This window comes from Pezoporus flaviventris, unplaced genomic scaffold (assembly GCF_033815535.1).
Source record: "Pezoporus flaviventris isolate CSIRO_AGI_PZ_B2104156 unplaced genomic scaffold, CSIRO_AGI_Pfla_v1 ptg000096l, whole genome shotgun sequence".
Classification (NCBI taxonomy): domain Eukaryota; kingdom Metazoa; phylum Chordata; class Aves; order Psittaciformes; family Psittacidae; genus Pezoporus; species Pezoporus flaviventris.
Window position 1 is genome coordinate 1,755,077 of NW_026892644.1, and position 72,089 is coordinate 1,827,165.

The 72,089-nt window shown below is 41.1% G+C and overlaps 1 protein-coding gene and 1 pseudogene across 1 annotated transcript; both read right to left on the reverse strand.

Annotated features, from left to right (window-relative positions):
• Positions 1–15,715: 15,715 nt before the first annotated feature.
• LOC133281134 (small ribosomal subunit protein uS12-like) lies at positions 15,716–16,203 on the reverse strand (annotated as a pseudogene).
• Positions 16,204–22,673: 6,470 nt separating this feature from the next.
• On the reverse strand, positions 22,674–34,327 carry PTHLH (parathyroid hormone like hormone). Its single transcript, XM_061476354.1, has 4 exons — positions 34,255–34,327; positions 32,948–33,070; positions 26,917–27,339; positions 22,674–23,072 (listed from the first exon to the last, which is right to left on the reverse strand). The coding sequence occupies exons 2-4, from the start codon at positions 33,046–33,048 to the stop codon at positions 23,063–23,065; spliced, it is 534 nt and encodes a 177-aa protein (XP_061332338.1). The 5' UTR covers positions 33,049–33,070; positions 34,255–34,327; the 3' UTR covers positions 22,674–23,062.
• Positions 34,328–72,089: the final 37,762 nt, after the last annotated feature.

A 72,089-nucleotide genomic window follows, 5' to 3' on the forward strand; every position in this document is an offset into this window, starting at 1 on the left:
GCTCATCCAGATGTAACTGGCAGTAGTATTGAAGAACGTATCTGAACTGGTCACACTGGGCTCTATTCAGTCAGGATCAAATCAGTGCAATTAATGACTCCTAGAGCATAACTTCTCCCATCTGAAGCTAGACAACTAAAATGGGTCTCTAGAAGCATGACTTTCTCTTCACTGTTACTCAAGGGAGTATGGAGTGACTTATTTGCCAATAGAATAAAATCTACTATGTAAAGACTGAAAGTGAGGGGACATGGGCCCCACCTAAACTCTGCTGCACTGATAAGCACAGTGAATGCGAATTGCAAAATTCTGCACTAATTCTCTCCCTATTATAGAGCATATGCTAGCAAAAATAAAGTTGATAGCATTTATTGTGACAGCTGATGTTAATGATTTGACTTCTTCCAACTAATAGACTAGTAACCTACTATTTGTTTTTAGATTGTCTAGATTATGTGTACTTAAAGTCCCCTGGGGATTTTAATTCTGCATTTCATCTGTGACAAGGAAAACTGCAGGCATGTTGAGCATATGAAGATGCAAAAAGGAGACCTGAAGGTTTCCCAGGCTCTATGAAACAGAGTCAGATGCCCTAAGAAACCAGGTGACACATATATAAATTGAGTTAGCAGCAGCTACAGAGTGTATCTGTTGGGATCACTCTGCCTTCCCAAGAGAGGGAAAGAACATGTATGCTTTCTGACAGGATCAGGTAGTAGAGGAAGACTTCCTCAAGTCACCCCAATTTTCGGACCAGAAATTCATAATGAAACCGTACCAAGTGACAGCCAGCATGCAAGCCTTTATCTTTGCTTAAGCACCTGTTGGTTTCCCAGACATGAGCTATATCCTGGGTGCTGAGTTCTCCTCAATATTATATCTGTGGTTTCAAAGCTTTCACCTTTCCTGCAGCAGTGTGTGGAAGAGACTGGAGCACATTCCTCTGCTGTCTCTTCAGAGATGTACCTCTCTTTAGGGAAGAAAAAAAAAAAGAAAAAAGAAAGAAAAAAAGAAGAAAAACACTGAACCTTCTTTCTTCCACACTAAAAGACCTTTGTCCCAAACCACACATGTAGATTCTAAACAGAAAATAATATGAAAGCACAGTGCTTCCTTTATGGCAGACCTTATGTGCCTTATGCAGTTTTCTGAGTTCCTGTGTCCATGGATTTATGATGTGCTCTACACTTTCCACATTCTCAGTGTTGTTTTCCCACATTTGAAGGAGAAATGATCAAGAGATTTGTGCTGGAGTGAAATTTATTCTGTCTTAAGCTGTGTAAAGGTTCCAAATTCACCACAGCATGGAAAATAGAAATGCTGTAAGCATCTTGGGCCCTTCCCAGGCATGCAGACACCGTGCCTTCTGTAGAAATGAACATTACATTCTTGTAATTACAGTTCTTGTCAGAACTGCTTTTGCTTCTAATAGATCAGGTAAATATGAACCAAGAATATGTTATAATGCCCAGGGGGTCATTTCTGCATGGGAAAATAGCCACCAACCCAATGAAAAGCTGCACTCCTCTACAGAGGGAGGAGTCTGAGTGACCTTTCTGGTCATGCAGAGTGAATTGCAGGGGTGGGCCATCAGCACCCCAAGGGGATCCTTTGTTTCAGGTTAGGAAGCTGTAATTTAATTTTTTTTTTTAAATGCATTAAAAAACATTTTAAGACTGCGGAAAACATGATTATGCTGTCCAGTTTCCTCTATGTGGGCTAGAAACCCCTGCATGACCATCAAGACACAGGTGGGGAAGCCACTGTCCCTCTCTGTTGACAGCCTGGTAAGGCCCCCACTTCCACAATTCCTAATAGCAGCACTGCCAGACTTGCCTCCATACTGCTTAGCAAGGAACTGCCTCACTCCCTCCTCAATAACTCGAATATTCCTTGGAAATGTTGGTCATTACAGCTGTGGTCCCGTCCCCACTGTTGAGGAATACTCTAATTCAGCTGAAATTCCTTAGTGGTTTGCCAGCTGCCCTTTCCATGGAACAAACAAAAAAACCCCAAGCAAAAGTAAAGAATGAATTTCTTCTTACTCCAAGATTAACAAAACAGACACTCAGAAATAAAATAAAACCACCCTCTCCTTAGATCACCTATTAACCAGCTAAGCAGCTCTCAAGACACTTACGTATCTGGGATCAATCCTTACTCAAGATTCCTGGGCATTACTTATATAGAAAGGAATTGAGACTCGATGAGGAACTTCTCCTTATATATCTATTTCGTCCTTGAGCAAGTAGCTCCAGCTTGAAAAGCCTTTTGTAATTCATAACTTAATTAGGATGCCAATTTTTAACAGTGCTATTTAAAGATTACTGACCTCCCCTGCCTAATTTTAGAAATATTGATGTCTTTTTGGCATGACTAGGTAGATCTATTTTCTGATCAGAGAATAAACATAACTTGTTAATGACTGTACTAGTGCTTAACAGGCTACAGATCTTTTTATAGTAATGAAGGAAGTCTTCCTGCCTGGAATTGTCAAACATATGCTAATGTTCAAACATTTGTATATGATCAGTGTACACAAAAGCCTATAATTTAAAGGAATGTAGAAATAGATAACCATACTTCATTTTCTTTTCTCTGTTCACGTAATACACATAATAATAATTCATCATGATCTCTCAAATCCAGTCAGAATGTGACAGTAGTCAATCAAATCTGAGGTGAGAACTGGTCTGGGGAATAAACATGCGCTACTTGGGCTGGGGGGATGCTGTGATTTGCAGCCTAATATTTTCCCCATTCTGTTCCAATCCTTTTCCTTTTTGTTATTCTACTGGGACTTTCAGACTATACTTGCTGGCAGCTGCAGTGAAAAGCATTCAGCTTAATACAGTCTAGCCAGATTCTAGGGAAGTGCTAAGTAAGTGCCTCTTTGGCTGCATACTCCATGGTCAAAGATGAGGCTCCCTCAATCTACCCATCGGCAGGACTATGCAGGATAGAATAATTGCCTGAGTGTAAAGGAGTTGGATGGTATCAGATATTCATTTTTAAAATATTGGTTTTATTTTAACATATATTAAAGCTAATAAACTGTTGTGATACTGAATAAACTTTTATTCCAAATAGAGGTTTACATTGTCAACTGGTGCTCATCTCAACTGACAAACATTTCTTACTGTGTCTCACTGTGCCCTAAGGCATTGGAACAAGCTGTCCAGGGAAGTGGTGGAATCGCCATCCCTGGAAGCGTTCACAAACTTTGTAGATAAGGCCCTTAATGACATGGTGGACTTGCCAGTCCTGGGATAACGGTTGGATTTGATGGTCTTAAAGGTGTTTTTTAAACCAAGTTGATTCTGTGATTCTATGAAAGTTTCCCTAAAACAAAAACAAAGCATGAAAAATCAGACCATCACAGAGTGTTAACCCAAGGCCTCTACAGGCCACTTATATCCCACTTAAGCACTGGCCTTCCAAATTTTACTCTGATGGAACAACTCACAGTGGCAGAAGAAAAAACATCACTCCTGTGAACCTTAATTGCTTTGATCTTTACTAAGCAATTAGCTGTGCCAGGCCATGCTCAATTTGTCAGGCCACGCTCAAATTGTCAGTCAAGACAGGCTTTGCTCTATTGCTCTCAGGCTGAGCAGTGGTATATTTCTCCTTCCTGATCTTTTGCTTCCAAGGCCAGCAGAAGCTGCAGAGACAGCACATTTGACTCCCTCCGGAAGGATGTTAGTGCTTTGTTTGGTTTGAATCTCTCACCTCACCCTCTAGCCAATGAACAGTCATCATGGGCAGATTCTGAAGGGAATTTTCTCGAGGTCTTCTTGAAGGAGAGATGATGCCAGTGATCTGGCAAGGGGGGATAGTCATGCCTCAGAAACCATCATGGCTCTACCACACCTACCCACAAAAAAAATAATAATATGAATGGTAAATTTAGGGATGGAAATAAGTAGTGCAATACCATGACCACAAGTCCAGCACAAAAGAGGGCCAGAGAAACTGGCATGGTAATGAAATGTGTTGGGATCTGTGTGGAAGAAAAAGAGGCTTTGGAACAAGTCAGGAAGGTAAGATCAACCAGAAATGTGCTGCATTATCAGTTATTCTAGTACCTTGCAGTAGATGGCACTGTGGAATTCCCATGGGCCACTACGGTTTGTGAGACTGAAGCAGGAGTAATTGAAAAATCTTTATATGCAACAGAAAAATAATGTATTGTAATCCAGATCAAAAGATAAATAATAAATCCAGAAAGCAGCATAAAAAAGATCCTTTCTTCATTCTGACTGATGGGTTTTGAATGGCAGAGACAGGCAAAGCTGAGCAAAACCATTCTATGATGGGTTTCCAACTGGACCACAATGTTGCAGTCTTGAACCTGTGGGATTCTGGAGCCCAGGGAGACATTGTCTGCAAGACAGTAGGACTTTCCAAAGCCTAGTATGAAAAGTACAATTTAGATAGCTATGACAGAGCTGACAGTACTACCTCTTGGTGTAAGACCCTGTTTTTAGGAGACTTTGGATTTATTGAATTGCAATAATTTCAGTTGACATCCTCCACACCACAGGTCTGGCTCAATGTACATGATTATTTCTGAGTTTCACTGTATCCACAGTGACTAGTAGATGAAGGGAATAAGGAAGCTCTGTGAGGCTCCCTTCTTCATAATTCCCAGTGCCCTACTGAGTGCCTATTTTGTTATGTCATTGCAATAATACCCATTACAAGTATTCCTCTGTAGCATGAATTCTATATTTGTGCATTTAAATAAAGGACATGTAGTTGCTTTGCCATTTTCAAAAAATTAAGTTTCAATGCAGAATTTTAATTTGCTCAGTGTAATCTATCAGGTTTTAAGGTCTTGTACAATAGATTTCCTGTGATGTCCATAAGAATCTTTTCTGCAGCTTGAGTTTTTGATGCCATAATGTTTTCCTTACCCATGTTTATGAAAATAAAATGTCTTCTTAAAGGAAAGTAATTTTATTTTGTTTCTAACTGGCTTGACATGGTGGCTGACATGTTTGCTAGTATTTAACATAATCTCTGCCGCAAGGAACTTGGCATGTCAGGTCAGAAAACATGACACTTTTATGTAGATGCATACACATGTGATTCTACTTCTGACAAAATGGGTGAGCTTTATGAGGAAGACGCAGGAACATTTTTATCAGACTTATGATACACTAATGAATTATTGTGGCAAGGCCTTTTCGAGTTGGCGTTTCCAAAAGTGTGCTGTTGACCAAGCATACTCCAGTTCCTGCTATTTTGTTTATAACACAGAAGGTAAAGGAGGAACAACAGGTCCTACGACTTTTGGCTAGATCAATTAAGCCTTTGATGCCCTGGCTGAATAATGAAAAATGAAAAAATACAGGGAAGAAAACTCAGTGTCCCTTTGCAAAAGTCATCTTTTACTTGAACAAGTGCAGTCGGAAAAGGATAAATAGACTGATCATTGCTTTTTAAGGAAACCATCATCTGTCTGTCTGAAATCTCTCTCCATGCTGTAATAGCTATTAACAGCATCTCTTACTGTAAACACTATTTTTCCATCTTTATTTCTTGTTCATATATTTTGTATATATAGAAGATCCTGTGTATAATTAGCTCTAGTGTATCCTGAGGTATCAACCACTTTTTCTTGCTAGTTATGTGACCAGGCAATTGATGGAGCAACAGAAAGATTTACTTCTCCCCATTCCTTTTTTTTTTTTCCTTTAAGGAATGTTCACCACAGGACCAAGGGCAACTCCATTGGCAAGTTTGTTTAGGCTTTTTGAATATTTATTTAGTATTATTGTTTAGTATTGAATTCTCTGATTCTTCTTCAGTGACAGTAACTTCAAGAAAAAATTACACAGCTTCAAAAAGTGTGTGGGCAAATTCATGGCAGAAAAATCTACTAAGACTATTAAATAGAAAACCAGAAAGTCCCTAAACTGCAAATTGCTGGAAGTTGGAAGAGTGTTCCAAGAAAGTATCTTTTGCTTGTAATTTTCCCTGGGCATCTGCTTTTGGCCAGAGTTGGAGACAGGGTCCTGAGCCAGACGGATCTTTGGTCTGACTCAGTACTCTTACAATTTTACAGAAGTGTCATGAGAGAAATGTGACAGATGCAGGGATGCAGGTGAAGAAGCGCTTTTTTTTTTTTTTTTTTGTTATAGGTAACACATCCTTTTCTTAAACTTTCTTTTCTTCTTTTTTTTTTTTTTCCTTTTTCTCTCGGGTTATTAATATACTGTGTTTTGCTATGAGAAACATTTAGCTTCAGTCATTGTTTTGCCAGAGCTGGCCTTTGCAAATTCATCCGAACTGCAAATGTTGTGGGGAAAGAGAAATCTCTCTATCCCTGGAGGAATTAAAGCTCTCAGTGAGAATTCACTGGTCTGATCCTTTGTGTAACCACAGTGTTGTTGCTGAGCTCCTCCTCTCTATTAGCCTCCCGTGCAGTCTAGGGTTTAACTTGGCAGAGCTCAAGGTTTTCAGAGAAATTGTTTCAGCTCTTTAACCATCACGTTTACCAGCCCGCATGCAAAATCCCTAAATATCAAAAGTCATGGATACATTGAAAGCATATGAAAATCCATGATTCACATGACAGCTGTGACAAGAATGCAATGTTTCATATTGCCTTTTTGTTTATGGTCTTTCAGCCAATTTCCAGTCTGACAGTATAGAAAATCGAGTCAATTTTCAAATAAATGGGAAAAGTTCAATAGCAATATCTTGAAATATTTTCTAAATTCAGATAATTTTCACTGAGTTTGCTTCATCTGCAGTTCTTTTAAACTACATAATGATAATAATAATATATTGCCTGCATTAAAATACTTTATTTTTATTCTATTTATTTATATTTTTAAGATTACTTTTTACATGTCTGATACTCAGGCATTTATACATATATATTTTAACGCTCTTAAATACATCAACAGGAATGTCAGCCACTGCTAAAAGGGAGAAGTCTTCAGTCAATTCTGTGATGGTCAATTAAAAGAAAATTTCATGGATTGACAGCATATGTGAAAAGCTTGAGAATATGTCAATTCATGAACAAATTCAACAATGAGGTTGAATCTCACAGATTTCAAAATCTCACCCAGTGACTGATCACTTTAATTTGTCATAAACCTATGCAGCCAAAAGGAATATCTCTGTCATCCTCCCCACCATTGCACCCTTGGCTATGCTTTTTTCTCTTCTGTGCTGGCACCACTATTCTTCAGTCTGATCTTTCTGCCACATGGCTGCATAAAGTCTAGCAGTGAACAAGGATGAGTGTGGGCAGGACTGTTCATTCCTCTGACACAACACAAACTAACGTCTAAATAAAGTGGGCATGTAACCATGGCCTTCCTTGGCTCTTCCCTTGTGTGCTGAACAGCTTATTTGGGTTTTTGTCTGTTTCAGCTGAGGAAGCTTATACATGGGAGGAGACAGGCTTTAAAATACGAATGGGAACCAGCCTCATAGTACTTGCCTAAGCCAAGGTTAAGCTGGTCTCCAGTTGCCCCACTGACAGCAGATAGCTGAGGAGTACGTACAGCCCAAGACTGCTGTGCTTCTGTGCTAATGTCATCACCAAAACAAGCAATTTGCTGGTGTATCTAGTCAGTTAAACACTTAAATGGCTTGTAAGGAGAATTATTTGGGCAATAATCTGACCCTGACAAGTCTAGTTGCAGCAGTTATCTGGGAAGAGAATGAGGGTAGAAAGTGAAGGCCTCCCAGTACAGCATGTACTGGAAGGTTATAACAGGGGACCATTGCCTTCTCCTCTTCTCTCTTCTCTCTTCTCTCTTTTCCTCTCCTCTCCTCTCCTTTCCTCTCTTCCCTTCCTCTTTCTCTTTTTCTCTTTCTCTTTTCCTCTTTCTCTTTTTCTCTTTCTCTTTTTCTCTTCCTCTCTTTCTCTTTTTCTCTTTCTCTTCTTCTCTTTCTCTTTTTCTCTTTCTCTTTTTCTCTTTTTCTCTTTCTCTTTTTCTCTTTTTCTCTTTCTCTTTTTCTCTTTTTCTCTTTGCTCTGCTCTCCTCTTCTCTTTTTTTCTCTCTTACTTCCGCTGTTAATAAATACTCACCAGGAAAGAGAAAGGAGTGGCAGCCTCTTGGCAGGTTTATCAGCAACAAGAAAGAAAAGACTGTGAAGGAGAGGAGGCTCAGCCAGACACCAGTGCTAATTCAGGACCCACCAGAAGAGCAGGACTGCTGCCACTGTCTGCTCATCCCTCTTGTAAAGGAAGGATGAAACATGGCCTCTGGTGGTAACTCTGAAACTTTCCACCTGTGTCATCTCCAGCTTGGTCTACCAGGTTTGGTTTGAACCTGTATCTGGAAGTGATGGTAGTACTAGATCTGATCCAGAAACAATAGTTAGATGTACTGGGCACTCAAACTCAGCCCAAAACATTGTAGAAGCCTCCCTAAGCTCACACAAACACATACATTAAAATAATTACAAGATGGACAGTCAAATGAAAGCCTACATGCTCCTGTGAAATAGATCTGCTGTAGGGGGAAGGAATCATCCAAGCTCACTGAGGATTAAATTACCCTGTTGAGCTCAGTCTTAACAATAATAGCAACAGTCATGATCATCCCCTGCCTCTGAACATGGGCCAGTTAATAGTACCTCATGAGCAGGGGCATAAAAGGCAGTTATGACCGTGGAGGTATGAACATGGTCTACAGCAAGCTTTCAGCAAGGCAAGTGACAGAATCCGTCTGGATGAATGCATTGGTTAAAATGTGATGGTCCAGAAAGTACAAAAAGTTCTTTCCCTTTAGAGGGAAAGACTTGACATCAGAAGATGCTTAGCCAGAAACAAACCTCCTGGAGCCATACTTCTTACTCGTGACTCACCTACCAACCTCTAAATGCTGAGGATGTTTTTCTGAGCATTTGAAGGTTTGTTCTAATTACAGGCTGAAACTCTATTTCCTGCTGTTAATTTGCAATGTTCTTCCTCCCTTCCTCTGTTTAAATCCTACTATTGATTTTATATTTTTTCCATTACCTCTCCTAATTACTTCAAAATATAGATATTTAGCAATTCAGTCTGTTCACTAGCAAACTTGTTTCTAAAACCAATAATGGCTACTGTGTAGTGCTTTTGGGGAACAGGTGATGTGTATGTTTACTTGTCACCTCTATATTTACACTTACTTTTTTGCCATGGTTTCCAATTTATCATTTACCTGTTATGTTCTTATTGAAGAGGTCTTTGAAATGTCATTTTGGGTATTACACCTCCAATAGCAATGTTTCTTAACTTCTGGATTTTAAATTTGTTTACTTTCTTCTTTTTGGATTGCTGTAGTCTTCTTCCCCTTTATGACTTTTTTTTTTCCTCATTTTATGTCCTGTTGAAATGCTCTTATCTGCAAGAGAAATGAAGGCAGAATGCAGTCTTCGTGTTTCCATTACGATATATTTCAGAAACACGTCTTTGAGCAATCCCTCCTGAAGACCTGCTGGCTGGTTTCTAGTCTTGACTTCTTTTTTGGAGAAATTGTAACCTGTTGGGCCTTAATTATAATGACTCCAAGATTCTCCAGCTGTCTTGGATTTTACTATTTCCTCTTGCAATATTTCTTCCACTACTCCACCTCTTCTTTGCCTCCAACTCTTCTCTCTTCTTCTGATCAACTGAATTAAAACTTTCACTAGCAGAAGTTATGGTGTGCAGCTGTGCACACCATTTGCTGATTCCAGATTCTTTCCCTCTGTTTTTGCTTTCCACACAGATTGTTGCTGCCACTGGAAAAACAAATTAATTAAAACTGGCACCCGGCTCACTGGTGAAACTAGCAGTAAACAGGCTGGGGAATGTTGGAGCTGTGTGATAGCCTTTACAAAAAAGAATTAAATAAAAAGTCCAGCTGCAATGAACCATTTAGCACAAATGCCTAGAAAGTATCACGAAGGTGAGGCGTCCCAAAGGGGGATGACTGTGGGTTGATTTTTATTGAGCCTAATAAGCTTTGGTGTCTTTCTCCAGGTTAGGGAACTAACAGGTTGACTTGGAGGCCCTGGGAAGGATAACTTGCTCTTTCCAAAAGGCCAGAATTTCTAGTAATGGATTTATTTCCACTCTGCTATTCTCAGCAAACCATTTTGCTTGCTTATTAGTTAATGAGTATGGAGAATAAGGGGAAACATTCCCTACTCAGTGTTAAGATCCACATATGGGTCTGCTGAGATATTTCAAGTCTGGAACCTAACTGGCAAAATGTTGGGTATATTCCAACGTGTGTTGCCAGCTGCATGTGAATATGCATCCCTGAAATGCTAGCATTTGGCAGCCATCAAGATCTGCAAATATTAAAGTATTCATTCTTGGATCTACCTATATGTTTATAACTTGCCTCCCCCAACTGTGTGTGAGAGTCCAAAACCAAAGAATCCCCAAATACCCTTTATATGCTCTCTGGCTCTCACTCCCACACACACTCGTACGTGCATGTGCATGTATACATAGTTATTAGTCAAAAATACATGCAGACATACACAAAAAACAAGGCAGAAAGGAAAGCTGCTCTTGAAGGGATATCATTTGCAAGATGTAGCATTTGCAGCTTCAGTTTTATTCTTTTATTTGATAGCAGATATTTAACTTTTCTTCTGCTTTTATAAGGTATTCTGTGCTGAGTATGAAGCTACCAGAAACTTGTGGAAGGCAATAGGGTGGATTAAGGGCACAGCAGAAATTCGTCTGAGAGAGAGACTAGGGGGTGGAAAGAAAACTGCAGGCTTAAGAGGGGGGCTCTAAAGAGCAACCCCTCCAACTTGTATAGCTTCTTTGATTCCTATTCCAAATGAACTTGCAAACCTCTTCTTCTGTGGGTCCATCCAAGTGATTTCAGCCACTGCAAGTGATGATTGCTGCACATACCTCTGTCGCACAGGCAGCAGGCATCTCTGGAGAAGCGTGGGATATAACAGCTGGCAAGGGGAGGGTGGAAAAAGCAGAAAATGACCCCCTACATTTGAAAGGCGTGATGTTTCTTGCCTTGTCGCCCTCGCCCCCACCACGCTTCCTTCCCTCCCTCCTACACATGCATTAATAAAGCGAATAAGGATTTCAAGCTATGCAGTTCTTGGAAATAGGTTGGAGAGCCAGTGGTGCTGTAACCAGTGTGTGATTCTCCTTTCAGGAATGAGTCCCATGTGCTGTGTACAGGGCTGGGGCGCAAAAGCCCTCTGCCAGCTGGGGCAGAGGCGAAGCATCTGCAGCTTTTGGTTGATGTTCCCTTGGTGCTGGGAAAAACAGCATTTCTGAAGCAAAATGCCATTACATATATGTCAGATAGAGCGTAACTTTGTGTTCTACAAAAGCTCCTATTCAGTGTGGGGCAGAGCTGGGAGACTGAGCAGGGCAGGACGCTTCACAGTCAGATTGAAGACAGTAAACACATACAGGAGATAAAAGTTAGAGATTCTTTGGAGGGAAACCTGGTCAGAAGTCAAGCTTTTGATGTGGACACAAGCCTCATCTCCTGCCTTGCTTCTGCAGCCAGTGCCTCCAAATTCCAGTAAAGTCAGACTGGAGATGCAGTCTCTTCTCTCACCCTTTGAGCCCCCAACACCACCACCACCACCACCTCAGACGTGTGACTTGTGCATTGGAGGTCTTGCTTTCATCTGACTCATTCTCCTTTTCTGTCACAGTGACCTCCAGTGGTTCTCTTCATTTATGTCCTGCATGCTGAGTCCTGCAGAGATTGGGCTACTTTTTACCTTTTGGGGTTTTATAAATTTTCTTTTAAAAACCCATAGAGCAAAACCTGTTGAGGGTAAGGAGTCAGAATGCACCAGATTTTTAATCAGATTATTATTGTTGCTTGTGTGGGCACTGGATTCCTCTTCGATGAGCATGCAGGAAAGGCATGCATCTGTGAGACTGGTGAAATAATTAGTTGGTGAAACAGAACCATTATTTGTGTCTATTAAATGAATAAATAAAACTGTTCTGAGATCTGCCAAAATGCTCACATAGAAAAATCAGGCTGCTCAAGGGAAGGGAGGGGGTGAAGGGCTTGGAAAAACTGATTTACTCAAGTTTGAAGCAGGTCAGGGAAGACTGGGGGAAGGGAAGGGACTAACTTCATCTCTGAGGTGGTCCCACTTTCAAGAACTTTGTGAGCCCTCTTTCTGGAAGTGGTTCTCTTTATGCATTCAGACTTGGCTGGCAGCGGTCACCTTGCTTGGCCTTCCCTTATTTAAAGAAACAGCTGCATATGTCAGTGTTTTTGTTGCTATTACTTTGTACCTCATGCCAGAAGCTCTGAAGCTATAAGCCTGCTCACCTTATATGTACAGCTTATAAATCTGAAGGCTGCTGGGACAGTTCTGGAGAACGGGAATGAAAGGGAAGAGCATCAGATGGTAGGACTGAAACACCTCTGTACACAAAGAAGAGACAGGTCACTATAGATTGGAAGAGGAATTGTGTTGGAAACAAGTCAAATACAGTCTAACTCAGAGATGCCCTTGGGAATGTATTTTATGCAGGCAAAACTACCAGTGAACTTAATGGAAAGTTTGCCTGATTAAGGGCAGTTCAATATAGCCCTAGAGCATCCCTCCCCCTGCCTGCCCAAGGCCAGCAAAACAAAAAAGCAGAAGTCTGGTTGTTAAAGAAAATTTCCATGAACAAATTAATCTGATGTTGAAAACAGCATCAGAGAAAATTTACATTTCGATTTTGCTGTTTGGACGTGCCTGAGGTGTTCACTTTTGTTCTAACTCTGTAGCCCATCTACTGTGGTATCTTCCTCATTCTTGCTGGCCCTATCTAGAGGCAGAGGGGAAAACACTGGTGCAGTGCAGGATGACTCCCAAGAATCCAGTGTGAGATCAACCCCCGGTTTATGTGCTAGCTACTGATACTTTTTTGCCAGCTGGATGAAGAGCCAGCCTCAGACAAGCTGAGTTTGCCTGTGCACGTGAGACAGAGGTTGAGCGGGCGAGTGCAGCCCCAGCCCGTCTGATGAGTTTGCAGAGGTCCCAGGGGTAGCTTATAATGTTGATGCTAACATCAACAAAAGCTCTGCAGGGTGTTTATAGTGCACCCAGGCAAGCATTCCTTTCACGATATCTAACATACTTTGTATATACCACTGTAGATTGTTCCGCACAATCCTACCTAGGCTCTGACAAGTAAGACAAGATCACAGGCTGTTCTTTTCCAGCTTCAGGAGACTTGCCATTGAGCTCCCTTTCCTCTTACTGCCTTAAAACCACCTAGGATGAGCTTCACATTTTCCTGAGGTCTTTTTTCCAGAGAATTTTAGTTAGATCCTTGTAGTTTTTTTCATTACACAAGCATATGTTCTTACTACAATGCTGTTTAAATAATAACATGCCCAGCAAAATGTTCACGTAAGTGTGTTCTAAATTTACTGGTGATTTTGGACTGTGAGACTAACTCTTGTTATGTCTGTCTCTGTTGGTCTCTGGCTGCTGGCTTTTTTTATAAATGTAACTATTAATGATCCCAGTGGGTTGATCTTTGTTTGATAAAAATGTCTCTTAAATGGATTAAATATAAATGACAGATCATCTGTCTTTAGAGCTGCTCTCAACTCCAAGTATTTACCCCATGTCATCTTATCATTATCTGAATAACTCGAATACAGTCATAGTGATTGTGATATATTTATTTAAAGTTTTCGTTCTCCTGCCAATAGTGAGCCTCTGAAACTGAGCAAGGCTGAGAGCTCTGGATCTGCTTAGCCCTGCAGAGTCCTGATGTGAGAGTAACTGCAACGTCAAAAAGGAAAAGAAAAAACTGAGAAAAATCAGTGGCTGTCAGCTGCATTTCATTAGCATAGATAGCATTTTCTGTATCTTATTTCATGATTTGGTGTTTCAAATATAAACAAATCTACTCTGTCCTGTAAGGAGCTTCCTGCAGCCGTTGCACAACAGCTAGGCTACTTAAGAAGAGGCTTTTTAAAGAACAGCTTCTCTGGATCTTTCACACTTAAAAAGATCAATTTTTTTTTTTAAGTTTTTATACTGGTGCCAGTTCCCCACAGCATACCACTTGGAAGTGACTGTTAATCCAGCTACTGCCAGTGATGCTGTCCTGTGCTGCCCAGTTGGACTGAGAGGTGAACTTTCAGATCTTCCCAGCTGCTGGTGGTGGTTCTAATCCTGTTCTTCCCAGGAGTATAACTGCTTTGCAGAGTCTGTGCACTATCACACTGTTTCTGTGTGTGACTGATAGATTCTATATCCAACAAACACATAAGACCTATCCATGATTAGTGCTTTCTATACCAAGCACTCATGTATGTGAAAAGCCCCTCTGTGGTCAAGGAGACCATGCAAACCTTGCTTATTTATTGCTTGTAAGCAGTCACATGAGACTCATGCTGCTGTATTAGACTCAAACTGCTTGAGACTATACAGGAAGCCTGTCAACCCAAGGAACATTTAAGCTAGCTTCTCATTATAGTTAGACAGTTACAAAGAGATTTTTCCTTCACCTCTTGTGATTTCATACGTGTGAGTGGAATATCATCACTACACAATGAGAAGACTCACACCCAAAAACATGATAAACCAATTTTGTCTTTAGAAAAAATTATTAAATCTGTGTGCTTCCCTGGTAATTCTCTTTTGGTTATTACTAGAACAGGAACTGGAGTGATGCAAAAGGTAGAAAGTTAAAAATCAGTTTACAGGCACTATCTTGCCTGCTGCCATTGAAAACTGCAGACACTTTAAGTGGGTCCAGCAAAGCACTGCATCTTCCTTGTTTTATCTCAGAATTGCAAAAGCAGACATGTTTAAAAGCTTGACTGAGGAATTGGTTACCCAGTTCTCATGTTGGTCAGTCACCACTCCTATGAGCCCCATCCTGGATGAGAGGAACCTTCTGGCAGCTTGCATTTCACACTGAGAGTTGATCTGGTTGCAGGACTGAACCACTGACGAATTGGTATACAGTCACTGTTTCTTTTATTGGGAAAAGAATTGGTCTTACTTGGACCAGAGTTTAGCTGTATTCATAGAATCACAGAATCAGAGAATAGTTAGGGTTGGAAAGGACCTTAAGAACATTTAGTTCCAAACCCCCTGCCATGGGCAGGGACACCTCGCACTAGACCATGCCACCCAAGGCTCTGTCCAACCTGGCCTTGAACACCTCCAGAGATGGAGCATTCACAACCTCCCTGGGCAACCCATTCCAGTGCCTCACCACCCTAACAGGAAAGAATTTCCTCCTTATATCCAATCTAAACTTCCACTGTTTAAGTTTTAACCCGTTACCCCTTGTCCTATCACTACAGTCTCTAATGAAGAGTCCCTCCCCAGCATCCCTATAGGCCCCCTTCAGATACTGGAAGGCTGCTATGAGGTCTCCACACAGCCTTCTCTTCTCCAGGCTGAACAGCCCCAACTTCCTCAGCCTGTCTTCATACGGGAGGTGCTCCAGTCCCCTGATCATCCTCGTGGCCCTCCTCTGGACTTGTTCCAACAGTTCCATGTCTTTTTTATGTTCAGGACACCAGAACTGCACACAATACTCCAGGTGAGGTCTCATGAGAGCAGAGTAAAAGGGCAGGATCACCTCCTTTGACCTGCTGCTCACGCTCCTTCTGATGCAGCCCAGGATACGGTTGGCTTTCTGGGCTGTGAGCGCACACTGCCGGCTCATGTTCTTTTTCTCTTTGATCAACACCCCCAAGTCTTTCTCCGCAGGGCTGCTCTGAATCTCTTCTCCTTTTTTTTTTCCCAATCAAAAGCTTTATTGACCTTCTTGACAAATGAATTGAAATTTATGATCTTGGTCTCTCCTTCTTGCTCTTGTACAAGGCCAAGGGCGAAACACACTGGCTACTTTGAAAACCTTGAAGCGAACTCCAGGAATGTCACCAACAGTATGACCCTTCTGGCCGAATCCAGCAACCAGAACTTCATCATTCTCCTCAATGAAGTTTAGACACCCATTGTTCGGAACAAAAGCAGTTATTTTTTGCCGTTCTTGATCAGCTGGACTCTAACACACTTCCTGATGGCAGAGTTGGGCTGTTTAGCTTCTACGCTAACTTTCTCCAGGACCATGCCCTTGGTGTGTGAGGTGCCACCAAAGGGGTTGACCTTCTGTGTCGTGCCCAAGTGCACCTTCTTGTACTGCTTGTCATGCCACTTCTGGTCTCAGCGGTGACTGCAGAGCTTCCAGACAGTGCAGAGACCTTGGCACTTCGCCATCCTTCATCCCTGGCTGCCTAGCAAGAAAGAGGATTCAGTGATTTACTCTGATGTGCTTGTGTGTTTCCATATCCTTCCAGCTATGAGGATGAAAGAGAGCAAGAATAAGTTCCTGAGCACAGGTGAAGAGTATCAGAGCTGGTCTTCTTCACTCCTCCAGTGACAAAATTGAAAATTTGTATAAGTACTGGAAAACTTAAGTTACAAGTTGAGATACTTTTTCCTTTTGTTATGCCCTAGTTTTCTGTTTGAGTGATACAGATCTCGTAAAGTGTAGTTCTAATGGCATTAATCCACACAAATCCTTCCTGCCTCTAACATGCTCATGCATGCATAGTCATGGCAAGAGAGGACATTCCAATATTTTGTTGCTAATTAAGGATTTTCATTAGTGCATACATAGAACTTAACTTGTAGTTCCACTGGGGAAAAAAGTGTCTTCAATTTTTCTGAAGTTTTCCTTAAGGGAAGTTTGTCCACAATACATAGAACAGTCTTAAACATGCTTTCTGAAGTCCAAAAATGTACTCTAGTGTAGCAATGAATCCAGTAAGGTGCAGAGGATGCTCAGCAACATTGTCAGAGAGCAAGATCCATCCGCTGGAAAAGGATGGCATATGCATTGAAAACCACTCTGTTGGATCACTAACTCATTCAGAAGGAGACACGTGGAGAGAGTTAGATCATAGAAATTTTCCACAGTACATTGGTTGACATTAACTATAGGAAAAAATTATTTGTGAGGAGAAGAGTCCAGGAAACCAATCAAAAAAGAGGACTCTAGGGGATTCAATGAATTGTGTGGGAAGCTGTGTGCATAACTGCCACTGAAGTCAATTTTTTGAGGGGCATCATTGTGGAAGGGTGATGCAAAACTGTCTTTAAGCATGGTCACATTTACATGAGTGAATCCTGAAACTTATGACTTACTATCTGATGACTGTATTCATAACCTCAGTGAAAGAACTGGGACAACCAACAATGAGAAAGAAAAAACAACCACAAACTAACAAAAGAAAAGGGGAAAGGGGAGAAGAAGGTAGGCAATACAATCATGTTTTGCCTTTCTGCACCAAGATTTCAGTAGGGCTCAGAACATTTTAGAAAAAATGGGCTAGTCTCATCCCATTTTGAGTAATAACTGGGATAAAGAAATAAAATGACTTTTCCAAGGAGTCCCAGTGCTCCTGTTGTTAAAATCAGAGGCAAATGCACATGCTTCTTTCCCTGCTTAGAAGAAACTGGTGGTGGTTTCAGTAGAGCACAAAATGTATACTTTTTAATGAATTTGTTGTTCATGTGGCCTGACTCCTCATACTGATGGTTTCCATTTTACTATGGGAGGTATCCTGGTGCAGGTGCTTAAAAGGTAGTTTGTTTTTTCTCTACTTTGTATCTATTTTGTAATTAAATAAAGATCTTCAGACTCCACAGAAACTATTCCACCACCTTTTCTCTGCAGTAAATTATGACCAAATAACAAAATGTTTCAAACTCTCAAAAACCTGTAACTAAATACAGCCAGCACTCCCCTACTTTCTGAATTACTGCAAGAGAGCCAAATTCTCTGTGGTGGCTCAGGAGATCAAGGGCACTTACTCATAAGTGAGCATGCATGCTTACTACACTGTAGGTGCATTGTATTGGGAACAGTGTTGTCCACATGTTGAGATGGTGAATGCCTAAACCTAAGCCAAATATTTCCTGTGCCTGAAATCCCTTCTTTGAGACCAGAGTCATTTCACAGTATAGGCATAAACTACACTGGCTTTTTTTTTGTGTGCCTTGAATGCCAAATGAATGTCTGTATTTACAAAGGACCACGAAACAAACTCTGTGAGTGGAACTCTACTGTTAGCAAGCTACCATTGCCAAGTGCACAGAGCCTCAAAAGGTCTGCTATTGAGGTCCAGCACAGGGTAGCTGCTGTGAAGAGCTGTCATCATTTGATGTCTCTTAACAGCTTTTAAGTTCTGTAGTAAACACGGTAACTACTTTAAAACTAGAGCAGTGGTGAGGCGCCAAATGTAGGCTCCTCTTGGAGATCTTGGGCAGTAACAACATTTCTGACTTGTGTTAGCTGGATCTGAGAGGTAGGACAGCTGTTTAGTGCACTTCTGAGGTAGTCCACCATCTCCTAGTATGCCACCCTGGCTTCATTCCTTTGTAATTCTGACTCATCTTTGACCTCTCTGGCCAGAACCTTGTAAACTCTCTTTTAGAAAAATCCAGCCAAAGTAGTCATACCATTTTAGAATGCAAAACAAGGAAAGTCCACTGTATTATCCCTGTTAAAAATATTCTGGAATTTCTTCTGAGAAGCCCTAGCATGTTTATGGCTAAGGGGAAAAAAATGGAATTTGGAAATGCATTTTCTGGGTTGGGAATGCTCTTTTATGACCTTGAAGAACACATGACCATGTTGTAATCCTCCTAAAAATCACACTAATTTAATGAAGTCTCTTTTATTAGCAGAAACCTGATTATGGTCCAATTCCTCCTGTGCATGTCTGGACTTTCAGTGCACATCCCTTACCAAATAACCAAAGGTATCCCACCACCCTCCAGGTCCCATGTTCCACTGGGAGCACAGATCCTGCTGTCTGAGCAGATCAGAGGCCATGGGGGCAAAGGCAGACTTTTCCCACAATACCTGCTTAGCCAGGAGGTTGGGAAAAGACACTGGGATAAGGTGGTGTAAAAAGGCAGAGTGAGAAGGAAGCCTCCCTTCTCTGCTCTGGTTGGTTTTCCTGACAACAGGTGGGTAGAGAGCAGGAGGAAGATGGTGTGGCTGCTGAGAGCGAGTGAAACCAGCCAGGAGAAAAGCTGGGAAGAAGAGCCTGGAGAAAGACACAAGAGCAGAGACTGAACCAGGATGTGGATGGAGGAAGGACTTGCCATGCCAGGAGACTGGCTATGGAAGCTGACATGGGTGAGGTGAGGTCTGGGATTATCTGGCCAAAGAGGAGGGAAGATGAAGCATTGCTGGAGATTGTGGGGACCAGGACAAAGAAAACTGAAAGAACTTGGGGTGTGGAAAGTGAATGAGTGAATAGATGGATGGTGACAGAAACAGTGAGAGCAGAAACAGCCAAGGAGAGCACAGGGCATTTGATGTTGGATGGAAAGACAAGAGCTGGATGTTGGTTTCAGCAGATGAAAAAGAATGAGGTTTGCATGGGGAAACAGAGGTGAAAGGAAATAGAGGGAAGAGAAAATAGGTACCAGAAGCAAGAACTCTGACATGATTGTGTAATCTTAGCTCTGACTTTAATGTGGGAGCAAAGGGTGAAACCTGCCTTCTGGTACTTCCACACTCTTGGAGTGCCTCCTTAACCGCAATGCTGTCCGTTTTAGGTATGATTAGGTGTGCATGTGTATCATGTAGAATATCAAGTGGGCAGACATACATGAATATGAAAGTCTTCCAAGAGGTCATATAATGCAAAGGTTGAATCTCTAGCACCATTTATTTTTCTCCTTTTACATTTGATGTCATGTATATCAGAAAATATCGAGGTAAATCCTGATTACTACAGGGTCTTTGAGACAAGGTCAATTATCTGGGTTGAGCTGTCTGAGAAACTGAAACCCCTAGAAGATTTTAGCTTTCCACAGTTAGAAAGGCAAAGCTGCTGTAGTTTCTCTTAGAAATAGGGTTCTTCAGAATTTATTTTCCTGCAAAGCTGAGGTTCCCTAAAAAATTGTATTCAGCTTTGCAGAGTTAAATCAGTCTGCAGCAGTGACTTTTAAACCATAGTCTGTGAACCACAGGGTCCATAGAAAGCTTTTATAAGGAAGGACTGTGTAAAGATTTTTGAAATTAACAGAATTTTTACTTAACTTTAAAAATGATCACAGGCATTGCATATGTAAGCTAGCAAAAAAATGCAAGTCCTTAATGGGCAGTGTAAAGATACGGAGGAGAATGGAGGCACTTCAGAATCAGGCCTCCTCTTATGAGGTGGTCAGTTTTACAGAGCCAAGGTTTAGCATTTGGGTATATGACTTTGTTTTATAGAATCAGAGAATCATAGAATCATAGAATAGTTAGGGTTGGAAAAGACCTTAAGAACATCTAGTTCCAAACCCCCCTGCCATCGGCAGGAACACCTCACACCAAACCATACCACCCAAGGCTTCATCCAGCCTGGTCTTGAACACTGCCAGGGATGGAGCATTCACAGCCTCCCTGGGCAACCCATTTCAGTGCCTCACCACCCTTACAGTAAAGAACTTCCTCCTTATATCCAATCTAAACTTCCACTGTTTAAGTTTGAATCCGTTACCCCTTGTCCTGCCAGTACAGTCCCTAATGAAGAGTCCCTCCCCAACATTCTTATAGGCCCCCTTCAGATACTGGAAGGCTGCTATGAGGTCTCCATGCAGCCTTCTCTTCTCCAGGCTGAACAGCCCCAACTTCCTCAGCCTGTCTTCATACGGGAGGTGCTCCAGTCCCCTGATCATCCTCGTGGCCCTCCTCTGGACTTGTTCCAACAGTTCCATGTCCTTTATACACTGAGGACGCCAGAACTGCACACAATACTCCGAGTGAGGTCTCACGAGAGTGTAGTAGAGGGGCAGGATCACCTCCTTTGACCTGCTGGTCACACTCCTTTTGATGCAGCCCAGGATACGGTTGGCTTTCTGGGCTGTGAGCGCACACTGAAGCCTGCTCATGTTCTTTTTCTCGTTGACCAACACCTCCAAGTCCTTCTCCGCTGGGCTGCTCTTTGGGCCCCCTGTCTGCTGAGGATCATACTTTCTGAAGAAGATAAACTGACTCTACCCACCATAGCTTTAGGTTTTAGCTCCAGCTGGTGTATGCTGGTAATCCCGAGACACAAAATCATCTTCTGAATATATTGTAGTTAACTTTAGTTGTATAAATCCAAACGTTAGCTGGATACTATAAATAGGCAGGATGTGCAAGGAGGCCAAGTTGAAAATGTGCAGGAACTATGCCTTTTTTCTTTAATGTATCCCTGAAGTTGTGCTACGTTTCATCGTGTATAATATTTTTCATCTGAAAAAAAAACAATATGGATGTGCTTTGTGACTGTAGTAATTAATTGGACATAATAAAATGTTGAATATCACACTTTGTAGAAATGTATGGAGGAGAATGGGTAAGATTTTCTCAAGTTTTCTTGCATTTAAGTGCTTTCTTCGAGGTAGTTTTCTGCAAGATTGGGTAGACAGCAGAAATACATCTGGTTTATATTATATGATGGCTGTACTTTGGCAATGGGAAAAGATGGCACTTAAAAAAAGGGAAGCAGAATAAAAAGAGGAAAGCTTGGCAACTACAGAATGGAGGAACAATTACAAGAACCATCTTAAAATTCCCAGGATTTGTAATTTCTTTTTCCACGCATGCATTTTTCTGATGTTGCTGGTGTTAAAAGAGTGAGACAGAGGGAATTCAGTAGGACCTTAAAAAGCATAGTTATCTCCTTTATTCATGTTTCCCCCACAGCAGCTGCTGTGATTTAACATGTTGGTGGTAGCAAAAGGGATAGGAAGCAGGATGAGTATGCTGACTTAAAAAGAAATGATTGATCATCATTTTTTTCTGTTGTTTTTTTTTCACCCAGTGGCCAGAAAGTAATGAAGGTGCTCCGCCCCTTAACTGTAATTATCTATGGGTATAAGACAGAAGCAAAATTAATGCAGATGTTATTCGGAGACAGAGCTATGTGCGGCATCTTTGTGGTGGGAGAGGGGAAAAGTTATTCAAGCATTGCAACAATACCTACTAATGTATCACCTACTGTGGTTTACATTCGTTCTTTTTTTAATATAGTCACCCATAAACTACTTTTTTTATTCCACCACCCCCCCCCCCCCCATTAATGTCAGGTGATCCCGAAGTACAAAGAGTTGAAACTCTACTCATGTGGTAGACATTTACATCTTTGACTAAAGTTAATGGGAACTGAGGACACTGAGCATCTGCCTATTTTTGAACAAGACTACGGGGTGTGACATGTGAGTACCTTCCAAGAGTGTAGTAAGTGATGCATCCCCTGGGGCTGCCTTTCACATACTCTCATTTGGAGATCATAATACTTCAGCCTTTGCAGGGCTGGGGCTGGAAACGCTGGGAATCATACCTTCCCTGCAACAGTGTTTGAGCTATATGTCTGTACCTCCAGGTTGTTCAGCAGCTTAGCTGACTTGAAATAGAGCACTGGAACAAAATATGCTCCGAGTGATTTTTAAGTAAAAGCTAATGTGAAAATGTGGAAGTTTGAACCAATGAAAACACATTAAATTTAAAATGATTTTCAAATGTAGTAAAGAAAAAAATAGTGTTCCTGCTCTTGAAATTCCTAAAGGACACATTTTTCCCTCTGAGTCACGATTTAATTAGATTATAGTTTATTAGACATTCTTTACAAATTTTAAAATATTGCTATTATACATGCACAAAGGAAAATCAATTTGAACAATTGTATGTAGGCATTCGTTGAAGTCAACCACAAAACAGGAACATTTTATGTCAGTTATCAATGTACTCGATATGTATATCTAAAGTGCATTATGTTACAAAAAATATAGAAAGTCAGCAGCACCAAGATACGTTCACAAAATAAATACACCAGTCAACAAAATAAATTATGGTAAATGTGACAATAATAATTGTCTTAGCCTTAGCCAAAAAAAAAAAAAAAAAAAGAAAAAAAGGGGGAAAATCCACAATAACCAAATGTGCAGTTTCAGAGAGCAATGGGGGGGAAAGGTTTTATTCTGAGCATTTACAATATTTACAGGTAATAAATATTTTAATACTTCCCATATGTTCACTATTACAGAATACTGCAATATGTCTTCCAAAAATCTCTTGCTGAAAACGTCAGCGCCTCCTGCAAAAAAAAAAAAGGACAGAAAATAACAGAAAAATTAATTTTCACTTCAAATACGTGGACATAAAAATTAATATCAAGAGTGTCTCAGACTACCATGGGTAAGCCTTGCTGGTACACATTTGAAATAACCAGGCCAGCTTTAGACATCTTCTGAAGACCTCTAGTAGATTTGCTTTAATACAACTCAGGTAGCAGTATGGAGACCTGCAGTTTGTCACAACACTATATTGTACAACCAGAGAAATAGGAAAAGGTTTTAGTTTTCATTAGAGCCTTATGCAAGAAGATTCCTGAGTGCTACAGGTAGAAAAATTGCATCAACCTATAATAAATATGCCAAGTGCTAAATGGAAAAAAAAAAAAAAAATACCCAAAATAAAACAAAAGAAAGAAGTGAGAAATTTGTTTGGAAGATAAGAAGAAGACAGTCCTTACTGAACACTTTGACAATCATGCCCCTTTTGTTAACGGCTTGGGTGATGCTAAGTTTATGATTAAAACAATGTCATGGGGCTTGTTTGGTCTATCTTTACAACGCAGACCACCTATTAGACAAGGGTCTGTTCATCTTAGAGGTATATATTTCTGTGGTGTCATGTACATGAGTGCATACAGTACTCATGCAATAAAGGCAGCTCAGGTCTTAAAGTGACCAGACCCTTGACACCATCTCTTTAAACTCTTGAATGAATGAAAAGATTATGAATCCTCAAAGTTTCCCTCTGTAAGCCAAAGAGCTTATACCTGAAAGAAAAGAAGCATCTCCTAGTGTTAAGCTCTGACTGCCATTGCATTCAGTCCAAGTTGAAAGAGTCAGCTGTATACGGTCCAAAGCTTTGGGAGTTTTCTAAGGGATACTGGCAGCCAGGTATGAGATTTCTACTCTTCCCTTCCTTGTGAAGGCATGGGAACAAAAGCAGAGCCAGCTCCTACCCTGTTAGTGTACTACTTATACTACAATATTATTTTAAGTTACTTCTTAGTGGTGCCACAGGGAATGCTGAAGGGTTGGGCTTTTTTCCCTTTCCCTGTGAACAGCACATTTCTGTAACGCATGTTTATTCCCAGGGAAGCAGCTATAGGGTGGAATACAAAGCTGTATAGGATGGAAATGGATTTGCCCTGTGGCTGGACTGATCACCAAAGCTGTGGGCAGGCATGTGTGGGTGTGAGACACAAAAAAAAATGCAAATCCTTGTGAGTCTGAGGGGTTTTATTTTATGTGCGCATTGAAAGTGAGACTACATTTAATGTTAGGGAGTCTACTCATTTGAAAGGTTTCTTAGGAAATTGGGTAAGAACAGTTTAATTGAACTGGAACAGGAATATAGCTGGAATGTCCCTGAGAAAGAATTTTTAAGTGCCTGGAATGGAAATACTAGCATGAAGCTCCTTAGTAATTAATTGGTAATATTAGGGTGTATTCAGGCTATATTAGAATGTGTATAATAATAGCACACAATTCATACAGCATGACTGTATATGTGTGTCTGCACTACACAGATCTGTCTCTAAGAGGGTAACATTTTTAATTCAGCTTGGAGTTTAGGCTTTGTTTTAGAGTTTAAGCTAAGCCACATCTTGACAATGGGCTCCATACTAACCCCTACATGTAAGATGCCTTCTGTGATTTGGTTCCATGTTTTGCAAGATTGGCTTCTTTTATGAGATATTTCCTGTAATAAGTCAAAAGATCTAGAAAGCATTTTTGGTCTTTTTTTCTGTCCTAAACCCAAAATTTTGAGATCAAGTTTGTGCATAGGAAACTGGCATGAGGATTTTAATTCAGTGTGTTGAGAAGAAAAGCAGCACAAAGATACAGTGAAAAGCATGCTTAAGTGCTTAAGGTTTATCTTAATGCATTAAGCATATCCACTTCTTCACTGTAAAGTAATGATGCTTCTCCTAAGCGGCAGCTAGATTTAGGGGTGTTACAAAAGCAGTTGCTACTGGTGTAGCAAATGGAAACCCTGTCTGCACACACATTCCTCGCCCTCCACCAGCAGATAGAGTAGAAGTTCCTGATTCAGCTCAGTACAGCTGAGGAACCAACCTCATTCAGACGTGGTCATGTCTTCATGAAGATGTGCTTGGCCACCTTCTGCCAGCAGCCACAGAGACAGCTGCATTCAACCTGTCTACCTCTATCTAAAGTATATGTCAGGGAGTTGAGACTTGTTTTCATTTAAATGTAGAAATTATATCTTTCGCCAGTTTCTTAAGAGCTGAACCAGCATATTATGTATGCCCTGTCATTGTGAAGGAGAAATTCACTTTTCCTGTTTTGTGATTTCTCTTTGTTTAATTATCTTCAATTAAGTATCTAAAATATAGGTCCTCTTTAGGAAGCTGTTTCTTGCCCTGAAGAAATACTGCATCTTGAGAAATAATTTCAGTAAGGTAAAACTGACTACCTTCAGCCATCCAAATATACTTTTGAAAGAGAAAAGCTGGGCAAGGAAAATCAACAGGGTTGTACCTATGGTGTCCAAACCAAAGACAGAGTAGTAAGAAAAAAATAACTATTTTTTTCCTACAGTCAAGATTTCTATGTGTTGAAGACAGATGTTATTTATTGGCAACCACAGTTTTTTAACGTCCGTTGAAAAGTCAGGTTTCTCATGACCAGAGAGACCTGGAGCATGCCTCCTAAGGCACTGAGACAAACCAGCCCTTCTTACTACACCACTAACTGCTACAGCCATGCTAACACATTTATGGTCCAAGACACTGAATGACTAACCCCAAATGCTGGTAACTTCTGTATATCCCAGCAGAAGTTGAAGTGATGGAGCATGTTGCTAACTGTGGCCTGTAAAGCTTAACCCAAGAGTGTAGGTTTTTTTTAGTAAATCCCACAGCTGGTGTCTCTTTCTAAGGGATTAACTGCGAGCGAGGGGCACTCCTCTTACATTTCTGTTCTACCAAAGGGGAGGAACAGAGAAAAGGGTGGGAAAATGCAAACATCTGGGGAGAACTGAGGGACAGACTCCTTGGATTTGCCTGCAAGTGTGCAGACTTCCACTCAAGCAGAGATGACTGCAAGCAGATGAGTCACTTGGGGCACCTAGAGTGAAGTCTTCAGCTCACCACTGCCCTAAAAACCCTTCATTGTCATACATGAGGGAAGCACGTCTCCCTCCAAAAGCAATGCTCAACATTTTTCAGCAGTAATGTAATTATTTCACAAGCTGGCAAGAAGATGGTGCTGAATTAAAAAATCCTAATGGCAGGGAAAATTTTATGGTTAAAGGCTGGTCTGCGTTGTTTGCAGATATTACTAAGAGGGAAATTTTCCGTGTTCTCCCCTAAGGTTAAGCAGTAAAATGAAAAACTGTAAAGTAAGGGTAGGAAATTTGCCAAAAAGGGGAGGCGTTGAGAAGGAGGAAAGAAAACTTCGCCATTTTATAGATGCAGAGCCTTAAATAAAACTCAAAGCTTTCAATCTGCTGAGGCCCAAGTGTGGGACCAAGATCTGATGTGAGAGACACTAAAATTAAAACAGGAAAGGGAATTTTAATGGCTATGTTGTGCTTTGGTTTTGCAGAAATAACTCTGCCTACTACTAACTCAGCTTCAGAAGGTTCATTTTGGCAGTAAGTATTTTACTTGAATTGTTTGTCATAGGAAAGACAGACTTTGTCACAAATGTTAAGTGGAAAGGGTACTTACCTTCAGAAAGCACCTTGAGACTGTGCACTGCTTGAAAAGCCATCGCTCGCTTATGAGCAAAACAGTGTGCTATTACTCCAGTTATGAGTGAGGCCTTGGCCTCTCACACCAAAGGATAACAATTTCAGTAAATATGTGGTATGCCCCCACAAAGATATAGCAGAATTACCTTAAATTGTGATTATGTGTAGTTACAGAGTTGTCCAAGAGTGGGCTCTCAGTCACGATGCTTCCATACATGCCAGAAGTTAGCCAAACCGAGCGGGCTCGCCTCTTTTTCTTCTCTTGTTCCTTGCGTTTTCCAGGTTTTGCTTTCTTTTTCTTCCCTGATACCTTCATGGGCTGCTCTTTGTAGGTCTGTGATTTGTTTGTCTCCTGAGTTAGGTATCTGCCCTCATCTTCACTACCAAATCGCACAGGGTAGTTCTTCGTGTTGGTAGCAGGCTTAGGATTAGGTGAAACCTCTGAAGTTGCACGGATCTCTGCAGTGTTGACACCTTCAATTAAATTTTGAAGGAATATTCTTCTCCGTAAATCTTGGATTGACTTGCCCTTGTCATGCAATAGCTGGTGCTCTGATACAGCTCGTTTGCTAAAGAAAGAGAAGAGAGGAGGGGGAAAAATACCTTTAGGATTTGGTTGTTGCCTAGTGTTTGGGAGAGCTCCTCTCTCTTTTGGCAGTGGTGGGCACACAGTGAGTGACTGTATACCAGCTCTCAGGCTTGGAGACATCAAGTTAAGTCATACTGCTGGAGCAAGTAGAGTAGCTACTCCCTGCAGAGAAGGGAAAGACCTAAGCGGGTAATAATACTCAGCTGACTGATCATACAGCAATGGACCTGGAGTTGGATTAGTCACTGTTCTGTTCTAGGAAAGCATTACAACTCTTAATATATCACACTTCAGGCAGTAAAAGCAGGAAGGCAGTTGTCAGAGATAGGAAAACCAAAGGGTCAGATAATGGAGCACTGCAGTCAAGCAAGACAGGGAATAACAAGTACTTGTACTGAAGCCGAAAGCAGTGTTTATACAGAATCATTCTAATAATTTTCCTTTGCTCAGTCATGTACTTCAAAAACATAAATAAATGCATAAAAGTGTAATTCATTTCTAAATTTAAATAAGTGCAATTGCAGGAGTGTAATGGAAAAATGTTTGAATTTGGGTACCTGAAACATAGGCACTTCAGTCCATAATGAGCTAACCAGAGAGGTAGCCTGAGCACCAGCAGAGAAGAGCCTCAGCCACTCCTGTTGAATTTACTGCTTGGCCACTTCTGTCTAATTATTTGTTTGATGCCTTTCTAGTATTCTTCTAAGCGTGAACTTCTGGGACCAGTTTTCTTGTCTGCTGTGCTCTCTGATTTTTATTCCAGCTCTCTTCACTGGATCTTCTTCAAGAGCATCCTAGTTTGTTTGAGTGTGTCTCTGGTGCTTTTCCAGAGTTTGTGACCTTTTGGTTCACTAACCTTTGTCTTTGGGTGATGGTTTAGCTATCTGTCTTTCAGAGATGTTGTACTGGCAAAGAATGTATGAAACATCTGAGGAAATAAGATACAAGTGGCACCTGGGTAATAAATAACCATGATAAAATACATGCTGTTGCCTTGATGTGGAATAGACACACAGCTGCACTGTGAACCACAGAAAGAGCACAGGCTGGGATTTTAGCTATGTTCCCATGAATGCTATAATACAGTTTATCCTTCCAATTGCCCTAGTTCAGTGTGCAGAGATTGGCTATGTATCCTCTCATATTGCATCAGGGTACTCCATGTGACTGGATTTTTACCGGCCAAAGAAAATGAATTCATGGCCTTGCCTGTCATATAATGATTTGGTCAGTTAGCTGGATAAAAAGTTGTTTCTACATGTGGGTGAAATGGGAGAAGACACATAACTGTGAGTGAATATTTCTTCCTTCCGTCCCATCCCTAATTATCTTGCTATGTTACCAGGTCGCAAAATGTGGTGAACAAAGATAGCATGCTAAACGATTGGTAGTGTTCTGCAACTTACGTTTCTCAGTCCCTTCAGCCAAATTCTTTAGACTGTGATTTGATCAACAAGCTACCTGAAACTGGCAACTTCAAGTAGCATAAGTTTAAGAGCACACCTGTCACTTTTTGTATTTGCAGAGCTTCACTTTTTGACTACTGGGTTCATGTGGTGGGTTGGAGTGACACTACATCACTCTTAGTGCAAAATTCAAATAGCAGCTTTCCCCCATTCCACGAGACTGAAAGATGGCTGCTAGTTTTTCATGAAGTCATACAGTAGGGATATCTGCTCAAAAGCAGGCCTAGATATACTTGAGCCTGTGAGCAAACATTGTCTCTGTTTTAAACATCCTGAAATCAGTTTTGGATGACTTCAGGCTTTAGGGCAAATATTTTGTGCCCTTCAACTCAATGTCCCAAAGCAAAAATGCAATGTGATAACACTGAGCTGAACCCATATTATTTCTTTCTCTTTAGTGCAGCTGTGAACATTAACACAAGCTAAAAATCTCCCCCAGGAAAAGCTTTTGTGCAGTGCATTCCCTGAAGCTCTCCAACAGTCATCTCTAACAGTCTTCTCATTAAGGTCTGTCTGATTTGCAAGTGCGCTAATAAAACTAGCACCTTGGACTCCTCTGAGTGGCATACTTCTGTGCTCTTGTCAAGCTGTCCATTGTGGCTCACGTTACATTCTTAGCTTCAGTAATCTGTTTTCCCAGGATATTTGTGTGGGAAATGCAGTTCTCCTTTTACTCTTCTAGTTTATAAAAAGCACACAAAATCTCAGTGCTTTACTGAGTCTAAAACAGTATGCATGTCGTATGTGATGAGCAAAGCTTTCCTACTGCCTCTTGTAAACTACCAAGGATAATTCCTTTTATCACAGACAACCTAAAGCTGCCTTAATCCTGTAATGTGTATTTGGTCAATTTACCCACTGTGACAAAATCTTGAATCTCTAAAGCCTGTTATTAAAGTACTCCTGGTTGAAAAGCTATTCCATTTTACAGAGCTGAAACCTAAAGATTCGGTTCCAGTACACACAAGACAGTCAAAGAGCATTACAAGATCTACATCTTGATGGAGTATGCCTTCCAAAATAATGCAGGGATTGACATGTGAGGTGTTAGTGTGCCAGAAAGGGTGGGTTTCTGTTTAAATGTCTGTATGATATTTAGCATCAAGTCTGGCCCCAAATAACATTCTGCCATTCCAGATGATTGTATAACATTACATAGTGTTACGTTTCACATGACTTCTATTACTCAGCCAGACTTAAGGATTACATTTTGCCTATCAATTTCCTTTGTATGCTGTAGATCAAAAATCTCTTTAAAACAAAGAAGATGTGGTAGATACATATCTCTTTAACCTTCTGCCTCCTTCTGCCTCAATTATTCAAACAAATCCTATGTTTGTAAATCAAGGAGAAGGCTGAGGTAAGAATTGCTTCATGGTAGAGATATCAACAGTATCTCACCCACACACTCAGAGTAGGAAGGCAATGAAAACCGGAATGATTGCATTCACATCTTGGGTATGATACGTAAGAAAGTCTTAGACTGTCAGGGTTAAGATGACCCACTAGAGGTCCCTTCCACCCTGCTGCAAAAGGTACCTGTCATGCAGGGAAAAGGTCTGTACCCAAACCACATGCAATAAATGCTAAGCTAAAATGTGGTAGGCACTTTTGAGTGAAGGATGTTGGTTTGTACTTGACCAGAGCATCCGAACTAGTGGCTGTATGCAAGTACTATGCACATACGAGACTCGATGTCTCATTACATGGAAAACAGTAGACTTGTGGCTGTCCTGACTTCATGTACTTCTAGATAAGCTGTTCTTTTCAGGCACATTCCTTCTTCATTTTTTACCCTAGATATCTAGCGTCACTGAGAAGCAGCAGTCTTCAAGCAACAACTTTATGTTTCAGAGAGTTGTTCTTATTTAAGTGTTGTTATCCTTGAGCATTCACATTGTGGCTCATCATAAGTTTAACAAAATAACTAGAGAGGATTCAGTCAGCTCTAGATTTTGCAAGACTGAGTGCTCTTGCCACTGGCTCCAGAGGGAGTGAAAACTGCTCAACCTATCTCAGGGTTAGTAAAAATATTTTGAACAGATCTGGGGACATGATGCTGCAGTGTCTGGACATGCTGATAAAAATATCTAATTTCCCTTTGAGGCATTACTGGGTTTCTCAGAAGTTTTTCAGCAACTAAAGCATTTCTACTACAAATAATATGTCTGGCAATCTGTTCTCAGGACAATTTGCTGCTGCTTTCCATGGGAGATTTGCCTCAGTAAAGTCTGTAGAACCAGGCCTACGTCAATTTGATTATTTTTGCATGGGTCTAATGATGTGATTCAGTATTTTCATCCATTACTGGTTTAAACCTTTGACTGAAAAAAAATATCTCTAGGCTTAAGTGAGTTATTAACCATTAACTCTAGGAATGGTTTGTGGTGATATTAAAACATGACACATGTTTGAGTGTGGTGTCTGTGTTTGTGCTGTACCCACAAACAAAACTACGTGAATGCCACTAACTGACAGCTAACTGGTTTCTTATGTGTGTTTTACATGCCATAGCAAAGAGGGAGCTGAGAAATGCATTTTGACTACTTAGCTTCCACTTTTCTTCCCCCTGTCAGAATGGAATGGGGATGTTGGAAAGACCTCTGATCCTGACCTTTAAAAACAAGTGTTAGGAAAACACCAGCTTAAAAAAAAAAACACAAAAACAAACAAACAAAAAACAACAACAACAACAAAAAAAAACAAACAAGGGAGAGTATTTCTTAGCAAATCTAACTTCTTTAAAATACAAATTTGGCTCAGATCCAGCTCAGAGTTTCCTAGCCAAGAAAATAACAGCATTTGACTGTACTTCAGTTATTTTCAGATAACTACTGCAGATTTTTTATTTCTGAAACTGAGATTTGTTTTCTCTGTATTCAAAGAGAGGAAAATGGTTGCAAATGAAAGAAATAGCTGAACAATAGTTTGAAAGAGTACAAAGCAGCTCAGCATTAATGGACTGGGAAGGATACACTGTAGCACTATCAGCAATAACATGTTCTACACGATTTGCTGTAGGAGATTTGTAATAGCTGTCTGCCTGGTGCCAAAGCTTAGGTGTGTCTGTAGTCACTTCACCTGGGGGATTTTCTTTGTCGCTTAAAAGGCAGAGGAAGTGCTATTTGGAGATCTTGTCCTTATGTATGTAATAAAACATTTACAAGGAAAACAATCTGAAATCGTTTGCTGTGTCATGTTTCCCTATAAGTTGTGATTGGATTTTCCAACCTTCTTTTCCCATCCTGACTTCCTTTTGAACTTAGTGACAATACAGCCCTCCACGCAGTATGACTGAGGTGTTTCTTCCTTAGAAAATCTGATGCAAGTCCAGTGAAAGCCAGTGAGTTAGATGTGTGAGACAGCTGCTCCTACATCAGCCCAGTGGCTTCTCCTCTGCACTATGCGTAGGGGTATTAGTATAAACCATGCTGATTATTTTGGAAGGAGCAAAGAGGTCATTTCCTGAACAGACTTTCTTAGGTTACATTATCATTTATAAAAAAAAAATAAAATGCTTCTGCCTCCAAGATACTGGATTCCCTTTGGATTTTTATTATTGTTTTTAATTTTTATTTTTTCTTCCCTGAATTCAGTGGCAGAAATCCAAAGAAGTTGCTCAGTATTTCAGTTTCATGACAGCCCTCACTACCGTGTGTCTCTTCTACCCTTACCGATATTGGCTCCATGCCAGTGCAAAGAAGTATATGTTATTTAGTGTAACACGCAGCATTTTGATGAAACAGGATTCTCCCTACCAGGACCCTCCCGGTGTGCAGAAAGATGCATGGGCAACAGCACATGCTGGACAAACACAGAGCTGCCTTTCTGCTCCCCTCGGAAGAAGAGACCCTCAGCTCTAATACTCCTTCCCAAAAGCTCTATCGTCTTCTTCCCAAATGCTTTATAAGGCCGGCCAGCTGAAAAGCGCCCTTTCCCTGCCCCAAATGCTCTCTGCCTATCGCCTAGAGGCCACCAGGGAGCACCTGCGTTACCTGGGGCAGGTAACCCGCAGCCGCTCCGCTGCAGAGCGCTGCTGGGGCTGCAAAGCCTGCGGGGCTGCGTCCCCTCCCCACCCGCACCGCCACCCAAAAAGGGAAAAAAAAAGCAAGAGAAACTCACAGTCTGCGGCTGATCCCCTCAACTGATCTCCCGTGAGAGGGCACGGAATAACTCAGCAGAAACACCGCGAAACTCCACTGCTGGAAGAGTTTAGTGAACATTGTATCCTCCGGGTCTTAAAACCTGCAAGGAAAGGGAGGTCAGTCCCGAGGGATCCGGGCGCCAGCGCCGTCCTCAAGCGCTCCCCGCTTTCGGCTCCACCAACTCTGAGGCTGTGGAGGAAAAACAAACTTGCGGAGCTCTCGGCTGCGGCTCACTTCTTCCAAACTTCTCTCCGTCGCTCTCCCTTCCCTGCTGTCTGTCTCTTCCTCCCTCCTTCCCTCCCTCCCTCCTTCTCTGTGTCTCGCTGCCCGGAGGCAAGATCTTTCTCAATATTAGTTAAAGAATCATCTAGCTCCTTTTTGACTCTGGTTTAGAGAGCACGTCTATTTATCTCCTTGAGCCCTGATCAATTCTAGTCCTCTAAGCCGCTGTCTCAGGGCTTTACGTTACAGGAGAAGCCCTCTTTGCAGATAAGGAGAGATTCTCCAAAGTCAGCTCAGCTCCCCCTTGCTCTGCAAACACAAGCACGGACACACACACACACATAGACGAACGCAGATTCGGGGGCGGAGGGGCGGGGGGATGCATCTATACATCTGTCTTTAAGTATACCTCTGCTAAAAAAAAAAAAAAGTCAGGTTCACGTCCTCAGTCAGCTTCCGGAAAGTTTGGTCCACAAGTGTGCCGGGGACAAGGGAGTTCAAGGAAAGAGCGCTGCCTAGCTGGAGAGCCAGAGAGGTCTAGGCAGAGCGGCAGCCCGGGCAGGCTCGGGGGCTGGGAAGCATGCTTGGCTCTGCAGGTTGGACTGCGCTGGAGCCTGCGATGTTCACACGCTCCGAAGCAGCCTCTGGGAGACCTGCGGGAGGACGGAGGGTTTTGCAAAGAGATGGCGCCCTAGGAACATGTGCGGAGAGAGAGAGAGAGAGAGCCCGGCCGGGATACCCACAGCCAAAGAGGAGACGAGAGATCAGCCCTTCCCAGGACCGGAATCAAAAAGGAGCGAAGAAAGGGGGACATCCGACAGCGCACGCGGTCAGCAGACTCTGAGGACTCCGGCCAAGCTCTTCGCATCTTCTGCAGCCGAGCTCCTATCTCTTTCTGTGTGTCTCCCACCTCCCTCCACGGCTCCGTTTTCGTGTTTACCTCTAGGTCACCACCTCCCCTGCCGCAGCACAGTGCGGAGGGCCATCCCGTCAGTGGGGACACTTTCTAGATCAAGCCCAAATGCCCAGCCTGGGGTCGTTGCCGCCTCTCCTTTCACGCACCTACCGTTGTTGGTCGCGGTTCCCCTATTAGCTGCAGGGCTGACTCCTAATGATGTTAATTGTACGCTAGTAAAGGGGGGCTGAGGGGGGAGGGCTGAGGGAAGGACTCGCAGTCTATGAACATAGGCGCTTCTGGCCAAAAAAATAAATTAGTGGAAAGTTTTCTCCTCCTCTCCCTCTTTCGCCTTCCACTTCGCCCTCCGCCAATCCGGCCAGGGTGTTGCAGGTATCTGTGTCAGGTTGCGCTGCCGTGAGAAGCGAACAGCTACAGGGGAGCCGCCGGGGACCCCCGCTCCGCCTGCAGACCATGACCACCACCCCCCCCCCCCCACCCCCCCCCCCCCGGCGGAGGGACTGAATTCTTCCATCACGGGAAAACACTTATGTAAAAAACAAAGGTAATACAATCCGCCCTTTTATACAACCCGCTTGCGAAAGAAAGTGCCCTCGGCTATTACGAAGTAAGGTACAGGGGGAAAGCATGGTAGGGGGTTTAGAGGGGTGGTCCAAAGGGAACCACTTTCTCTGTTCCAAAGGGAACCACTTTGGAAGTCAACCTGTCCGGCTGCAGAAGAAGGGCTCTCCGCAGGTTGTGCGCAGGCAGGCAACAGCTAGCACCTGGGGCCGCCGGCTCCGGCTGGGCAGCATCCAGGCACCATTCAGCCATCCGCGGCCGCGCACCCTCCGCGGGGCTCCGCGCCCCACTGAAACCTGCCCGAAGAAACCTGCCCGCCGACAGGTGCTGCCCCCAGGAACGGGGGGGTAGCTGGCTTATGCCACCGACAGCCTGATTTACAGCAAAATGCCTGCCCAACACCCTCGCAAACCGCATCAGAACTCTGAGGTCTGCCGGCCGGTTGCTCTTTCTCATCCTCTCCCCGTACTAAGGAACGCTTTCTGGCAAAAGTTTAGGTGCAGAGCAAACCATTGTTCTCCCTGCAGGTTATTTCACGTTAAAAGACACTTGCTGCCACGATTTCTAAGTCCAGCTCCTTAGCCGAATTTCATACCGCACCCTCAAATAAAAGCGACTACATGAGAGCTGGAATAGAAATCATGCTGAAGATATTAAATCGTTTATGCAGTAAATACATTCCCTGAACACCTGGTAGGCTATAAATGAAAATGTATGGCTAAAAGGCTTCTTTGATTTACACTGCCCTTTCGACTAATTAAAAATAATTGTAAGATCCCCTGAAAAGAGCCCCCACACATTCATAAGTCTATTGCTCATGTTCAAAGTAAAACGTCCATCAAATATTTTTAGAATTTCCTTCCCCCTAGAAATAATAATAATAAAAAATAATAAAAAGAAATAACCAACCACCCCAACCCTTACAGCCTCAGGAAAAATAAATAGCCTTTTTAAACTTGGAATACTGAAGTTTCTTCATAATTTATTACTTCACCTTTTCCTTGAGTTACAGCCCTCTGTGCCTCTCAGAGATCACCCTGGCCAACAGTGGTTGATCTTCTCAGCAATCTCTTCCAAAACTATGTTTATGCTTAAGAAAAAGAAAAAAAAATAAAGGGGAAAAAAAAAGAAAAAAAGGTTAAATAAATCAAAAAAAAAAACTTTTCAAAAGAAATCCAGCCCTACAGAGTTTTTATTCTGCCTGCAACAGATTAGTGCTAAATAAAAGGTGTTAAAAGCAGGTGCTTTTCTCCCTTGCTGCTCTTTTTATTATGAAGAACAGAAGCTTCTCCTAATATATATAGTGAGGGAGACCCTTCTTTATTGCTTTTATTGAAAAGACCAAACTTGTGACATCACTAACCACCTTCCTATGGCTGAGTTTGCCTCATCTCTGCCTCAGTGGGCTTGGAAAAAAAAAGAGAGAGAGAAAAAAAAACCCTACATTCCAACTATGGCTTTGCTAATATGGCAGGAACTGAGCAGTGCCAAACCTGTTTAGGACACTTACTATCACACCATGATAACACCCCCCCCCCCCCTTCTCCTTCCCCCTCCCTCCCCCCCCAAAGGCTCTTTGTCATCTACAACAACCGGCACAGCGCTTTTTCTCCTGCCACCTACACAAAACCCGTGAGCAAACTCCTCCTGATACCTAACTTCACCGCAAGCCTGAGCCCTCCTCCGTGGCCGGACAGGGTGAAAAGTACCCTCTGCAGGGGTTTAAATCCGTCTTTTCCCCGCAGGATGGAGCCTGGGGAGGGGGATGTGCACCCAGGGAAGCTGCTCCCGGGGACTGACCCCCTCTACCTGCACCATATCACCCCGCCGGCCCCAGCTTCTCTTTCCTGCTACCTCCGGGTGTCCCCTGACCCCGGGGAGAGCGGGGAGAGGATGATGCTGAACTAGAGGAAGGACCGAGGAGGGATGCTTTGGTACAGGTTTTGGGACGGGAATCGCACCTACACCAAAGCATCTCCCCGCGCATGGGTCACCCCAGGCACGGCTGTCCCCGTGTTTAGGAGCGAGGAAAAGCTGTAGTTTTGTTCTGGTTTCACCTGCCGGGGTCTCGGTTACTGCACGGCTCCCCGCCAAGGCGATGTTCTTGCGGCTGCCGCTGATTTTTCCAGCCGGGAAGCACGGAGGGAGCCGTGAGGTGAAGGCAAACCCCTGTGTTTGCCTTTCTGGTCAAGCCCTGCCTGCCGCGACAAGGCAAACCTTATCATTTTAGGTTTTCTGCTTTCCTTTTCTCCCGTCTTCCCGCCTCAAAGACAATGAGATTTTGGAAGGATGCCGCGATTGGCTTCTGCTTCTTTTTTCCATACGTATAAACAGGCATAAATCAGCTTTCCTACGAGGAAACTGACCTGGGAGTTTGGCTAGGAAGATAAGTCCCTGTTCCAGGTCTGGCACGTAATTCCTGAGCAAGGAATAGGGCCAGGGGTTGCGGGCGGGTGTGTGACCGGACTCCCCCCCGGAGCAAAACCTTCTCCTGAAACAAGAGGAGACAAGTGGGACAGGTTTAGCTAATTGGGGAGGAGATGCCAATGCAGCCTCAGAGATCCAGAAGGAATTAATGACTAACCCCCCTGCCCGGTGCCCAGAGACAGACTAAATCCTCCTCTCTGCAAACTTCCCATCCTTCACCTCTGTGAAGTTCCGCCTCTCCCTCCTCCCTCTTGTTTTATTCACAATAAAGCATTTTCGTCATTTCCCCTCCCGGATTTCTATAACCTCAGTTGCACTCGTCCAAGGCTCCGGTTCAGATGGGGAGTTTAACCTCCCCAGTCTTCCCAGGGTGGAAAAAATGGTGTTCAGCAAAAAAAACACAGGCGTGCTGACTGCTTTGGAGTGAGGCTGGCGGGGAAGGGAAGGGAGCGGCAGCACAGCGGTTGCCGGTCTTGTCTTGAGAGGACCCCAAATTCCCGGAGACTCGCACAAACCGTGTGATCCAGTGGGGTTCAAAGCCAGTGAGCGCGGCTCTCTGCAGGCGAGGTGCGAAGTCTCAGCTGTTTTTTTTTTTTATTTTAGGTTATTCCCCCCCCCCCCCTTTTTTTTTCCCGAAGCTCCCAGGGTGGTCTTGAGGGCAAGGCTGTTCTGCAGATAGTAGCAAATGCGATTGCTTACAGATTTAGGCAGGCTTTCCAGCAAGTACTCATTCTTGCCCACAGCCTTGAGCTTTGCTGTACCCAGTTCTCACAAAGGTTGCCTTCCTCCCCTCTGCTCTCCCAGGGCTGTCAGGGGTGAGAAACTACTCAGTCCAAATCTGACATGGTGTAATCTTCCAATTGGGTCAAAAGATTGTTTGAAAGAGAAAACTGTTTTTTTCCCTCTCCCCATCAGCAAGACCCAGATGTTTCGAAGCGCTCTATCTGCACACACTAATCTCCTTTATTAAACAATGACAGCGTAGCTGCGCAGAGCTGCCTCTCCCACCCTAGAGGCGGCCGGAGTTCCCCAAGTTCAGCTATTGACACACTGCGAAGTTTATTTAGGCAATATGCATTTAATTTATGCACTCGAGAAAGCGGGGGGAGGGGGGGGAGGGGGGGGACGGGTGGGTGGGAAATACTGAAGAGGCTGTGTGGAGCTGCAGAGGGCTGTGCCAAATCTTTTGTCTGGTTCCTAGAATCCAGTAGACACCGAAAGGAATAATTTTGAGATTTGAGGGCGAAGAGTCAGTTATTAATTCATAAAAAGCCTGTCCCTACTATGTATAGCCCAGCGGTGCCGGCGGCTGGCACCCCGCGGCGGAGCAGCCGGCCAGCCTGGACCCCGTTCAGCGGGCTGCGGCGGGGCCGGTGAGCTGTCCATGGTGGTGCGGGCTCGGCCTCCCGCTCCGGCCAACCGTCCCACACGCGGACAGACGGCCCCGGCTGGGTGAGCAGTGGGAGCTCCGGGTGACACGTCCCGTGTTACTGTCTCGCTGTCCCTGCTTTCTCGCTAAGGTATCTATGTAATTTCTACTTGTAAAGCCCCTACTCGAATCTTCACCTGCAGGTAGGTAACCTGCAAGAAACAGGCAGCTCTTTCAGGCTCCTGTTGGAGGCAGACTTCCAAATGCATGACCTCCCAAGGATCATGGCATTCCAAGTGCTAGCAGTAAACCATGCTTTCCATGATTCACGTATTTTCACTAGGTGCCCTGAAACCTTTAGGTGTTAAGCTGCCTTTCTCTAGTTCTGGTCTTGACTTCAGTTTTAAGTATCTCTTAACATCGGTTGGACTGTTTTATTTTGTTTCATTTTTTGTGACTGAATATCTACTAAATACAAACAGGAACAAACGTGTCTGGTCTATTCAATTTAAACAGAACTATTACCAAACTGGGCTGGCTTGAAAACAAGAATTCAATTTAAGGGTGGGGGGGGTGGGGGGGTGGGGTGGTGAAGAGAGAGGAGGGGGAAGGGAGGGGGAAGCTTTACAATTTGTTTTTGCACTGTGTTGAAACAAAATCCAGCCCTTTAGACATTTTTTTTGAGAGAAGGCAGACTCACCTCCTGCCTTGGAATAGCTTAGTGGTTAGTGTACTCATCTGGGTTGTGGGACACCAGAGTACAAGTCCTTTCCTTCTGTGATTCAGAATGCTAATCCCTGAAGAGTTGGCTTCTCTCAGTTCCATCCCAGACAGAAAAACCTTTCTGATTACATTTGTAATGAATTGATATTTTCCAATGGGTGAAAAATGAATATTTAGTTAAGGAAAAAATCCCATCTAACTGTTATGCTGAGCAGCTTGGGTTTCTTGGTTAAAAAAAAAAGAGAATTCCAGGCTTCCATCATACAACAAGGAAAAAGAATTGCAAGTTGTGAAAAGAAATGATGTGCTAGGAAAAAGGAAGGTGTCTCCTTCTCTGGTGGCACACAGGGCTAGTGTGGTTCAGACATACTCTCTTTAGCTTTAGTGCTTCTGTCCTTTCCCATGGGCACATGCAAATAGTATGGTTAAGGTTTGCTTTCATTAGATATAATTTTGTTTGATTTATTTTTTTCTATTTGTTTAGCAGATGGAACACTGGAGATAGTTGCACTTAGGATCATGTCTAACCTCACAGGGCTTCCAAGCCCAGAAGACAGGCTGCCTTTCCATACCTGGGATGAAGGAAATAACTTGTTTGCTTGCGGTTTGAAATCATGCCTGTGAATCTGAACAGCAAGATACTATAACATGCTCCACTATAAGCATGACCTTTATTTGGTAACATTTCTTAAATACATGTCTTTGTTTTATGCATTTTGTCTTTAATAATTCTTTTTGGTAAACTCCAGTCTATCTTCCAAGAACTTTGCTGCTTTTTGCTCTTTGTTTTAAAACATAGAGATGACTGGAAATGTTACATGCAACCTCTGCTTTGACTCAGATGTACTTTGCTCCTTCCTCTGCTCCTGTACAAGTACAATGATCCTGCATTGTCTTCTTTCATATCGCATTAATTATCCATTTTCATATCCCAAATTCCCAGTAGAACAAACTGCATCTTTAAACTTTTCCCAGAAGTCATGGGATCTGATTCAGCTCTCACTGAAACCAAACTGATTACCTATTTTCCTTTATTTGGGTGGGAGTGAGCATTTTACATGGTCAACCCGTCTCCAAATTTTGAATGTTCTTTGATCTCACAGTCTTTTCAGACATGATGTCCCATAGGGTGTGAAGCCTAAGCTGTAATGAGCAAAGTGGAATGAACACCTGACTTGCTTTAAACAGGCCATGCATACTGAAATGTAGCCCACAGAGTTGCCCATGGCATGCTGCACAATCAGCTTGGACAGCAGGAGATGTGAGCAAGGACATTTTTAGAGGAGCTTCAATTAAACCTTGCAGGGTAGAGTTCTCAATTTGCTAGCTTATCAAATGTGAAATTCAATTAACCTCAATCGAAAAGGATCAACTGTAAAAGTTAACAGTAACTGTTATTTATTTATCCTAAGATGGCTAATGTTTCTTATATCATTCTAACACCCTGTCTTACACCAAGATTAATTAATTACTCCTTCATCTCCAGATTTCATCTCTCTTAAATGAGCAGTAATACTCTATGAGTTTGGTCTGACCTATCAGTGGTGTTCTCTAAAGGCTGTTTTTTATTTCTTAGGAGTATTGACTATATTTCTGCCAAATGCTTGAAGCAATTTCAGTGGCTGTGGGAATGGAAGTATGAGGGTGCCAAAAAAGTTGGTAAAGCAATATTTGGCTTTAGCAAGCTAAGGTGGCAAGGTCTAAAAAAGTAGAGTTTTGGCTCTGAGCAGGACTGGACATTGACAGTTTCTGGGTACTGCTGCCCTTACTAAAAATCACTCTGTCTCCCAAGCCCTAGAGATGAATTAAGTCTTATACAGGTTCTTGAGTTGGCAAATGAAGGAATGACACATGGGAGAGTTTTCTGAGAGCAGCCGTATGACTCAGGGGAGGCCTCTGTAGTCATAACGCATGTAAAAACAAAGCAAGCTATACTTAGTGCAGGCTGAGGACAGCTGTAGGAACGCTCTGCAGGTTGCTATACTGGCAGAATCAAGATCCAAGGTTGTAATACACAGTCTTGACAAAAGGAGGCTGTAGTCATCATTTCAACCTGTAGATCAGAATAGCAGCACGGAGTTGGCTTCTATTTTATTGGAAATATTTTAATTCCTTAATCACTTTGTAGACTACCACATAAGAAAAAAAGAAAAAAATCTTTAAGTGGTTTTTCCGTCTTTGTCCTGTTGGAGTACTGTACTTGCTGACCAGCTAACCGTGCCCTTGAACCTGCAGTATAGCAAGCGTACTTAAAGCAACTAAAAGATGCCCACTTGATGTTGCTTTCTAGGAAGGGCCAGTAGCTGAGCATGGAAATGTGAGAAGTTTCTCACTTTCAGATGTATCTGTTTGGAAATTATGCAGACAGACAGATGGAGAAGGCTCCTGGGCTTCCAGAAGGAGTTAAGATTTCCAGGGCATGTGGCTATTCCAGTCCTTTTCAGAGACCCTTTCAGACCCTGGTCACTGCAGAATGTCCCCACATGTGCCCAGACCTGACAGAGCTCTTCCTCATGTTATTGTTTTCCATCTTTGAATGCGCAGCACTGAAACTCCTACAAGAGCCCTGCACCAGGACAAGTAGACCAGAAAAAATTCCATTAAAATTGAGGGATTCCATCTGTATGAAGAAAAAGCTTGCAGGATTCAAGGGGGAATATCAGACCTGACTAAATCTGTATTTTTTTTTATTAACAGTCAATGGAGTCACAGGCATGAATAGGAAAATTGTGCAACAGATGGTAAGGCTTATCAGATGGTTGCTTATCGCTTCTTACTCCTGGGATGCCTTTATCCTTTTTTCACCAAATACCACTATTTCTGCAATGTCAGGCCAAAAGGTAATCGGTGATAACAACAGCCTGTCCTGTCACAAAGACAGGGATTGTTAGGCTTATGATTTCTATGATTGCAGTCACTGTCAGACCATGTCAGACTCCTTCAACCACCTCTTCGAGCCCTCTCAAAGCTCCTTTTGCAAGCCAGCATGAAGGGTTGGGTCTGTGTGTGGGAGAAGGGAAACAAACTTTGTTTCAGTGACTACAGATATCAGACATATCAGCAAACCATGTTGTGAAGGCCACCTGCACGCTGTGCAATCTGTCCTCCCAGCAGCTTCAGAGCAGGTGGTTTTTAATCAAGGTCTCCAGGTGCTTGTTTATGAAATACTTAGTTTTGAGGGACACATGCGCAGTGTGAGGAAGAGTGTGATATCTGTGCAGCCTTCTGGAATCCTGGGCTCATTAGTGACTAGTGATGATGTGCTTGTCAACACCTATAGGAAAGCCAATTTGTACTAAATTATTTAAACCCTACTCAAACAATGATGATCTTATTTAAGTTGCAGGTGCTCAGCTTCAGGCTCAGGCTTATGCAAGCTGTTTACTTGTTATGTCTCAAAATGCATTTACTGGAAAAAAAAAAGGAAGAAAAAAGCATGCTTGTAAGAATGCACAGAACAACATCTTTTTTCATTTTTAAGGCCTTTTTCCATCAACACACAAAAGCTGAACTAAGTCTTAAGTCATGTTAAGTTTTGCCAAGAACTGGGACCTCCAAGAGCCCGTTTGTGTTCTGCAAAGCTTTTGCACAATAGATAACATCTAAAGGCTGCGAATGAGCATAAGAGCTCAGCTGTGTTGGGTGCTACACCAACCTGGGGTATAAAAATAGCTTCTGCTTCATAATGCCGTTTAAGCACAAGCTGCAACAGGGAAACAAACCAAGCAAATAGGAGAGAACGAATGGGGTAACGATAAGCCCAAATCTGTTTCAGTTAGCTTTGTATCAGAGCAGCCCACTGTGTATAACACAGTAACTGGTAGACATCAGTGCAGAAGTAAAGCTTCAGATGGAATTCAGAGGTTTGTAGGAAATGGCATAATGACATAAGGGATACAAAGAGGGAAAGCACAGGGGATATGACTTAGATGTGGATGAACAGGCAGGGAAATTTGGCAGTGCTAGCAGAGTGAAGGAAGGAATATGACTTTTATCAACAGATAAAAATATAAAAAAAGTGTGGGATTGAGGTCAGCTGAGATCTTAACTATGTTTAGATCTCTTGAGCGCAAGTCAATACAAGTGAGATGGAATAAAGGGTGGAACTGGATGGAGGCAACTTCATGTGTCATCATGCTAAAGATAGTTTGAGAGTGAATAAAGTATCTGTGCTTAGGGAGGCCTCATACTGTGGGTCTTGGTCCATAGTTAAGATCTTGGCTGTTATGGTAATGCAAACACATAACAATCATAAAGGAAGGGTTCAATGACAGTGTAGTATAAAGCCCAAAGAAAGGGAAGAAAGAAAAAGAGGAAAGATCATCTGGACAAGGTTCTAAATGGCCAGGTAAAGAAATGCAATGAAACACAATGCTCAGTGCAACGTGGAATTTGAACAGGGTGTTGCTGAGCAGAACTACTGAACAATTTATGAGAATGTGGGTAGGGGAGGAGATTTGGGATTTAGCCAGGTGAAAGAGGTTGGAAATTTATCTGAGAGCTGTATTAGTCAAAAGAAACTAGAAGTCAAACTGGAGACAGCTGTGAATAATATTAGTGAGAAGGATTCAAGGTTTTTTTTGTGTTGCAAAAGACATCAATCCTCATTTGAGAGGAGAAAGAAAATGGGAATGTTGTAAGCAATGGGTTGTTTAAAGACAGGAAGAACTACAGCATATTTGAAACAATGCCGTAGCTTTCTCTGTCTTACTTTGTCCCATTAGTATAGGGCAGAAATATTATTTTGCAAAATGCAAAGATCACAGGTGTGTAATTTTGCTTCCACACTGTAATTCTTATAATGAACTTCAGTCAGCTTCAGTTGTGTTACAACATAGTGTACTTCAGTCTTCCTGTTCCTGTCATGAACTTTTACCTGAGTGTGAAAAACATGTCTTTTCTCTTTTTCATGTTTTTTTTCTTTTAATCCCTCAGGTGCTTTTTTGTCCTTTGTGAATGTCTCATATTTGTTATAAATTTGCCTCCTTCAGTTGGTTTATATCCCCAGTCCCCAAGCTTTTCCAACCTGGCTTATTTAATTTTTTTGTGCAGCTTGATTATACCCCTCTGCTATCATAGCTATTTTAAAAACATCTGAAATTTTACAGTACCTCTTTAAGTAATTCACATACAAGGTACCCTGTCTTTCAAGCTGCTTTAGTAACTAAGTGAAGCCAGCTAGTTCACTGACCTGAAACCATTCTCTTGATCTATCCTCTGTACTGGAAGGTCCCCTAAGAATAATGGCCAAGGGACATACTTGTCATTTTTCTGCATTTCTGTCATTATTTCCAGAGTCTTGCTGGATGCACTTCATAATTTACGCAATCACACCTTTAAATCCAAAAATTCAACGTAGAGTTCCATGAAAATACAGCTGTGAAGAAATACTGGGGGTTTTCTCCAGTTTTTTCTGAAGAAGTTTCATTATAAGTTTCATTGTGTTGTGACAAGGCATGTGAATACAGTGTTTGGCCATAAACGTAATGACAGACAAAATGTATTAATATTGATTTATTTATATCATCATGTTTAATTTGCTTTACTCATCATGCCACTATGTTTTTTCTTCTTCTTATGCCATCACAGAACAAATAAGCTCCATCTTTCAGTGATGTGGGAAAGGCAATGAATGACCGTTCATTGAAACAAACAGGAACAGCGGAGTTGGCCTTTTTGGAATAAAGAATTTGGTCATACATTTTATGTGAAAGATTAACAGACACAATCTGAATGTCAGTCCTTGTTTTACTTCACAAGTTCTCTGTCTCCCTAAGTGTACTACAGAGTAAAGAATAGACAGCATTTTTGTAGCTCTGTGATTAGAAACAGTTTTCCCCAAAGATACTTTTGATTTTAACAGTTGAAATATGTTTTTATTTATCCTATGTGAAAGTTCATTTCAGTAATGGAGGCTGTTTTGGAAGATGAAGGAAGATAAAGAATTTAATTATTATTTATAAGATTATCAACAGGTTGATTAATCAAAATAAATTAGTAATTACAGAAAATGCAGCAAGGGTCACAGTAAAGTACAGTATATACTTAGCTAAAAAGAAAGAAGTCTATTGAGATGGTTTCCTTGCTAATCAGAAGCATGGCAAATTTTCAGGCTCAGGAAGTTCATTTAGGTTACAACAAGGCAACAGCACACACATATATTGTTCATTTTGCTTTATTTTCCACAAGCAGTAACAGAATCTTCAGTCAAAGTATGGCAGAATAAGAGGATGAGACAATGTAACTGTATAAATCCCTGCAACCAGAAATCTAGTTAAGATTAGAATTTATGAATTTAGAATTTAAGAATATTTTTTCTAAGATTTCTATGTGACTACGCATTTGCAAAGTAATGTAAAGTGTTTGGGGATGTATCGTTTGAGCTGCTGACATAATTGATGATTTCATTAACAGCATGAAAGGAGGCTCTTGTATTTCTCTGGCATTAGCAAGCCAAGTTCATGTCCGAACTCTAATAACTGAAGTCGCTTTCGCAGATCTAGACTGTTGGTCCTCTTGTTGCAAAATAAAAATTTGAAACCCAAATATTATACTGGGCTGTGATACTTCCCAACATGTCAGGAGTGTGACATGTTTTAAATATGAGCAGCTACTATGGATTTCAGGCTGGCAAAAAACATAAAACATTTCACAGAACAATGCAAATGGGAAGAACATAAACAGAATAATGTGCTTCCAGAGGTTCAAAGGAAAGCAATTTAAAAATTAACTCCCAGTTTTCATATAAGAACCTTGCTTAGGTAGTCTGCACTTCAGAAGTAATGTTGACCCTTGAAAATGTATGGCAATCCTAAGGAAACTTCGGTAGGATTTGTTAGGAATAAATTCTGATTTTAGGACAGTGCCTTTTTAGTTACGCCTTGACTGACTTTTCATCTTATGAGACCTGGGCTAACATCCTGAATAAATTGACATGAGTTTGGTTTCTGCATCTTGATACGTAATGAATAAGAAAGATACAGCTGCTACAAAATCCATACTTTGAAGTAATCCAGAGAAGTGGAACAGAAAGTGTACTGAAAGCCAGATTTGTGCACTAGACCCATGAGAAAACAAAGCATGTAGGAAGTGCAAATAGCCAAACTGACTGCACGGAGACTATCCAAGTGCTTAAGTTAAGGAAAGGCTGCTGAGCTTTTCTGATTCAGAATCAAGCACGACAGGGGCTAAAGTAATAAGGGGGCTGGAGTCTATGTCAGGATTAAGAGACATTGCAGGACTACATGAAAAGATTCTAGTGCATGCCTGGCCTTAGACAGTATTAGCTTCTTCGACAAATGTTAAGGTCACACAATGCCCTGCATCAGTCTATATCATAGATTTGTTAATTTTATAATAAAGATAGCTCTCTGATGATATTACAGTTATAAAATCAATGACACAATCCAGCCTAAGCATACATGTAGCATCAAGTCTGCAAGTAGTCCTTTTTAAATCAGTTTTCACACATGAAAACACGCACACATGTCAAAAGTAGGAAACTGAATCTACGTGGAGATTAAGGCAAAAAATTACTCTGTATCATATGTTGGCAAGTTTTTTGCTGATTCATGTTGACAGGTATCTTAACTTTATCTCTTCATCAATTTGATGATATCACTTTGCAATGAAAATTAAAGGAAAATGTCACAGTTCTCTGTTTACGTGTATTATTTTATAGTACCTACACTTATACACACTTTGATTTCTCAATGTTTCTGAAAGGCTAATAACCATATTAGGTCAGAATGAATGTGCAGCTAGCCCACTGGATTGCCTGTGGCAGGGGCTAGAAGAAGATGCAGAGGTTACTACAAAGTGAATCATCTCCAGCTAAACTCTCTCATCTCTCAGTAGCTGCTGATTTAGAGAGTGACTGACAGATGCCTTGTGCCATCATTTTGAATAGCCACCAATAGACTTGCTCCTGAGTTTTACTAAAATCTTTTCTGACCTCGGTTACAGTGCTGGCCTCCACAGCATCCTGTGGCAGACTTCCACAGTTTAATTATTATGTTGTGCGAAAAAGTATTTCCTATTGTTTGTTTTCAATGTGGAGGGAACTGAATTCTCCCGGATTTTTAATGCTATGAGAAATAAGGAATAGTCATTTTCTGCTGATCTTTTCTTTGCCATTCATAATTTTTTATACCCTATTATATTTCTCCTCTGTCATCTCTTTTCCCAGCAGGGAAGTTGTAGTCCATTTTGCTTCTCTTTCTGTGCAAGCCTTTCTTTAATTTGTTTTCCTCAGAACAGTCATGGTCTGTATCTTTTACACTTCTACTGTATCATTAACAGCAAAGGACAATAAGAATTAGGGAATTACTCAAAAGAGTTCAAGCACACCATGTAAGAATATGCAGAACTCAGATCGGTTTTCCCTCACGCACTTATAGTATTTCATTTCCACAGTAATGCCCAGTTACTCATTGCTGTTCTGCAGCTTTTATATGCAACTTTAGTGCTTCTTGTCCTGGATGGCTTCTGCGCATAATAGCTTTTCCCCTCTAAGCTATATAGAGAGATGAGAAATATGGATTTCTAGATGTATATTTTCTTGACAGATTTTGTCTCTTAGATTCAAATAAGAGAAGGGAAAAAATAGTATAAAACAAGTCTGCAAATTCTTTATGTAATTTTGAGACCTCTTGAAGAACTATCACCAGACATTAACTTTAGAAAAGAACTTAAGATTCCAAAATCCATATTTAGTTGCCTGTACTTGGAAGTCCCGTTCCTAAAAGTCTGTCTTTCAGGTTTCGCTTGGCTGTTTGGTTGCTTGTGTATACGCGTGCTAGTATGTGTGCGTGTATGCTTATTCGCTTTGTGTTCTGGTTAGTAAGATATGAGGTCATTCTTTCTTGAGAAAGGGTTTTGTGGTCTGGCTAGAGAAAAAAAAAAAAAGCCATGTTCAGCATTTTAAGCTGTCTCTTCCTGGGGAAAAGCTCAACTTTTTCGAGGAGCCTACTCATCACAGATTGATCTGGGCATGGATTGCAGTGCTGTATTTCAGGTTGCTCAGGCCTAATTCTCTGAATTTATGAGATCAACATATAAAAAAAGAAAATGTGATTATTTGTATGTACATACACGTAATTTTAAATAGGTTGTGCTCTATATGTAATAGAAAGAATATGTGTGATATGTATTTTACACGTATATAGTATACATATGCATGTATACTTATGCCTATATTGATATATATATATGTATGCATATGTAGACCTATCTATTTGCAAACAGCAGTAAGTCTGGACAGTAACAGGAAGCTCTTCTGGGTAGGGAGATCCTCTTTGAGGTAAACAAATGAGATACAGTTTTTATGTTCACTCCGCTTTTGAGAACCTGACATAAATCCACATATTGCTCAACAGAGTTGTTGCTTGGTGCTGAGTGCCTTACAGTCCTGGACTACATTCATTCTCTCTCCTATCTCTTTTTAGTTTTTTCCCCCCTATTTTGGAGTATTTTTTCATTCCTAGCACTGTTATAGTACATATCAGTTATTGTAATTGTAGTGTTATTTGGTAGCATTCTTCATGTTGATAGGAGGTGCAGGAACATTTACATATACCCACATGCAAAAGTTACTGCTTTGGTTGTGATTTCTACCTGCACGAGTGCAAGACCTTACTTGGAACATGATGAAAGTGTGTGAGTTGAGAGTGCAAACACACATAAATGAGACTTGCTCAGACTGCAATTAAATTAAGGAGAAATCGCCTTCTGGTAGAAAGTGGGCACAGAGTGTTCCATCCCAAAGTGAATTGCTTTGGGAAAATTTTAAGTAACTGAAAATCCAAGATTAAAAATGTGTGTAGAAGGATTTGGGACTGATCTGGTTAGTGAGGAAGGGCTGGCAAGGGGTTACGAAACCTCATGTCTGGGACTGCATCTTGTGGTAGGGAAACATTTACCACACCAACCAACGTGTACTGGAGGGAGCTGAAAGTCCTCTCCCTTTGCCTCCTTTCTCTCAATATATCCACTTTAAATGAACTTTAGCTTTCACTGTCCAAAATGCTAAACTGTACTTCTGTAAACTGCATGTCTGCACCTAGAAAGCATCCATGGTGATATTTTTCTGGTTTCTCCCAGTACACCACACACCTAGCAGTATATAGTACTGGTGAGAGAGAAGATTAACAGTTGTGACTATAATGCATGATTAAATAATAAAATCTTAAAACACAACTGACATTGAATGGGAAGATAGACTGATAGGAAAAAAGAAACGAAGATTTTTGCATACATTATCAGGTTCTGACTACGTGCCTCTTTCCATCTACTCTTACTTCAGAGTTGCATTGCAATTGCAGGAGGCTCCCTTTTCAGTTGACACATCCAAAGAGGAACACCTCATATAACCACAAGCTGAGTCAGTACTAACATTTAATGGGAAAACAGTAGTCGTTGCCCTTTAGGTATTAAAACAATAGCGAAAGTATTAATCATTCTACCTTTAATGCTGAGATGAGCAAGCCTTTTCCCTAAAGCTAAATATGTTTATATGAGCATTATTTCCATGTCATAAGTGATTCAGTTCTCCCACTAGGCTTTGACTGCTAAATGGAAATAATTAATTTAAAATTGTAAAAATTCCTGGTTTGTTAAGTTGTGAAGCTGTGATTAATGTGTATTTTAACAAATTTTTTCTTATGGTTTTGGATTTGGTGGGTTTGGAGTTTCTTTTATTTTGTTGCACACAATCCTATAAGAATTGCATTATATATTCTATTATTGAATAATAATTTATCCTGTAGGAACAGCTACACCTTGTGATGATTGTTCCTCTTTGAGAACACCCTTTCAAAATACTGTACAGACAAATTGCAAATCTTGAAGTGAGTATAATTTAAAGCCCAAAAAATGACTTCCATTAGCTTTGAAGGCTCTGTCCCAGATAGTACCACTTTACTCTTTCTTAAAATGGGATGTAATAGGAAAATTTTTCAACGCTGCATGGCACGGTGTTGAAAATAGTGCTTGGTAATATTTCAAGAGAATACACAGAAAAACACAAAGAAAAAAACACTCATCAAAGCTACAGTGTAACTAAAATGCAATAACTTAAGACAACTCTGAGTAGGACATAAACATTATCTTCTCCTGGTCTACTTACAGATACTGGCTAAGAATGTCAAGGATAACAGGAAGGGGTTCTATAGGTACGTAGCGAATAAAAGACAGAAGGGACAACATGGGCCCCCTTTGGAAGCTATCAGGAGAACTGGCTGCCCTGGATTTGAAGAAGACTGAGGTTCTTAACGACTTCTTTGCCTCAGTCTTCACTGGCAAAGGCTCTGACCACACCACCCATGTCTTGGAAGGCAGGTGCAGGGACTGTGAGAATGAAGACCTCAGGCCCACTGTAGGAGAGGATCTAGTTTGAGACCATTTAAGAACCTGAACGTACACAAGACCATGGGAGCTGATAAAATCCACCCGCAGGTCCTGAAGGAGCTGGCAAATGAAGTTGCAAACTCACTGGCCATCAGTTCTTTACTGTGAGGGTGTTGAGGCACTGGAATAGGTTGCCCAGGGAAATTGTGAATGCTCCGTCCCTGGAGGTGTTCAAGGGCAGGTTGGACAGAGCCTTGGGTGACATGGTTTAGTGTGAGGTTTCCCTGCCCATGGTAGGGGGTCGGAGCTAGATGATCTTAAGGTCCTTTCCAACCCTAGCTATTCTATGATTCTATTCTATGATTCTACTGTGGAATTTTATATAGCACAGAGGTACAGATTTTCTGACCTGACTGCCTCTCTACAGAGGCGTACTGCTTACCAGGGTCTGATATTAGGGATGTCACTGACAGACTAACAAGCCTTGTACAGTCCACTGTTATTTGTTGATGTTGTTTCATGGGACACCAGTGATACATCCAGGAGCAGTCTGAGGAGTACCAAGGTGGATTACAGAGCCTTGGGAGTGCTGGTGATTCTGAAGCACAGGGTGTTTACCAATTTTTGTCAATCATTCTGGTCAAAAGGAAAAGGGGTTTAAAAAGGCCAGTCAAATCTGGTAAATCAACAAATGGTTGCGGGACTGGTACTATAGCCAGGAGTTCAGCTACTTAGACCACAGGACTCACTTTGAGAAACCTGGTCTGCTCAGGGTCGATGGGGTCCATCTGTAAGAGAAAGGGAAGAGCATCTTCAGTCACAGCTTGCCAAGCTGGTGAAAAGGGCTTTAAACTAAAGTTGCCAGGGGAGCCCATCCCACTTGTAACAGCTTGATGCCAGTGGGAGGTCCGAGAACCTGGAGAGGGATTGCAGGGAAAGCACCTGAAGAGCAGCACAAAGGAATTCCTGCCTCTCCAGCCCTCAAGTCTCTCGAGCCCTTAAGTTGTCTTCACTGGGGGCCCAAATTATATGCCTCTATGCAAACACATGTGAATAAAAAAGCACCCACTATAGAAAGTGAGCTTTGAGAACATCTAAGGAACCTAAAGTGCCCAAGTCCATATGACCTAGTGAGGTGCACTGCCAGTCCTGAGGCAACTGGTAGATGAAGTGTCTGACACTACTGAACATATTTAAGAAGCTATAGGAGTCTGGTGAAATTCCCACTGGAAAAGGGGAAGCATACAGGGGTATGTAGTGACAGGACAAGGGGAATGGGTTTAAATTGAAGGTGGGGAGATTTAGGTCAGATATTGGGAAGAAATTCTTCACTATGAGGGTGGTGAGGCACTGGCACAGGTTGCCCTGAGAAGCTGTGGCTGTCTCATGCCTGGAATTGTTCAAGGCCAGGTTGGACGGTGCTTTGAGCAATCTGGTCTAGTGGTAGGTGTCTCTGCCTGTGGCAGCAGGGTTGGGATTATCCATCCACACCATTCTATGATTCTGTGAAAAGAATTTACCTGTATATTGTCAATTTTTTGTGCAACCTTTGGTGTATACTGACTAAAAGGGTGGCTCAGGAAGGTTATATTAACATGGCCTTTTGGAGAAAAAGTTTGGAACATTGCCTTGAAATAACTAATGTATAAGCACTGCTGGCAAATGAGTAAACAGTAATCCCAGAGGTAATCCTAATAGTTTCAGCCATAATGGGAATTATTAATTTCCACACTTTTATTTGAAGAATTCCTCCCTTTTGTTAAACCAAGGAAGTTCAGAAGGCCTCACAAGGTTTTTTTGAATCTGTGCTTATTCAGCATACTGAGTGTGATAATTTTATAAAAATGGGTCTAGAGATGACATGGAAACCATAAGAATATCATTTTCCTCTCCTGTGCCGGGGCAGACCATTGTTACTTCTGCCTTGTAAGAATTCTTCATGTTCAATCCATGCTGAGCAACTGCAAAATCTTACTGCAGGCTATCATCATATCTCGAAATTTTAGCTAAGCCAGATGTAGCAGTCAATTGCTATAACTTCTGTTATAATGACTCCATAAGTGACTCTGCAGTGGGAAACATACAGTTGAAGTCCTGGAGCTTCTGAATTTTGAAGACAGTTGCAGACAAGCAGTGCGTGCCAGAGTGTTGGGCCTGGGAGCACTCTAAGCACAACTGCAGTGCTTGTTCGGATGTTGGGAAGACAAAAGCTAGAAAATCACATGTAGGCTGAAGGTGGATGTGAGTCCCCAGGGCTGTGCTAAAATGCTCAGCTACATGGCTAATTGAGCTAAAAGCAGCAGTTCTGCCTAGTTCAGAGCTTGCCAGATTTCAACCCTGCTTCTCATTTTCTTAAGTGTCGAGTTGTATTTAGTTCATGATGCTTTGAGTGTTTGCCATTGCTTCCACCTTCCATCAGCAATGTAACTGCGTCACAGTTCACTGCTTTCTAGTAACCTTGTGCTTCTCTCCTCCTCCCCATCATTCCTTGTTGCTACTTTGGGGTCTACCTTTAAGCACTTAAATGTATACCAATGAAGGGAGCTATAACCACATGCGTGACCTAAGGAGTTATGCTCTATTTCCTTTATCTATTTTCTTTTTTTTATTAGGTCCAAATTTGGTGTATCAGGTCAAGTTGCCACATCATCAGGGTGATTAGGAGCTAACTTGTTTTCCAGATTGATACAGGATTCTTGCAAAAAAATATAAATGCTTTCCTATCATAAAATCTGCAATACGAATAGGTTTAGAGAAGGCAAATGTAAATTTGTTTTTTCTCTACCTCTGGAAACCTTCAGATGGCAACTAAAATAACAGCTTTCTACCATAATATAAGTAATTTCACATTACTTGTGGGCTTTTAATTATTAAATGTAACAAAAAAAAAGTCTACTCAGTCATTTATTGTTCTCCATTGATAAAATTTGACCTCCAGGCAGAAAACCATGAGCAATTTCTGTTTGTCATCGAACAGAAACAGGTTATTCAGTTCTTTTAAAAAGTAATTCCCTGTGTGAACTGGTGAGCATTTGAGGGAGATGTGTAGTCTGTCTTATTTCTTTGAGTTAATTTTCCTTTGAAGTGATGTCTTCATCACACCTTCTCCCATAACACTCCCTCTTCCTTTCATTTCTCTTTTCTTCATCAACTGCTCCCACACTCCGGATCTCTCATTGCAGTGACTTGTTCTTTCTTTCTCATTTCCTGATGTAGCTGCCACCACACCATGCTCCCACGCTGGCCATTGTAATCCTGTGCCTATTACACTTGGTGGACTGGCAGAGCCATTTGTCTTGAGCAGCCCAAGACTTAGCCATTCATGGAGACTTTGTAGGTGCAGCATGAAGGCAGTTGCATCAGATTCCTGGGGGTTTTAGCCAGTTGCCAAAATAACTCTGGGTTGTGGAAAATACAGTAAAAAAATTATTTTCAACACCTCTATTACTTGTCCAAATCTGAATTTATTAACAGTACCAGCGAAAGGCATGACACTGGCCCTAAGGCAATCCCTGCTTCTGCCAGATTTCAAAGACAAAAAATAGAGGTGTTAACATTATTCAGAAATTGATTGCAGTAATCTTATAATGGAAAGCATTAGGCAACTTACAAACAGGGGCTGGTGCCAGCTCCCACTACAATAATAGTCTCTTCTGTCTCACCATACCCAGGCACTATAGGATCGGATTCAGGGCAAGGTGTTAATTGCCATCTGATTTGTATTTCAGCTTTTCTCACATACTCACTTTGCTTAACCAAATTGTCTGATCTTGGGGAGGAAAGGGAGACAGGGACATGGGGGACCACACCTCCAAAGAATGGGCACTAGTGGGGTGTGTGGAATAGAATACCCTTGCAGACAAAATAGCTTCAAAGTCTGTGTACGCTGCTTGATGCTTCTCTTTGTGGATGTTTTCTCCTCTCTGGCCTTATTAGGACAGAGTGGCTATCAAGTTTCATTGAAATGTCATTAATTTGCCTTGGGGTTTTTTTGTGTGTGACTGGATTCTTTCTCATTCATTTAAATACCTGGCTGGTGTCTAGGTGTACTTCCTGTCATGTATATGGCAGGGATGACTTTCTGGGAAGAATGAGGTTAAGAAAAGAGATTAAGAAAAGCAATTCTACCATACTTGTTCCACAATGAACAAAAAAGACCTCATAGTACATACAGTGAATGACCAGGCTCTCTTCAGTCTTTCATCTGGGGATGAGTTTCACCAGAGTGCTGAATCTGGCTGACTGTCTTTCAGTTTCTATGTATTGATCTCATGTAATTTAATGACAGGAAATGAGTAATGAAATTCAGCAGTGACAGACTGCTTACTTAGGCCAAGTGATTTGCATCTGAACAGAAAGGAACCCAAACTAATACTTTACCAAAAGATTTGTTCTGCTCATTGCTAATATACAGTCAAACAGATAAAATATGAAAGCTTTTATAACAACATTAAAGTATTACAGGTAGGCAATGCTAGAATATGTTCAGGTCTACCCCAGTGGTTTCTGATAGCCATGTCCAGTACCATCAGTGGCAATGGGATGCTGCATACAAGTTGGCCTGAAAGTGTTTGCAGCAAGATGGGCAGAGCTGAGTTGGCAATATCTACTACTTCACATAAATTCCAAGTAAAACTTGCATATCTGCTGGGATAATGTCTGAAATGGTGATTTTGTTTCCATATTCCTTCAACTGTTACATGTCATTTCTGAGCTACAATAAGGGCAAAGGAGGAACAGAAGAAGCCAGATGAAGTGTGATATTTTTTTAATTTAAATGTGAAGGTATTGCCTGGAGGTATTTTCTGCTACAACCTGAGGTTTCGGAATGGAAGTTTAATTGATGTGATGTCATAAAATAAATAGAATAAATTTATGAATTGATGTCTCTCAGTCTGGGTCTCAGTGGGTGGCAGGTATCTACATTAGAAAGACCATCAGGACTGGCACCTCTCTTGGCAGTGTCAGTTCGGAACCTAAGCATTAATTTGTCATGGGGATTACACTGTCCTTCAGGGTGGTCTCTGCAGGTGATGGAGCACCATGTTGTATTCATGAGGGGACGCCTGGGGCGGGGGGGGGGAGTGGCACAGGAGGCAGAAAGGCTAGTGCCTAACCAGAACCTGCTCATGCATCACTGAAAACTCTTCTCCAGTGGTGCCAATCTGCCATTTGTCACCACCACTAAGTGAACTAGTAACATTTCAAGGAAGATGCTTGTTTGTTTGCTTTTAATGTTAGGGTGTTTTTCAACTGTTAAAGGGCCCCTTGTTAAGAAAGTAATGGTGAGATCAGAAGGGTTTGCTTTGCCGTATTAAACATGGTCCTCATGCTGAAGGACTGTGCTGAAGGCCATTAGTGTAGAATGAATAAGAACTGGAGGGTTGGAGGCTGTTGGGGAGGATACTGAGGCAAAATATTGAAAAGGACTTTGGGCCACAGAGGAAGCATACCAAGGAAACAAGCTGGTCTTAGAAGGTGAACTGTCTAAGGAGAGACAAATGAGCAAATTGCTGAAGTTACAGTTAAGCCTTGAAGGGAACAGGGCTTCATCTAGAAGGACTGTTGCCAGAACATAATCTGGAAATGTAAGCCATGCAGATGTCTACAGACACAATTATGCAGGTAATAGGGCTTATCCCCATTTTTGTAAGATGAAACTGTCTCTGCGTGGGTGGGGTCACATGTTGTGAAAACTGAAGTGCTGTAACCAAACCCAAATGAACATTTGCCTTTATTGTATTACACTATTACTCCAAATTAGGGTCTGCAATTCCAGTTGTGAAAATAATAACAGGCTACTGGTGCTCTTCATCCCTATGAAGTATCTGCCAATATCCTCAATCCAGATGTACAGGGTGAGGTCCAAAGCTGCTTTTATTGTTTTGGTTTTTTATTTATTTTGTTTGGGAGGGAGTAAAATCTACACCTTCAAGGACAGGGGAATTTTCCAGCAGTACTCAATCTGCTGGGGTTTAGGTTCTGGAAATGCTGTGATAACAGATGGTGAGTAAGGGAAGGGAAACCATTTCCAATTAACTTTTAATGTCTTAATGAGAGTATGTTTGAAAATATCTATCTATGCATGTCGTCTTCTCTATGCTGAAAAAAATTTTCTTTCAAGCAACACGTAGCACAAGAATTTTATGTAGCTCTATTACATTCAGGTTCTTTGCCCAGGCAAGCATGATTGTAGGGGAAAACTTTGTCTGCCTATGTTCATTCATGGACTATACACATCATTATTGCTAAATAAAAACTGTGTCCTAACAGAAATCTTGATCGTAAGAGGTGATGGAGACAGAGGATTTGTATGGTCTGGGACATTACTCACTGTTCAAATAAAAAATAATAAAAAAAAAAAAGACAAAAGAAAAGACTTAGGAAAAGCCTCAGAATTAATACTTGACTAAAGAAACACAATTGTTGTAATTATGCCAGGTCTGAACTATCATTTTATGCCTTCTCAGTACAATAAGAAATTATAGGGTTGCAGTGAACGTTGCCATAACCATTTCAACATAGAAGTACATGACAGTTGCTAGCTTCATTTATTTTTGGTATGATCACTGCTCCCTACACTTTGAACAAAAGAAAATTGATAGGATTGGGAGATACTAAATCCTAGGTCTTAGTTGTACTGTTCTCATTTCCCTGCCTCTTCCCCACCATCCCATGTCTTTATATGGTTAATTTGTGAATAATCTTCTTTAAATGCCAATTACAACTTCTTTTAACATTTGCACAGTTTAAACAAAATTTATTGAATTTTATTAAGAGGGAGAGAAAACCAGTATGTGATGGTGGTGTTCAACCATGCCACTGGTAAAATTTTCATGCTAGGTCAATGCATACATGCTGAGTCTTGATTTCTGTTAAGGTATTTATTTGCTTTCAGAAGAGATATTTTTTGGAGGAGGAGAGGTGGAAATGGGGTGCCTCTGGCTATGGTCCACCCACATGAAAGTCTGTGAGAATTATTTTGTTTATTCCTTTTTGACACACCTTTCCTGAATTCTGCTTTTGTCTTCTCTAGTCTTAATCTTTACTTCAATTAATTGCTCTTGAAACTGCTTTGTAGACACACGTAAAAATTAATGAATAAATATTTCCCTTAATATTTGGCATTTGCTGAAGTTGTAAATGTGTATGCATTTGTATGTGTTTATGAAGATAAATACATGAAGGAAACCATTTTATAAATAACATATTTAAAATGCAGTAAATTGAACTCTTAGCACTGAGAAAGGAATTAATATCTGTGCTGTAAGTCAGAACGAGGCTCAGGCAACATCCAAGTCTCAAAAACAGTGTTAAGGTAGAATTTAAATGAGATTCAGCAATATAAATATATAATGAAAATACAAATATATTTCCTTACTTGCAATTAGTTGTACTGGGCTAACCAGAACTCATTCTAAATTTTCTGGCAGGTTATATTCTAAGCCAGCACCTTGTAGAAAGACGCAATGAAATTATTTCTTTACAACACCATGAAGGCTAAATGAGGACTCCTTCCCATGACTAGCTTTCACTGGCAAAACCATACATGATACTTAGTTGACTGAGGAAAAATGAAGAAGTACCTACATGCTATTTGTATTCTAGGCAGAATATATCAAAATGACACCTTCCTTTTGCAACAGGAAGAATTACTCTTCCTTGGTGACTAAGGACAATGTATTAATATGTGTAATGATTTTAAAAGGATAAGAAACTGATGCACTAGAGAAAAGAGCAGTCAGGATCTGCAAAGTAATCTACGTAAACATGAAAACAGGTGAGACCTGAAGCTGTACAGATTTACATCATGTTTTGACTAGAATTCTAGTCATGCATTCACTTCCTCAGTCTTTCTTCCTCCTTCCCTGTTCCCTCTTTTCCCTTTCTCCTCTCTCCTTTTTCTTCTCCCCTTCCACTTTTCTTCCTTTTCCCTCTTGCTTTCTTCTCCTTCTCATTTGCCTGCTTTCCTTTTCACCTCTTTTCTCACTTTTTTCACCCTTCATCCATTTCTACACCTTATCCTCCACTTTATCCTCTTTCAATTTTTTTTTTTAAGTTCAGCATGACGCCAGACAAGTTCAGGACTCAGCACTGAACTGAGGTGTCAAGATCCATCAAACTGAACTTGATTAAGAAACTGTGCCCAGTTCCCCTTTCTGCTAATAATGCTTTACTGCAGAGCGCAAAATGTCAGAATTCAAAGGAAATAAACAGTGAATACTTCCCTCAAGCTGATGGCACCCACTCTCATTTATAGGGACATATTAGCAAACTTAAAAAAAGGAAGCATTTCATTCCCTGTCTCAGCAGAAGGGTGAAGCAATTGTGTTTCACCTAGTTCAGAGCAAAATTTAGGATGCTGGAAAAGTTTGCTGCTCAGTTTCCTTGGTTCCTAGAAAACATCTGCCAATGCTGACCTTCAGCCTTTTCAGTGAGCATCAAACAGTACTGAAGGCATAAAAAAGAACTACTATCAGGTATCTTCTATGCCTATTTTGATCCTACAGGATAAAGCAGAGAAATTTTTGTAAGCAAAGATTTTCACTGCTGTTCATCTGTAACCCTGAAAAAGTACCTATGTATGTGTGACCCAACTTACGACAATGAGTGAGTCTAAAATGCCACATTATGGAGCAGATCATCTTGATTGCCATCACACAGCACGTACAGGTCAACCAGGTGATCGGGCACAGTCATCATGGGTTCATAAAAGGCAGGTCCTGCTTGACTAACCTGATCTCCTTCTATGACAAGATGACCCACTTAGTGACTGAGGGAAAGGCTCTGGATGTTGTTTACTTAGACTTTAGTAAAGACTTCAACACCATTTCCCACAGGATTTTTCTAGAGAAACTGGCTGCTCCTGGCTTGGATGGGTGTACTCTTTGCTGGGTAAAAAATGTGTCAAATGGCCAACTCCAAAGCGTGGTGGTGAATGGAGTTGAATCCAGTTGGTGGCCGGTTGTTCCGGGCCAGTGTTCTGGGCTGGAACAAGCGAATGTTCCCCAGGGCTCAGTGCTGGGGCCAGTTTTATTTAACATATCAATCAATGACCTGGATAAGGAGATCAAGTGCATCCCCAGTAAGTTTGTAGATAACACCAAGTTGGGTGGTAGTGTTGATCTGCTGAAGAATAGGGAGGCTCTGCAGAGGGATCAGGACAGGCCGGATTGATGGTTCAAGGCCAGTTGTATGAGATTCAAAAAGGCAAAGTGCCAAGTCCTGCACCTGGGTCACAACAACCCCTTGCAACATGACAGGCCTGGGGAAGAGTGTTTGGAAAGCTGTTCAGCAGAAAAGGACTTACAGGGCTAGCTGACATTCAACTGAGTGTGATCCGTCAGTGTGCCCAGGTGGCCAAGGAGGTCAATGGCATATTGGCTTGTATCAGAAATAGTGTGGCAAGCAGGGTCAGTGAGGTGATCGTCTTCCTTCACTCAGCACTGGAGAGACCACACCCCAAATCCAGTGTCCATTTCTGGGCCCCTTACTACATGAAAGGCCTTGAGGTGCTGAAAAGTGTCCAAAGAAGAGCAACAAAGATGGTGAAGGGTCTGGAGAACAAGTTGCATGAGGAAAAGCTGAGGGAACTGGGGCAGTTTAGTCTCAAGAAAAGAAGGCTCAGGGGGGACCTTATCACTCTCTACAACTGCCTGAAAGGAGATTTTAATGAGGTGGATGTTGCTCTCTTTTCTAAGGTAACAAGTGATAGGACGAGCAGAAATGGCCACAAGTTGCATTTGTGGAGGTTTAGACTGGATACTAGGAAAAATTTCTCCACTGAAATTGTTGCCAATCACTGGAGCAGGCTGCCCAGGGAAGTGATTGTGTCATCCCTGGAGGAATTTAAAAGATGTGTAGAAGTGGCACTCTGAGACATGGCTTAGTGGTAGACTTGGTAGTGTTTAACAGTTGGTTGGACTTGATATTAAGGGTCATAGAATTATAGAATCATAGAATGGTTAGGTTTCGAAAAGACCTTAAGGTCATCAAGTTCCAATTTCCCTGCCATGGGCAGGGACACCTCACACTAAACCATGCCACCCAAGGCCCTGTCAAACCTGCCAGGGATGGAGCATTCACAACTTCCTTGGGCAACCCATTCCAGTGCCTCACCACCCTTACAGTAAAGAACTTCTTCCTTATATCCAATCTAAACTTCCTCTGTTTAAGTTTGAACCCATTACCCCTTGTCCTATTGCTACAGTCCCCGATGAAGACCTCTCTGGGTCTTTGCAGCCTCTCTTCTCCAGGCTGAGCAGCCCAACTTTCTCAGCCTGTCTTCATACAGGAGTTGCTCAACACCCCTGATCACCCCTGTGGCTCTCCTCTGGGCTTGCTCCAAAGGCCTATTTCCTTCTTATGTTGAGGACACCAGAAATGCACACAATACTCCAACTGGGGTCTCACGAGAGCAGAGCAGAGAGGCAGGATCACCTCCTTTGACCTGCTGGTCACACTCTTTTGATGCAGCCCAGGATATGCTTGGCTTTCTGGGTTGCGAGCACACACTGAAGGTGGTTCATGTTAAGTTTCTCATCGACCAACACCCCCAAGTCCTTCTCCACAGGGCTGCTCTGAATCGCTTCTCCACCTAGCCTGTAGCTATGCCTGGGATTGCTCTGATTCAGGTGTAAGACCTTCACATTGTTGAACTTAATGAAGTTGGCATTGGCCCACCGCTCAAGTATGTCAAGGTCCCTCTCCATGCAACTGTCCAGCCAATACTTTATCCTCTGGGTGGTCCATTCATCAAATTGATGTCTCTCCAGTACAGAGACAAGGAGGTCATGCGGAATGGTGTAGAACAATTTGCAAAATTCTAGGTAGATGATATCAGATGCTCCGCCAATATCCTCTAGTTCTGTAGCCCCATCATAGAAGGCTACCAAATTGGTCAGGCAGGATTTCCCCTTAGTGAAGCCATGCTGGCTGTCACCAACCACCTTGCTATTTTTCATGTGCCTTAGCATACTTTCCAGGAGAATCTATGCCAAGATTTTGCCAGGCACAGAGGTGACACTGACTAGTCTGTAATTTCCTGGGTCATCCATTTTCCCCTTCTTGAAAATGGGGGTTATATTTCCCTTTTTCCAGTCATCGGGAACTTGACCTGACTGCCATGATTTTTCAAATATGATGGACAGTGGCTTAGCAACTTCATTCGCCAGCTCCTTCAGGGCCTGTGGATGGATTTCCTCAGGTCCCATGGACTTGTGTACATTCATGTTCCTAAGGTGATCTCAAACCTGACCCTCTCCTATAGTGAGCCTAAAGTCTTCATTCAGTCCCTGCATCTGTTTTCCAATACTTGAGCAGTGTGGTCAGAGCACTTGCTGATGAAGACTGAAGCAAAGATGTCACTGAGAACCTCAGCCTTCTCCAAATCCAGGGTAGCCAGTTCTCCCTTTTCCTTCTGGAGAGGGCCTACATTATCCCTAGTCTTTAGGTCCTTTCCAACCTAAATGATTCTATTCTACTAGAAAGTAAAGACATTAGAAGGAATGTATATTCAATAGCCCCATGTACTGTTGGATAACCTGGAGCAAATTTATTGCAGGTGCTAAGGGAGCTGTCCACTACCCTTTAATGTCCATCTGCATAAGATGACCATTGTAAATTATAAGATGCAGAAACTAGTAATGACATTTTGATATCCACCAGATAAGGTCTCTATTCACTTTGAAAAACATTCACTTTTAAGAATATTTGAGGGACATTAGTGAAATATTTGTTTGTCTGTGCATAAGGAAATGTGCTGAAGGTCATCTACCTCTGCCTTTCATTGTTTGCATTTCAGAAGATCCTAGAAATTTCCATGTCATTACTATTAATTATAATTAACTCAATGGATTATTTTTATTGTTAAAGATCTTAATTGGTTTGTCAGTTGACTGGTTTTATTGGTTGAATCCTCAAACATTTTAAATTAATATTTTTATTTCATACACTATGTATGTCTTCCTAAGATGCCATAGACATGTGATTTCACTGTTTTAACTTAAAGAAGTGATGGAAAAATAACTCTTTGTCTTATAGCTTGCTATGACAATGGGAACAAGCATTGTTCACTCATGAGTGTGTTCATGTGCATGTTCATAGAAAAGTCCTCATGCACTTTCATCCTCTTCTTTGAAGGCTTTCTGTGAGTGAGTAGGCTGAGATAGTCACATTTGTGACTCTGTGGGTGTACAGCTCACCTTGTGAAATATTTATTTTCTTTACCTGAAATAATCACTAGGATTCACCAAATTAGAGATACAGTAATATAGATAATGAAATCTGATCCTTGCTAATCACACTAAACTGTTCTGGAAAAGGAAGAGAAAGGGAAAATCTAAGCAAAACCTGTGACTGATTGTTCAAGGCAAGTTTACGTTTCCTCTAGTGGTTTGCTTTAGCAATTGTTGTTTAAATCCCTATATAGAGGGCCCATTAGGCAAAGGTATATTTTCTGTCCACACTGTATTTGAGCATTTAATGGAACTTAAAGGCATCGTACTGGCCTATTGCACAGGTGTACATCTCATCCAAATTTTGCTAGATCATTTTTGCTAAGCTGGAATACAATTTGAAAGATATTTATTAGATTTCTAGAACCAGTGGGTATTATTTTGGTTCTGTGACATAAAAAAAAATAGCAGTACTGTGTTACAGATATATGGTCATATTTGGGTTTCAGATGCATAAAGGTTAATTTAAAATAACTTTAAAAAGTATGGTGGTGGCTTCATGTAACTGAGAAAAGATTTTGCTCCTGTCAAGTTTTACATTGGCAGTGTGCCATGGTCATGACAGAGACATGAGTATGGTCATTTTAAACTCCAGAAGCTGGGGTCAAAACAATTCTTACTTTGCAATGAGGGATTTGGGTCCGTATTACTTCAATGTGAAGGCTCCAGTCATGTTTCCATTGTGATTTCACTAGCTGAGATGCACCATCTTCTGTAATAGACTCTTTCCCAGGGATTAAATGTGTTTACATTTGTGGTTACTTTGAAAGCACTATGAGCCTTTTTATTTAATTAAATTAACATTTATTCTCTTCAGTGAAACATAATGTGCATTCTGCCTTTATATTTATTCTTTCCCTTAGGCAATTTGGATAACACTATTAGGTTGGTAGAAAATATTAGCTTCACATACGATTGTGCTAGCTTTGCGAATTGTATTCTTTTGTATGTTTTCAACTCTTGAGTTTGTTTGGTGGAGAATATCATCCTGTAGGCTAGAATACATCTAACTGCCATTCTATCATATTTCAAGGGAGCTCAATCAAATAAGTTATTTCCTTACACATTGAATATGTTCGTTAACCTTTTAATTCCTCAAAACAAAAGTATCCTAACTGTACAGTGTAGTTTAAATAAACAAAGTAGAAAACTGTTTTTTTTTTCATGTGTCCTATCTTTTTTATTTTTTTTGGTATGAGAATGTGTTGATAAAGTAAAAATAAGTACTCAGATTACATCAGTCTGTACATGGTGAACTCAAAAGACTGGAAGATCAGAAAAAGAAAGAAAAGACATAATGGACACTTTTATTAGGCAGAGTTCATAACTGTCCTGATTTATTGCAGGTTTGTCATCCTTTTTGTATTTTATGCTTCCCATTTCCCACCATATAAGAAGGAGACTAGCAATACGGGTTTGCTGTCACTGCTTCACTTAACCTCAGTCAGAGCAGATGGAGTTGCCTATTTCCTTGAATGAATAAAATGGTGTTAATCTATGCTTCACACTATGCTTCATTAAGCATACCTCTGTGTAGTGTCAAGGAAGAAACCAAGTGGAGGAACTGAAACTTAGAGCACTTTTTTCTTTTTCTTTTCTGTAGTAAACAGTTTTGCAGGATAAGTATTTGAGATAGAAAACAGAGTAAAAGTGCATATGAGTATTTCCTAGGGATTCATAACTGGAAGAGCATGTCTAATACCATGGCCAGGCATTTCAGCACCCTTTAAAATAACGGCTTGAAAACTGTTTTTATTCTCCAGTTTAGTTCTCAAGTGGCTGTAATACGTATTGAAGGGTTAACATATTTTGAAGGAATCCAGTTCCCCTTTAAATCTGCCAGTTTTTAAACATCACAGTGGCTGTTTCATAAGACATTGTTGAAGTCAGTGCTATTCTGAATGAGTACAGAATGGTAGTATGGGAAGTTTCACAACTGATGCAAATTCACTTTGGTATGTGCAATAAATGGGATTTCTATATAATGCATTTCCTGTATCATTAGTAAGTCCTGCTCGGAACTGAATGAATACACTCCAAAAGATTTGGTTTCCTTCCCAGATTTCCTGCTCTTCTTCCTCTTACAAAACTGCCACTGCCTCTTGTCAGCCTGTTCATAAAAAAAACCAAAACGAAACCAAATCACCCCAACCAACCTTCTCCACCTGGATGTTCACCATTTGTTTCTACCTCACCCTTCTGCATGGCATTTTCAGGCAAAAGAAACTACTTATGGCGGTGTTTAAATTTGAGGAGAAAGAGCAAATGTTGGAGCTTGATGTGATGGTTTATGAAGACACTGTTAATTCTGAGTTGTAGCTATATTATTCAAGAGAAGCGAGTACTTTTGTGCAGACTTACTTTCCACTCAGCTGCAAGGGCTAACTTCTGCTCCCATACTCCAACTAACTGCGTGAACTAAACTAAAAGCAGTTTGTTTCTAAAACATATTGAAGAAGTTCCCAACTCTATCCTATTGAAACCTGAAACAGGAAAGGAAGTAAAGGAGAGAGGAAGGGACAGAAAGAAAAGGGAATATTGATATTCATGACACTTTAAAAGACAGAATGCCTGATTAGCACCAATGGTATCTGCCAAAGTTCAGAAGTTTGTACTCATAGCTGTTTTTTTTCTATTTTCACCTTTCTCTGAAAGTAACCTCAAAACACAAGAGCTGTGCTAACAGTTTTTCTAGTCTGTGAAAGGATATAATAACCAAAAGATTTTAAGAACATCAGTCTTGCTCCTCAAACACAGGAAGTGGAGACATCGAAGTTTACAGAATATTTGCTATAATCCTGCTCTTCATTTTTCTTTGTTTAGTCACTAAAAGTTACAAGCTTTAGTTTGTCTGAGATGAGTTATAGATCGTAAGTATTTCTTACTAGATTGTGAAATATTAAAATCTGTGGGCACTAACTAGTTGCAAAGTAAAATCACTACACAGATATTTTGATAAAGTCTGTATTTCCAAAAGCTGGACATTCAGTGTTTGAAAAAGACCCCCACAACACTGTTGTTAAAGGCCCACATTCTTCAGTATAATTTAATAACTGATACAAAGACAATGCAGGTGGAAATTCTTATTTCTATTGTATAAATTGCTAAAATTACCATGCAAGGAAAGAAAGGTAGAAAGTAAAGACGTAAAATGCTATTCAGGAAAAGATCAGATCAGTAATAAGATGGAATGCAATTATCCATTATTTTCATATCTGGACGAATAATTTGCTCATACAAATGCAACATGGACCATACTAATCTGCAGGTTTACAAATGGCAGCTGTGAAGAGGGCATACTGGAAAAATGGGAAACATTACCTAGTCTGGTAAGAGGCAGATAAAAAGGTATATACATTTAGATGTAGTGTTTCCAGAAGAATCAGTCCCCTGAGAAATGCTGCTTGAGTTTGTACATGTTGAAAATTACTGGGTTATGTTTTCAAAATATTCAGAGTTTCATGTTTCAACACTTCAGAATAATTCATCCATAGCACATCAGTTTCCTGTAGATCAATTGCATGTTTGAATATCTGGGTAAAGTATTTGCATATGTGCTATACCTAAGTAATCTAAAGTTGGATCAGGGAGATAAGCAATAGTAAGTGTGTAGATAATCTCAGCTGAGTAATGAAAAAAATTTGTAAATTTGTGCATGGATTACAGAAATGAATTCTTGAAAGACTTGGAAATAGGTTTTGGTTTTTTTCTTCTATTTTGAGCATAAAATACCCTAGCTATAGTTAATATACATGAAACCCAATAGCAGAATAAAAAACCTCAGCTCTTTCAGGCTAGGATATATTGGTTGTTTTTAGAGGAATTTTACTTATATTGGTCTTAGTCTTTAATGAGTTTTATTTTGGGCCCTTACATAGCTAGAAGCAACAATTGTGTGTTTCACCAGGATACCGGGAAATTCCTCTTCCAAAAGATATAAAGTTCCCTCATCTAACCCTGGAGGGCTTTAATTTATCAAAATTTAAGGTAATTAAATGTTTATATGTATATATATATATATATATATATATATGTACACATAGGTACAAAAACCATGGCCTGCAACAGAACCTTGCCCAAGATGAGCCCCCTGCAAGAATATCACAATATTTTGTGGTTTCCACCTCCTATATTAAAGAAGATGGATTAATGTGTTGGAAGCAAATTGTGTGGCTGAAATTAAATTAGGATATCTATTACAACACCTTTCAAAATAAAGGAGAAAATTCTTCAGAATATTTTCTGAAGGATGAAATAAAGTTGGCATTTGGAAGAATCACAGAGGCACTGTAGACAGTAGGCTAAAGATTTTAAATAAATCAGTAATAAACTGATTGTAAAAAAAGGCGAAAGTCTTATTAGGCTATGTGAACCAGTGTGTTACTTCTCCTCTCTTTGGCTCTGCAGAGGCAAAGAAGGTCAACAAGACAGCAGCAAAAATGATTGGAGGTTTAGAAAAAATATCATGTAAAGAAAAGTTGAATGAATTGTGGATGAACAGTCTACAGAAAAAAATTAGGCAGCTTATCTAGATTATATGAGAAGGCTGCTGCAAACACAAAAGGAATAATTTATTTTCTAATGTCTGTGATGGACGGGGCTAAAAGTAATAGGTGAAATTGGAGGGAAGAGTATTTACTCTGGATACTAGGAAAAATCTTTCCAATTTTAAGAGCTGCTTGTGGAGGTTACAGAGTAAGAGAAAATATTGGAGACACTTCAGTCAAGGCTGTTCTTGTCTTGAACAGCAGGATAGACTACATAACCTTCTGAGGCCTCCTTAAGGGTTATTTTTGTATGATTTTACTAATATTTTGATGTGTAATCACCTAACAATTTTTCTGCAAAGTATTTTATAATGAACTGGCCCCAGGTAGTGAAAGGGACCTATGGGTAGTCACTCATTTTTAATATGCCAGAGCTATGCAAATTTCCATGCACAGTATACTCGAAGACAGTATGAAATGGGTTTAATACATGTGATTATTCAGAGCACAAAACCAGGAGGGGAAGTCAGTTAAAATGCTGTCTTAATAATAAAACTTCAGCTAAAGTATAGTCAGTTACTGGCTATATATAGTGCATTCCTGTGCATCTAACCATACCTAAGTGCTTCTTCCATTGACTTCACTGATGTTCCCCCAAGCTTCAGCTGAGTTAAACTTTGCAAAATAACTGTCTGTAAATATGTCTCCATGCATGCATAGTTTTGTTAACACTCAGTACTCAGTAATTTGATAGTAACATGCTCTTTTTTCTTTCCTAAAGGGCATGAATATTGTCCTCACAGTTGAGACATTGTCATACCTTCTTTTTTGCCTTAGTAAGCATTGTCATTATGAGCTTCCTTGAGCTGGAGTGACATAAAAACATAAAGAAGAAATATTACCTTTCAATTTTATTTAATGGAAAGCATCCAAAAGTATTCTTTTGGGAGACAGTATTGAAATGACTAGTTTTGGCTAATAAAGACCTAGGACTGAAAAATAAATGTGTATGGTTTCAACTTTTATACTATGGGTGCAAGGAGAGATACTAAACACAATTTCTTTCCTAATATTTAATGGTAGAATATCCTTCTGGTCTAGAAGATCATGTCTTAACAGAGTCCCACATCCTTTTTCAGATCAGAAGTCATGAGCGTTGATAGCCTGCATAACTGAGATACAGAGTGCAAAAATGTTAGATTCACTGGTTCTCTGACAGTGCCCAGATCTGCATGCTAGAGTGTGTTAAATGCAGTCAATAGCAGGAATTGCATGACTTCTGGAGCCCGGCAGAGTTCAGACAGCTAGAGCAACTTGGTTGCATCACACATGCTAAATTCTTTGGAGATACACGTGGCACCTAAAAGCCCTGTTCTTCTGCCTATAAACACATGCATTTCTTGACTTCTTTGAAAGCTACACTGGGTTTATCTACGTGATATTTTCCAGGCTTACAAGAGTCTGCTTGGGCCGCTCTGTGAGCCACCATGAGCTTCCATTAGCTCAGCTGGGAGAGAAGTGTTATTAGCTTTGGCACAGCAATGTTAGCTCCAGCTCAGCACTGACCACATTCTGGTCACTGACTGCTTCTGGTCTGGGCAGCTCAGAGAGCAAGCAGGCTGGCCTGGCAGTTAGTCAAGGCACATGCAATCCTGGCTCTTGTCTGCATACTAAATGTCATGTCGGCATTCCCACCAAGTTAGGAAAGGGCACTGTGAAGAAAAAAAAAAAGATTGCTTAAAGGCTTAAAGAAGTGGCTGGCTATACCTAACGTTTGCTGTGAAAAGGCACAGAAGGTGAACTCATGGTTTCACAGTCTGAGTAATAGTTTACTGAGGTGTACCTAAAATATAGGGTGGATATGTGTAACTACACGCTTACCCTTCAGATTTTGCCCTCCTTCTTGAGAAGATTTCCTCAGCGGGAAAAGATCTGAGTTCAGTACGAAAGCAATTGCTCATTGTGTGGGTTTTTTTATTGTCTGTTGGCATGAATCAGAGCCAAGCTTCCTCACATTTGCTGGGCAACCAACGACTGTGCTATTGTGCTTTCACCAGCCAAGGAGGATGTTCATAACCCTTGGTGTGTTAGATATGTATATGTGAAATCTGATTTTAATCTGTCTTTATAAACATACTAACATATCTGTAGCTAGCCTTTAGGGCATTAGTGCCTGAGGTAATGTCTGGATTTGATGCCCCTCCCCTCCATTGCTCCTTGCTTCCTCTTTTGCACAAAAGCTTCTTGGCTCAGCAGCAAGTCTGGTCCCTCATCTTCAGGAAATATTTCTCACTCAAACGAGCTTCCATTTATTTCTGATTGTACACAATGAACAGCATCAATGCACCTGCAGAAGGAGCAGATGTAAATTTTTCTGATGTGACCTTGTGGCCCCATGGAAGTACCAGAGAAGAAAGAGCCTTAAGGGGACCTCATAAAATTCCTGTATGTTAAGTATTATTGCTCTGCCTAGATTACCTGCTGACTAACACTGCTTTTGAATCAAGTTTCATGTTCATAAATGGGTTAATCGGCCCTCTGAAAACACTATAAATATGCTGACTGGCATTAAGGAGTCAGATGTTTGGCAAAGCTAATCACAGTGAGAAAAGAGAGCAAACTTTACCATCATAGGTCTAATATACTTCCAAAGTAGTACCTGTTGGTAAAACTTGTTTCTGAAAGGGAGCTCCAAGGACAGTAATACAGTTGGATGAGATGCTACCAACCCTTCGTTGAATCCTGTGAGAGTAAGAATCGGCAAAGTTCCTTAGCCCGCCCACACATCTTACTCTAGCTGAAATACATTCCAGTTAATTTTTTGTCTTGTTCAACTCAAAGACAAGCACATGAACAGAGAAAATCCACTTCCAGATGATGAAAAAAAAAGTGTTCTCTAAGTAATCCTGGTCAATTTGTACTGCATTTTTCCTTTTTCAGCCAATACAGAGGTGGTATTGCTTTGTTACATTACCCAGCTTGCAAGGCTGCCTCTTTAATTACTGCTGTACCTGCACAAGCATCAGGCTCTATAAATCTATAAGGTGATGACTGATACTTGGACATATCATCCTAATTAAGTGCTCGCTCTTCTCGTAGGGAGAGGTTAGATCGTTTCTAACGAATCTAGTTAGTCCTTCTGTCATAACAAACAGTGCCCAGTCTTGCACACAAATGTTGTAATACCTTATCATCACCCTCTCATTAATATATGAAAATCATAGAATGTAGAAAGGTTTATCAGGCTTCTGTTGTGTAACTCACCTCTGATGAGCAGAAGTGTGTTTCATCACCATTCCTTAGGGAGGGCAGCAGAGAGGAGCTGCTATTGAGATAGATGAATTTGGGCCATCTCTCCAGATGTAGTCTCCTCTGTTTTACATCAAGTAAGCTATAAAAGTTTAACTCTTTCAATGAATAACTGAATGTTAGAAATGTAATCAGCAAAATGCAACACATAAGAACCAAAAGTTGGATGTTGCTACTTTTCAATGACCCAAAATAAAAGGCCTCAAAACATATTACGAGACACAGACGGGTTCAAATGTAAAAGAGTAGAAGTACAGTGAACATAATTATTAGACATCCTTATGGCCTCTGAGGCAGTGTTTCCTGCTTTGACTAAGGTCAAGAAAGTTACAAGTTTGCATATGTATTATACATGCATATAATTGAAAGGGATGGTACTTGAAGAGTTACAATACAGAAAGAAAAGTCTTATGCAGCTGAGGGAGGATCTAGTCTCTTTCTCTTTGAAGTCTGCAGAATTCCCCTTTGATTTGAGTGGAAGCAGAATTTGGCTCTAACTACTAAAGCAAGACTGAGACATTTAAGAACCACAATATCACTTGGTGACACTCTTTATTATAATAATTATTGTGTTGCTTAAGGCCAACTGAATAATATTGACTCTTACAAAACAAGGGTTTTTTTGGAACCGTTCTTATTGTCATCCAGAAATGGGTTTGCAACAAATATCTGTCCCACAACTGTTTGTTAGAATTTTTTAAGCTTAGCAGTACTTTATTGTGCAGCATCAGTTTATAAAACTGTTCATAACTGTATGCATTATAAAACAATATGCACATTGACCATAAGTGTAATTGTGCAATAGGAAAAGACATTTACACATTCATCACAGTTTGCTTCAAATGAGAAAAAAAAACGTAAAAAGCTATCAATAAGCAGATAGGGTTTTTCACATGAATGAAGCAGATCTTCAGAGAGGAAATTCTTGAACCTGAACTTGTTAGCTGCAGTATACAATGGCTCTGTAAAGAAAGAGTTCTTGACACCTCCATATTGGGTGGTGGCCTGCAATATGAAGTGAGAGCAAGACTTCATGTATATGAAACACAGTATGAGATTGTTCTAGGAGCAAATTCACCTATTCCACTTGCCAAGCTGTTAGTAGCAACTAGAAAAGTAGTTTTCAAAGAAGGGACTGTCATGGACCATGTGACGTTGCCTTGCTGGTGGTTTCATCAGACCATGTATAGAAGTTTCATTGATTCGTGGAATTACTCCAACTCATTAAAGAATTAGACAACTGCTGAGAGAGATAAACCTGCTTCCCAACATCACAGCAACGGAGGGAGTATGGAGAAGCCTAGAGAAATTCGATGGAGGGAAGGAGTAGGAGAGAAAAGACTCTTGAGGTGAGGCAGAGCCAGGTTACAGGGTCATGACAGAAAGGTGGAGGCAAGCCCACCAGCACATACAGGACATGTTGCAAAACCTTTTCTTGAGCATACCTACATCTACTGGGGACAACATAGCTAGGGCCTCCACCTGTAGGGTAGAGGGTCTCCAAAGAACTCAAACTTTCAGTA

Excerpts from the sequence above, each read along its gene's own strand:
- PTHLH (XM_061476354.1), bottom strand. The coding sequence starts at position 33,048 with ATGTTCACTAAACTCTTCCAGCAGTGGAGTTTCGCGGTGTTTCTGCTG. Across the intron at positions 27,340-32,947 it reads GAGGGGATCAGCCGCAGACT|CAAACGAGCTGTATCAGAGC; the intron begins GTGAGTTTCTCT and ends CTCTTTCTTTAG.